Raw genomic sequence first — 70641 nt, forward strand, 5'->3', positions numbered from 1 at the left:
TAGACTCCTTCTCTCCCAAAAGGGGTAAGCTGTCCCTCTGACACCCCAAACAGAACTAATCAAGGACATTCCCGACCTTGAACTCTCAGCAGAATAGACAAGCACCTCACACCTGGAGTCATTCATAACTAAGGGAGAGAGTACAAGGGGACAGAGTATGTATTTACAAATGAAAAAAAAAGTATGATGGACTTCTTAAATTTCCTTTCCTTGCCTTTTTTCATTAAAAAAATTTTAAAAATTTTTTTCCTTGGTTTTGCTCTATATTTTGGAATTGCTTTTTATACTCTTTGGTGAATAAGATAAATCAATGATGTTAAGCTTCATTAATACGAATAAGTTTGGGAGAGAGAGGCTTGATCCTTGATAATCAGTGTGATATTTTCAGAGAATCTCTTCATTACTAAAGTGAAAGTTCTGTCCAGGATGAGCTCCCAGTCCTAAAAGGGCAAGGCCCCAGCGCATAAGCAGTTGCGCAGCACCAAGGGGAATGCTCCCGGCTATATAATGTGCCTCTGTTTCCTTGCCTTTCCACTGCCTTGCACAAAACTTCCTACTGTCGTTGATGCCCTGCTATCACTGAATGCCCAGTGCCTGGCCCAGGGGCTGCAAGAGGTGGGGTGTGGGAAGGAACATGTCATGACTGGGTGGATGGTAGATGGAAATGGTGAGGATGCTCAAAGTGGCATTATGGGCATCCTGAGAATAACAGTGGGCATGGAATTGCCTGAAGAAGGTGGAAATAAGAAATGTAGACAAGAAGGAAATTGGCATTTGTTGAGCTAAATGCCAGGCAATTATTTGGTGCTCTGTAATTTACCAAGTGCCTTCCTACAATCAATCTCTCTTCTCTCTCTCTCTCCCTCCCTCTCTCTTTCTCTCTTTTCCCTCTCTCTTTCTCTCTCTTTTCCCTCTCTCTCTGCCTCTCTCTCTCTCATTTTTCATAGTCCTTTTCACCTCAGAATATTAGATTGTATGTGCATCTATTCATTTGCTTATTAATTGTCTCTCCCAATAGAATGTAAATTCCATGATGACAGATTCTGTAGGTCTTATTTACTGCGGCTTTCCTAACATCTAGAATGGAGCCTGGCACATAAGAGTTTATAGTTTAATAAACATTTGTTCAATGAATGGATGAATAAAATCATCATCATAACAACCGTTTTTGAGAGGGATTATTATCCCCATTTTACAGATCAGTATGCTGAGGTCAGGGAAGCTACAACTTTGCCCAAGTTCAGACAACTAGCAAGTCAGGAAACTGAACCCAATTCTTCTGACTTCTTTCCATGATGCCATAGCTGCCTTATGCGTAAACATTATTTCATCTAGTCTGTACCACACCTTTAAAAAAATAGATCCTCATTCTCAGAGAGAGGAGGTTTGGTCTCAGAGAAGTGAAATGATGCTCAAGGTTGCTCAGCAAGTAACTGTCAGAGTTCAGATTTGAACCCAGGACTTGTTGCCATCCTTTTCCACAAGGAGAGAGAATACAGTACAAGTACACACTGAAAGAAGCAAGGGCAGATGACATCCAGTGGTAAAATTGCCCCAGACAGGGCCTGGTACTAGAGGCCTGGCCAGCCCAGATTGGGTGGGAGAGCTCTGCAATGGTGGGCAAGACCATGCCAGAGGAACCTGAAGACCTGTGGGTGTCCCCGAGCCCCTGAGGCCAGCCTTCTTCTCTGTGAAATGAAGCCTTCAATTAGGTGGTGATTAAAATCACTTCTAGCTCTGAGGTGCTAAACAATGTCTCCTTTGTGACCCTTGGACCTTATCCAGAGGTCTTGGGTACCAAATTCTCTCTTCCTCCATTGTCCACAGGTAGTGGCCAAAGTCCAGGTCCTGGGAACATCATGGTGGGTAGGCTGAGATTCCCAATAGCCAAGATATGGAAACAACCTAAATATCAACTGACAGATGAATGGATAGAGAAAATGTGGTATATCTATACAATGGAATATTATTTAGCCTTAAAAATGAAGGAAACCCTGCCATTCACAACAACATGGGTGGATGTGATGGTTAATTTTATGTGTGAACTTGATTAGGCTAAGGGATGTCCAGATACCTAGTAAAACATTATTTCTGGATGTATCTGTGAGGGTGTTTCCAGAAGGAATCAGCATTTGATTGAGTAGACTGAGTAAAGAGATCCACCCTCAGCAATGTGGGCAGGCACCATCCAATCCATTGAAGGTCCAATTGGAACAAAAAGGTGAAGGAAGGGCTAATATGCTCTCTCTTCTTGAGCTGAGACATCATTCAGCTTTTCCCGCCCTCACACATCAGAGCTCCTGGTTCTTGGGCCTTTGGACTCCAGAACTTACACCAGTGGCCCCTGGGTTCTCAGCCTTTCAGACTTGAACTGAATTATGCCACCAGCTTTCCTACCTTGCAGATGGCAGATTGTGGGACTTCTCAGCCTCCATAACTACACGAGCCAATTCCCATAATAAATGTCCTCTTATATGTATCTATATGTTTCCTGTTGGTTCTGTTTCTCTGGAGAACCCTGACTAATACAATGGACCTTGAAGTCATCAAGTTAAGTGAAATAAGCTGAATACAGAAAGATAAATACTGTATGATCTCACTTATAGGTAGGATATAAATAGTCAAATTTATAGAAGCAGAGAATAAAATGGTAGTTGCCAGGGGTTGTGGGGGAGGGAGTAATGGGTGTTCTTACCACACACATAACAATAACAATAACAATAGCAATAATAATAAAGGTGTCAGGAGGAAATTTTGGGAGGTGATGGATATGTCTATTCCCTGATGGTGGTGATGGTTTCATGGGTGTATACTTACCACTCATCAAGGTGTATACATGAAACATATACAGTCTTTTCCATGTCAATCATACCTCAATAGAGCGGTTTTAAAAAAAATCAGGGACTGAGAAGTGGGAGCGCAGAGAGGGCGAGGATGAGCCCTGAGGTGAGGGCAGGTAGGGATTGTAGCAGGAAGGAAGAGGCCACAGACGGGGCCCTGGGTGGCCGAGCGTGGCCTCCTGCCCTCTCTCAGGCCCTCTCTATGTCCCTGCAGGGAGCTCTCCCCCTCCTTTCTCTTTTTCTATCACTCTCTCTTTATCACTCCACTGCACTGGACAGAATGTGGAATACAGGACAAGGGAAATGGATGCAAACAGGAAGCTCATGAGACCTGTTGTGCTGTGAGAAATAAACTGTCTAAATCCACTTGTCTAAATCTCATTGTCCCTTTACCAGGCAAATCTGTGGATGTGCAGCAAATCAGCCAGATTAGGAACCACTTAACTGCCTGACTTTACCTGTGAGTTACCTCATGATGCCTTTTTGTTTTGTCAGCCCTTCAACAGCTGTGTTAGCAATTCCCTATATTAATTTCCCCTCTGTTGAAATACCAGTGTGGTTTCCCTTTTCCCAACTGCACCCTGACTGGCATACCAGGCCTGAGCTCTACATTGGCACAAAACACTCAGCCTACCCACCTATCCCATAAAGTCAACTGAGTGCCAGCTACCTGGCCAGTGAGGATGGGAGCCATCATGGGCCCAAGCTCAGAAGCACACAGTGCAGCTCCTGCTTATGTACCTTCAGGGAGGTGAGTGAGCCCTGAGCAATGACCACAAGGCGGATGCCCTGCTGAGCACTGTCAGGAGTGGGTCCAGCAAAAGTCAAGAGTGGTGTTTTCATATTGTGAGTCAGCATCCATCAGGTAAATCAACTGAATGCAGAATGTTCAAGCATTTTTGAAAATGAAATCAAGGAGAACAAAATAGCATAGGATAGAAAATAGCAAAGTGCATCGCACATAGTAAATGTAAGTTTTATTTTACCAAACTTTTGTATCAAGTGTGAAAGTGTGAGTGTGTGTGAGAGAGAGAGAGGTTATACTACACTGGGTTGTAGTATAGAATGCTTTAAAAATCTTTTGTTATAGGTAGTGATCGAAGAGTTTGAACAAACCACTGGTCTAGAGATTTTCACTTATTATCTTTCCTTCTGGAGATGTGGGTAAAGTCCCAGCTGAATGTAAGCATATTTTATTCTGCTAGTCAAATAAGCATGCACTAAGCAGCTGTTACTGTTTGCTATTCAGAAGAAGTGGTGCCTGCCCCTGAGGACTTTATACTGGGGCGGAGACAAAAACCAACAGAGGAAGCTATATGAGGAAGGGGGTGCCCTGTGGAAGGGCAAGAGTGGGGCTGCATGAGAAGCAAGGTGTTTTGATGTGGCCATTCTGATGCTACCTTCTTGACACTTTGATAGGTTATGTAAAAGTGTAAAACACTTTCTTAAAATCATCAGTCAATGTGTAAAACAGACTCTTATAACTCTTACTCCATTCCTGACTCACCCCACCCAAGGGGTGAGGCTCAAGAGCTGGATAGGGATGTCTATGTACTTGGCCTATTTTTTTTAAGCCTAAAGATTAATGGTTGGGTTTTAGGCTGAGTCAAAACAGCCCCGCATCAAAACAACTGTGTGTTTAACAGCTGCTGCAGTTGCAGTCAAAATGGCTGCAGGAAAATTCCATGGACCTTCCCTGTGGGATCCCCTCACACAAACTCTTATTTTTCCACCCTGCCAATTTAAGGTCAGTATGGCTTAAAAGGATGGCATTTGTGTCAGCCAGGCCTGGCCTCCCAGGCAAGAGCTGGGTAAACAGAAGTCCTGGGGAAGACCATTTCTTCACCAGGGCCCGTGGTGGACTTTTCCAAGGGAATGAAAGGTTACCATTGTACAGAGGAGAGGGGAAGGAGAATCTGCTATTTCATGGCCGCCTGTTCTCCATGACCTCATCAGTGTTGACTTTCGCACCATTTCATCTCTCTTGGAGCTAAGGAGAAGGCCGGGGGGAGACTGGTGAAGGGCACCACCCTACTATGGAGGTTGGTCAGGGAAGGGAGGGGGGCGTCAGTGACAGCGCCCCTTCAACCCCCCAGACAAGGGGTGGAAGGAAGGGAAGGGGCAGTAGTGAGCCCCCGACACACAACTGTCTTGCCTTGGACCAGGTGTGCCCAGGTTTCAAATGCCTACCAGCCAGACCTCGATTTTTCTGGCCTGTATTATTCTTCTCAGGAGGAAGCAGCATGGACCTGACACTTGCCCTGTAATTTAGGCACTTCCTGGAAAGCCGTAATTACCTATCACATTGTAATTACCCGGCCGCTGGTAATTACCTATCACATTATAATTACCCGGCCCGCTCTCTTCCGTTTGGAACCCTTGCTTCCGTGAGTTCTATTCTTAAATTCCTTCTCCGCCCTGAGAAACAAGACAAAGCAGTTTAAATGGTTTCTTGATGAACATTTTTCTCCTCTGAGAACCTTTACATATTCCATGCTACCCTTTGAACGTCTGTTTTCATTTTCATGGCAATAAGATTATTTTTCTAAGTGACTGAAAGGAAAGGAGTAAGGAGTTATTTTCCACGACCAGCAAAGAATAGAACTGAATGCCATCTCTTTTTTTGCTTCTTCAGGAAGAGCCAGCCTGGTAGGCAGAAGGACATGCTACGGTCCAGGTGTTTGACCTTGCATGAGACACCCATCTTTCCTGGGGTTGATTTTCCAGTTGGAGAAATGAAGATTAGACTAAATCAGCATTTGCCCAAGTGCTGGAGCTGTGACACGAGGGAATTTAGGTGGCACAAGAGCAGAGCATCAGATGAGACTTAAGCAGGCACTGAAAGAATTCTTTGCAGTTATCTTTCGGTTCTTTAATACTGGAGCATAGAAAGTCTCAGTTTGGTGCTGGTGGGCCGTTAACACCTCTGTAATGACTTTAATCATCCTTTATTACAGGTTGAGCTTGAGCCTTGGGCCCAAGCCATCTGCTGGCAGTAGCAGCTGGAGTTATATAACTTCATTTTGATTTGACTATTTTAATTTTTTCTGCTACCTTCTATTTATTTTAACTGTATCTAGCTTTCTACTTATGGTGAAAATATAGATTCCTTTTCAGTTTTGTTTTGTTTTTTCCATTAAAAAGGGCTTCGCATTTTACATTGTAGGGAGGAAAGCAGGGGTTGGGATACGGAGTGTGCTTTAAGTAAACCTGTTGGGATTAACCTTTCTAAATATTAGAATGGACCAAGGAAAATCTAAGGCATTAGCAAATCTTATTGAATTAAAGATGATCAATTCAAGCATATACCCTGCAAATGACAACTCTGACTTACACTGCTTTGTTCTCTATCCAGATACTCAGCAGAAATAAACTAGGTGTAGATAAACATGTCTGACTATTAGCAGGGACAAAAGCGTTTTTCTTTCTTTCCCGTTTTACTTTTTTATTTGAAAAATCATACTAGTTTTCTTTTTTTTTTTTTTTTAATTTCATTCATAGAAGGACTTTGGCGCTGTTTGCTCCACAAAAATGTAATCATGTTGTATATGCTGTCCTGCATTTTGCTTTACTTATTTAAAACTACCTCTTGGAAATTCCTCCAAGTCCACTGCTATAGCCCTAATTGATTCTTTTAGAAGCTGTATGCACCATGTATATTCTATGGCATGGATGTGTCCCAATTCTTTCAACCATTCGCCCACTGATGAACATTCACACTGATTCTGATTCTTGCCCTTCGTAAACAACGCTGCTATAAACATCCTTGTATATGTATCTTTATACATCCATGGTTTAATAACTAAGGGGAAGACCCTCAGGAGTGAGGTTGCTGGTCAAAGAGGAGCTATATTTTTATTTTAATAGATGTTTTATTCCCCAAAACTCACATTGCCACCAGGGCCGTATGATAGTACCTCTTTCCTGAATCTCCTCCAGCAAACAATGCTGTACCTTTAAAATTTTTCTTGTCAAATAAACGAAAAGTATTATTTCATTTTTAGTTTAATTTGCAGTCCCTTGATGGCTGGTATTTTGAGTATATTCTCTTTTGCTTCTTGGACATTCTAAACTTCCTTTTCATAACCTTTGCCCTTGTCTTAAAAAATTAGGTCATCTTTTACTTATCAATTTGTAAGAGCTGTTATCATATTATAAATATTAACCTTTTGGCCAATTCTCAGGCATTATACTATTCTTCATAATCATTACAATAACTTTATCCAATTCAAAAATTCCTATGGAAATTTAAAGTTTTAAATTTTTATATTACTTTTGGAAGAATTGATAGTTTATAATATTGCCTTCTCAACTAAGAATGTCTTTAAATAAGATTTCAGATTTTCCTATAAGTAGACCTTGTGCTTGTCATGCTAAATTTATTCTAGGCACCATGTATCTTTTGCCAACCTTGTATTGAAATTTTTTTCCTACTTCTATATCTATGTGTTTATTGCTAAAATAAAGAAAGGCTATTCTGACATATGTATCACCTACTAAAACACTTTCCAAATTATCCTATTAATTCCAGCAGGTTTTTTCCTAGTCTTTGGATTTTCTGGGTGAACTATAACATAAACAGAAAGAAAAAAAGATAGTTTTAGCTCTCCTTTTCTAATTGTTTATAGCAATTATTTTGTATTCTTTTATTATTGCATTTGTTAGAACCTCCAAAGCAATGTTGGATAGCAATGATGATAGTAGGCACCCCTGTCAAGTTTCCCATTTTAATTGAAATTATCTCAGTGTTTCAATACTTAGAATAGCATTTCCTATTGAATTTAGGTGAATAGTCTGTTGAAATATTTAAGCAGTTTCTTTCTATTTCAAGTTTATTATGAAAATTTTTTAGAACGGTTGTTGAATTTTACCAGATCTTTGCAGTATCTATTAATATGAGCCTACAATTTTTCCCCTTTAACCTGCTGATATAATAAATTATGTTGAATGGAGTTCCTGATATTTATTCCTAGAAAAAAAATCTACTTGGTCAAAATACATTATTCTTGTGATATTTTGGTGGAATCTATTTGTTACTTTATTTCATTATCCGTAGCAAATACTTATGGATAGCTTACCATGTCAAGGGCATTGTTTAGATCCACGGCAACAAACAAAACACAAAATCTCTGATCTCATGAAGCTTACCTTTTAGGAAGCTGTTTAAAAAATTCAGTGACCTTCAATAACAAACCATTTATTCTTTGCTCATAGGTCTGTCAGTTATCTGGTCTTGTGTTTAATTTTCTAGTATACACTCAGGCTTTTTATTGAAGAATATCACACTTACAAAAAAGAGCACAAATCCTAAGTGAATAGCTCAAATAATTACATACCCACCACTCAGGTCAAGGTAGAGATATTTCTATTATTTGCTAATATTTTATTTAGAGTTTTTGCATTTATATTAAAAAGTAAAGTTTGGGGGACTTCCCTGGAGGTCCAGTGGTTAAGACACTGTGCTTCCACTTCAGGGGCCGTGGGTTGGATCCCTCGTCTTGGAACTAAGATGCCACATGCCACGCTGCGCAGCCAAAATAAAATAAAATAAAATAGTAAAGTTTGGTATTCAACTTATACTGGCAAGTAAATAGTACTATCTGTACACATTTCTCCCCCTCCACCTCCCCCACCACCTTTGCCAAGGCTTCAGTGAGGATGGAGTAGACATGGTCACCCCATTGCCGTTAGCCATGTGAGTGGCTTTGACCAGTGAAATGTGAGCAAACACAGCATATGCCACATTCATCCCTGGTTTGACTTGCCTCCTTCCCATGCTATCCTCCTCCTTGAGAAAAACGTTTCCCTGGGAATCATTGGTCCCAGAATCAGAAAGCATATGGACCAGAACTAACCCCAGACTGTAGCCTGAAGCCAAGCCTAACCAAGCCCAGCCAACCCATAGCTGACCCACAGACCTTAGCCTGTGTTGAAAGCCACTGAGATTTAAAAAAAATTGTTATGCAGCATTATTGCAGCAGAACCTGACTAATACAACTTACTTTATTAAATGAATTAGAAACATTCCATCTTTTTCTATGGCCTGGTTTTCCTTAAAGGTAAGAAAAAACTCAACCATCAACCTATCTGCTACTAGAGTGTTTTTCAGTAGTAAGTCTTTTATCACATTTCCCATCATGTATGGTAATTGGCCTTTTCATATTTTCTACTTCTTCTATAGGGCCAATTTTGGAAATTTATGCTTCCAGAGAAACAGCCATTTTCTGTAAGTTTTCAAATTTGTTGTTAAAAGACTTGCATGTAGTATTCTATATAATTATTTTTAATCTCATCTGTAATTATGTCTCCTTTCTCATTCCTAATCATGTTTGTTTTTGCCCTTTCTCTCCCTTTGGACTAAGGATTAAGATCAAGTGGGTGGAGAGTTTATCTATTTCATTCATCTTTTCAAAAAACCCATTCTGAGGTTTATTTTTCCTTTGACATATTTGTTGTTGTTTCTATGTCATTAATTTCAGTTTTTATCTTTTTAGATTCCCTTTTCTTGATTCCTTTCTTTTATTTTTTAAACTAGAATCTAGTATCTGACTTTTTCTGGTTTATTTGCTTTTCTCGTTTGTAAGATGAATACTCAGTTTCTTTATTTGTCAGTTTTCCATTGCTTTTTAGACAGTTTGTTATATAACTTTGATCTTTTTAATCCAAGGTAGATCGATAGTTATTTTTTAGAGCAGTTTTAGGTTCACAGCAAATCTGAGTGGAAAGTACAGAGAGTTTCCATATGCCCCCGGGGCCCCTGCACACAGCCTCCCTACTATCAACAAAACTGGTACCAGAGTGCTGCGTTTGCTACGATTGCTACAACTGATGCACCTTCATTGACACATCATTGTCACCAAAGTCCATAGTTTACATTAGGCTTCACTCTTGGTGTGTATTCTATGGGTTTTGACAAATGTAAAATGACATATATCCATCATTACAGTATCTTGTAGAATAGTTTCACCTCCCTAAAAATCCTCTGTGCTCCACCTATTTATCCTTCCCTCCCTCCCCACTATCCCCTCAGAATTACTGATCTTTTTACTGTCTCCATTGTTTGCCTTTTCCAGAATATCACATAGCTGGAATCATACAGTATGATCCCTTTCCTACTGGCTTCTTTCAAGTAGTAATATGCTTTAAAGTACTTCCATGTCTTTTCATGGCTTGATGGTTCATTTCTTTTTAGTGCTGAATAATACGCCATTGTATGGATGAACCACAGTTTATTTTATCCATTTGTCTACTCAAGGAAATTCGTCTACTTAGTTGCTTCCAAATTTTGGCAATTATGAATAAAGCTGCTATGAACATCCATGTGCAGGTTTTTATGTAAAAATAAGCTTTCAACTCATTTGGGTAAATTCCAAGGAGGGCAATTGCTAGATCATATGATAAGAGTATGTATAGTTTTGTAAGAAACTGCCAAACTATCTTCCACAGTAGCTGTACATTTTGCATTTCCTATACGTATTGTACTTTGCAAAATTGATTTTGGGGTTACAAAGAAAGTTTAGCAAGTATGTGAATTTGCAAATACAGAATCCTAGAATAATGAGAATAGACAGTAATTAGCAGCCTAAGGGATGGGCATTCTATTGGTGGAAAACAGGGGAAAGAGCTCTGTCCTAATCAAGGCAGCACAGATGCAGGCATACTGCCCATCTCCTGTGGGGGTACCTGGAAGACGCTTTCCTGGTCTGGGTTCCTTGGCATCTCCAGACTCAGGAGCAAGGGAACTAAGCCCACTGGTTCAACAACTTCTTAGTTGCTGGGATGAGGGGTCCAGGTGTCTTCATCTGACCCAATGTCAGCTTTCCTCTGGACATCCACAGATCTCTGGGGTGCAAACTCTCGCCAGGCTCCACCTTTTCTTGGACATTTCAAGGCTCCCCAGTATTTGACGAACTGACTGGGGAGAACATCTATCCCTCATTCTTTCCACTGGTACCTACAACCATTTAGCTTGAGAGAGAGAGATAAATTCATTTGGAAATGGATGGAAAGGGAACCACATTCAAGTTACCATGTTCCCAGAATCACCTCTAAAATATCCTTTTAAAATGAATTTAGTTTAAAAAGCAAAAGGATTTACAGAAACCTCTTAAGTATATAATATTACGGGCAATACATGCTATGACAGAAATCACAAAGGTGGTGTGCGAACAGCAAAGCCTGGGAAATACTACACCAGAAAAATGTTGAATTTTCCTTTCACAGCAGAATTCTACATAGCAGAATTACCAGAGTGTTCTTCTAACAAGGTGTTATGTGTTCCTTTAAAGGAAAAAAAAAACCCGAAAGCTCACAATCAGAACTAAACTAGTAAAATGACTTCTCCATGGTTAGATAAGCCATACATACACAGATATATATACGCACTGTGTATGTACAATACACATGTATCATATGTATAACATATACATAGACAGAACTTAGGACAGACACAGATAGTTCAAGAAAGCAAGGAGGCAGACATTATAATGTTTTAGATATAATAGCTGCAAGGACACAGAACCCCGGGGCTATTAGAGAAAGGTCGGACAGGAGTTGTAACCATCACAAGGGACTTCCTCTCTCACCGGGTACCCCCTCCATAGAGGGGTCTGGGCTAGTGAGGACCTCAAAGCCCAATATGCCTTTACTACAGGGAGGAATTCCTTCCAAAATAAGTGCCTCACGTGTTTCTTTTGTTTCTTTTGTTGTGTAATGTTCATTAATACTTGTCCACAAGGCGTGGGGGAGTGAGGGAGGGAGGTCATTGTGGCACCTCTAAGAGGCCCTGCTGGCACACACCACACCTCTCTCAAAGTCTCTCTCTCACACACACACACCCCCCTTAAACTTTCACAGACCCACATCACCCAGCTGCTGTGAGCTCCTCACCAACAAAGGGTCCTGGCTCATCCTGCGCTGGGTCCTGCCTTCATCTGCAATGGACTTGCCCAACTGCTCTGTGTCTCCTGAGGATTCGGGAGACCCCCCCCCCTCCCCCTAAGGACCTAACACTCCACTTAGCTCACAAAGTGCCTCCCCGACCTCAGGAAAGCTTCGGGCCTGAGGAGATGGACAGAAAGGGCTGCTGTGGGTTACCTGCCTTGGCGGGTTCAGGTTCCCTTTTTCTAGGAAGGAGTACAAACCACAGAGTGGGGAGGGGCGTGTAACAGTAGTTGCCAGGGCCTGCGGGCTAGAGCGGAGAGGGGAAAGGCGAGCGCAGGAGAAGGTGCTCAGCGAACCCACGACTTGGCCCCTCCGCGAGGCAGAGCCAGGGCCAGGCTGCGGGCCTCCCAACTCCGATTCGGGGCCCTCTGTGTCGCTGCCCTGTCTGATCTACCAGCCCCGTGGCTTCTGATAGTGAGCTCTGCACTCAAGCCAATCGCCGCTTCTCTCTGAGGTGCGCGTGCGTGCCAGGGAAGAAAGCCATTGTGCTCTCGGCACTGGCATCGCCACACCTGCGACCTCTGCAAGCACTCACTGGCCCAGAGCCCCGCGTGAGCATATGTGTGTGTGTGTGTGTGTGTGTGTGTCCATGCGTGCACGTGTACCCCAGCGCACACGAGGCGCTGGCCCTTACGCCGGCCCACCGGGAGCTCCGGGCGCACGGGGATGGGCGAGCCTGGCTGGCGCGTGGCCGAGCCCCGGGTCGGGGGTGCTCGGAGAATTCGGTTACTATTCTCGGGGCTGCGCTGGGGGGCGCCTGCAACCAGCGGGCTGCAGTCCATTGAGAGCTCAGCGGGGCGGCCGTCGCAGCGGTGGCGCGTCCCCCCTCCCCCGCCCCTTGCCCCGCGCACCTGCCAGCGCCCGCCCCGCCCCGCCCCGCGCGCCATCTGTCGTCTGAGCGCAATTGTAAGCCGCCGCGCCTGGCGTCCTGGAAGACACCCAAGGGGACCCGGGGCTTAGCCCGGGCGAGAGGCAAACAAGGAGGGTTTATTCCAATCCCGTTTGGAGGTGACCTTGAGCCAAATAGCCAAACCCGGGGACATTCGCCGGCACCCTCCCACTCCAGCTCTGGGCACAGGGCTTCTTTGGGGGCCCCTCCTGCACCCGGACACCCAGGGTCCGCCATCTGAGCCGGAGCCCTCTGCTTGGGCTTTCTGGGATATTATCGGAACCGCAGGAGCCCGTCAGCCGGCAGATCCCGCCGGAAGCCTTCCTGAAGAGCCCCCGCGATCCCGTTTCAAATGCAGATGCAGGTTTTGTCTGCAAGTCTGATCCTCCGAGTTTACCCCAATTGTCCGGGCCTCTTGGGACGCAGGCTTGAAAGAAGAGTTTCTCTTTTCTGCAACTGCAAATGCGGCCCGTTCCTGTCCCACCTGCCAGCCTGCTGCCCCAGCAGTCCTCTCCTCAGCCACATGTGTTTAATAGCTCACATCTTCCTTTAAGTTACTGGAAGTTTCAAATACTTTGGCATATCCCGACCAAAACCAAACCAAACCAACCAAACCAACAAAAACAAAGCTATGGCCGTTGTGAACTCACCTTTTCAAACTACTCACCTTTTCAAACTACTGCCGTGCCCCCCAAAGATTCTAATCATCCACTCTCCCTCCTAGGCACCTCTCAGGCCACAGCTTGTGGAGCTCACCTTTCTCCCACTCAACCCCACTCCCCTCTCCCCCACACAACAAGCACATCACCCCTTTTCATAGATGGAAAACCAAAGGCTAAGAGACAGAGGAAACTGTGGACAGATGTGGATTTTATGGATTTAAAAACAAAAGCACCCACACTCAATTTGGGTTGCTATTACTAACAGGCATATCCATGCAAAGAGAGGTGTCAGGGCTCAAGGGGGGAGATTTGGGGCTGATCTCTCAGGTGGGGTCCCTCCAGGCTGATACCTTAGTAGGTGTCGGTCTCTTGACCCTGTGGCCAGGAAAGGAGAGTGCCAGCACCCCAGAAGTTTCAGACCCCCAGGAAGCATGTTCACACAAGACAGGGCAGAATCCCATTCAGAGTGGGGCTCTTCTCCTCTAGAACTTGCAATGCTTCCAGCTCCTAATTCTCCATCCAAAGGAAGGCCTGGAGGGGTGGAATCAGAACTGGGAGTAGAGAGGCCTCTGTGGGATACTGCACCTCAGGTCTCCTCCCTTGGACAGAACTGGAAGTAAAAAATGTGCTTCCCAGAATCCCCTTTCCCATCCCCCAAAACAAATGGATTTTTTAAAGTGTGTTAATATTGCTGATTATTCCTGGGCTGTGTGTATATGCACGTGCATGTGTTTGTGTGTGTGTGTGTGTGTGTGTGTAGATAATGCATGCATGTGGCACAGAATTCCAAAGGAACAAATGGTTATTCAGCGAAAAACAAATCTCCCCTCCACCCTGTTCCCAGAATGCCAGTGTTTGATTTCTGCTTGGCCCCAGGAAGGCTTCCGTCTCAGCTGCTGGGCTCCTGTCTTGCCTCCAGCTGTGGGGCCGAGTGCAAGACTCTCCTCTCTGAACCTTGGCTGCCTCCTCAGCAAGATGACGGCAAGAACATCTGCCACATGAGGTTGTTAGGACCAAATGAGAATGTGTAAAAAGTGCTCCAGGCCTGCGGGAGTGCTGAGTGCTGGCAAGTCATGACTACTAGAAACAAAGCACTATTCTCTCCACCTCACCTTGTTGAGCAAAGTCCAAGGGGATAGGATTTGAAGATCTTGGATGAGAAAAGGAAAGATTCGGCAGCTGGGAGGTTAAAGGCTGTTCCAATGTGGAGGAGAGTTGGAGTTAATTAAAAATGGGCACAAGAGGCTGAAGGGAGGTGTGTCAGGTAGCTTACACTGCATAACAAACAACCACAAAATACTTATGGCATTTCTTATACTTATAAGCATTTCTTTCTTCCTCAGCACTTGCAGGCCAGCTGCAGTTCTGCTTGAGGTTGTAAACTGTGGGCCAGTTCTGTTCCATGTGTCTTATCCTGAGGCTAGGCTGAGGTGTCCTACTCCCTAGGGTATGTTCCTCTGGCAATGACAGAAGCATGACTTCCAAGCCAAACTACAAAAGCATAATATCTGCTAACATCTTATTGGCCAAAATAAGTCACATGGCCCAAAGTCAAGGGGGGTCATGTTCATGATGAAATAGTGGCAATGGTATGTATTACCATGGAGCAAAGAATTGGGAGCAACATTTCAATCTCTTCTCTCTACATTCCCTTCCTAAGGAACACCCATCCCCACGCCTTAAATGCTATGCATTTGCTAAGGATTCCTTAACTTACATTTCAGTCCCCAGTCGTCCCCTAAGTTCAAGCCCCCCCAAGTTCCCACAACCCATCTCCCCCCAGCATCTCCACTTGCAGATCTCACACATTTCTCCAACTGGGACTCCAGGTTCCCTGCCTCCACCCCAAACCTGACTTCAGCAGTGGTCCCCTCTTCTACCCTCTTGCTCAGACAAAAGGCAGAGGATCACCTTTCACCCATTTTCTCCCTTACCCCCTCTTCACCACACTCAACCCATCAACATGATACTGCCTCCAAAACATGCCTCTCCCTGGTCTAAACCCCCAGCATCCCTCACCTGCATGACTGCCATAGCTCACAACTGCTCTCCCTGCTCTGCCTTTGCCCCCTTCAGTCTTCTCTCAACACGGCAATGACAGTGATACTTACAAGTAGATCAGATCATACCACCCTTCTGCTCCCAACCTCTGATGGCTCGCAGCTCAGAGCAAAGCAAAGTCCTTGTAATGGTCTACAAAGCTTTACATAACCTGCCCTCACTTCCCCACCTCTCTGACTTCACTCCCTAATACTCTGGCCCTCACACATTCTGCTCCAGCCACACTGCCCTCCTTACTGCTCTGCAAACACTGTCAGGCACACAATGGCCTCAGGGCCTTTGCACTTGCTCCCTCTACCTGGAATGCTGCTCCCCAAAACTCCTACAGCTAATCCCCTTGCTTCACCTTCCCAGGAAAACTTTCCCTGGCCACCTTATCCAAAACATCACCTCTTACCCAAACTTTCAGATCCCCTTTCTTATCACTATCAAACCAGAGATACAATTTACACATTTGTTTGCTTATTTTTCATCTCTAGTAGGGATAGTGTATGTTCTGTGTATCATGGCCATCCCAGTTTGCCTAGGACTGTCCCTATTTTAGCACTGAAATGACCATGTCCCAGGAAGTCCCTGGAAAACTGGATGGTGGTCACTCACAAGGGCAGGGATTGTCCTCTGTTTTGTTCACTGCTTTATTTCTAGTCTTGACATTTAGCACATTGCCTGGCACTCAATAAATAGTGCTTGAATGAGTGACTGAATGAATGAGCAGCCAGAGTGATCAGCTAAAAACTTAGATCACTTCCCTCCCATCCTAAAAACTTCTGTTTAAAAGGAAATCTTAAAATGATTGCACTTAAAATGAAATCTACACTCCTTACCATGGCTGACAAAGCCTGCCTCTGCTTGCCCTCACCTGCAGCATCTCTTACCTTCTCTTCCTCCACTCTCATGGAGCTCTGGGCAGTCTGACCTTCTTCCAGCCTCCTCAAGTCCACCAACCCTTTCAAATCTCTAGAATTTTGCTGTTGCTGCTTTCTTGGCCTGGAATAAATACACTTCCCTTGGAGGCTCCAGCTCATCCTTGAAGCCTCAGTTCAAATGGGGCCCTCAGAGAGGCCTTCCCAGGCTGCCTTATCCAAGAGGCTTCCTCCAAGCCCTGCAGCTTTCCACTCTATTTCCTGTGTACCACTCATCACTAGCTGTAATCACCCCTGTTTGTTTATTTGTTTTTTATTGCCTGTTTCCCGTGAGGGCTGGAGCTGTCTGCCTTGTTCTCTGTGACAGCACCACTGCCTAGAACATGCCGAATGCTCTTAAATATCTGCTACAACAATGCCTTGTGGTCAGGAGAGGAGGACGGAGAGTAGGAAAGATTTCATGCCTAGAGGGAGGAGCTAATTTCACTGGGGACCAAATGGGTTTTATGAGCAATGAAGGAATCCTCTGGACCTTGTCAAGGATGGTAATAATTGTAAAGAAAATAATATATACTGGGACTTCCCTGGCAGTCCAGTGGTTGAGACTCCACGCTTCCACTGCAGGGGGCACGGATTTGATCCCTGGTTGGGAAACTAGGATCCCGCATGCCACGCAGCATGGCAAAATAATAATAATAATAATAATAATAATAATAATATACCTTTTATTAAGCACTTAACATGGGCCAGGCGCTAAGCATCTTATACACATCACCTCATCTAATCCCACAACAACTTCATTATTATCTCCATTTTCAGGTAAGAAAACTAAGTGTAAAAGGCACTGTCCATTGCCTACATAATATCCATTCTCCTAATATCCTAATATCTTCTCTGACACTAGAACTCCAGCTTTGTGTAGGGTGAGAATGTGTCCAGCCCTAGTGATGAATCACACAAATTCTATTCCCTGCAGAATCAGACTCCCTTGCAGCTAATGGTGGACATGTAAGCCTATTCTCGGCAATGTAAAATAAGCAGGAGTCTACTGGGGGAGGAAGTATTCTGAGAAAATTTCTACTTTTCCCACATCCTTCGTCCTGCCTTAAGGTGAAGTGTGGTCTGGAGCGCTGGCAGCCATCTTATGACCACGAGAAAACAGCTCAAGGGTGAAAGCTTTCAGATTAAGCATGGCAGATCAGAAAGAGGGAAGCCCTCTGGTTTTCCAGTCACATTGTTTACCATCTGAACCAATGCAAGCAACCTCCTACCTCCAGTCTTTTTGTTACTTGAGTGAAATAAACCCCTATTTGTTTAAACCATCATTAGCCAAATTCACTGTTACTTGCAACTGAACACATTCCTAACTAATAGGCTGGCTCAGAAAACTTTGGAGAGAATCAAACCTAGAGAAGAAGAATTCAGTCAAGCGTCTGACTGTGGAAGTTTACAGATTAATGGCTGGAGCTTAAGCCCAGATTTTGTCTTGGTGATTCAAACTGAACAGATCCTGAATACATTGTTTCTGAGGCCACTTAAAAGAGAGAAGGACAAAAAAAAAGTCACATTCACGGCAGTATGTGACAGTGAAATTTCCAAAAATGACAGAGGGAATTCTACAAGGAAGGTTAGGAGTAAAAGACGCAAGGTTTTGTCATATTACAAGGTATAAAAGAACTGACGTCTCTTAGTTCTATTATGCTCCAGGCACTGTGTCAGAAGTTTTACAGTATTAGCCCATATGGACCTCCTAACTGCTTTGCGAGGCAGGAATTATCATCTCCACATGACAGAGGAGGAAACTGAAGCTCCAGGAGGAAGTAAAGTAAAACATCTAAGAGCTGTAGATTCAAACAACCCAAGTCAGAAATTTGACATGCATTTTAAAGAATATAAATTCACAAGCTGATCCTAAAATCCATATGGAAATACAAACAACCTAGAATACCTAAAACAACCCTGAAAAAGAGATTGAAAGTTGGAGGACTACTGGCAGGTATATGCCTAATTTTTAAAGAGGCTGCCAAACTGTTTTCCAAAGTGGTTGTACTATTTAACTTTCTTATCCACAGTGAAAACACCTGATTTCAGAAATTATTACAAAGCTGTAGTAATAAAAACAACATAGTATTGGTGCAAAGATAAACGAATAAATCAATGGTACAGAATAGAGAATCCAGAATCCAGAAATAAACCTATGCATAAATGAACAACCGATTTTTGACAAAGGACAAAAGTAACGCAGTGTAGAAAGGACAGCCTTTTCAGCAAATAATGCTGGAACAATTGGATTTATACATAGGCAAAATGAAGACTCTGAAGAGGAGAAGAAGGGCGCGCTGGGGAAGGAAAGTCACTCCTTGCACCATTAATAAAAATTAACTCAAAATGGATCATGGACCTTAATATAAGAGCTAAAACTACACAACTCTTAGAGGAAAGTTAGGAGTAAATATAAGAGTAAATCTTCATGATGTTGTGTTGGTCATTGGTTTCTTAGGTATAACACCAAAAGCACAATCCATAAAAAAATAAGTGGATAAATTGGACTTTATCAAAATTAAAAACTTCTGCTCTTCAAAAGACACTGTTAAGAACAGGAAAAGACAAGCCACAGACTGGAAGAAAACACTGGCCAAGCATATGTCTGATAAAGCACTTGTATCCAGAATAGGGAATTCCCTGGTGGTCCAGTTGTTAGGACTCTGCGCTTTCACTGTCAGGAATCCGGGTTCAATGCCTGGTTGGGAAACTAAGATCCCACAAGCCATGCGGCCAAAAAAAAAAAATGAATACATAAATAAAAATGAAAACAGAATATATAAAGAATCCTCAAACTCAACAATAAAGAAAACAAAGAACCCAATTTAAAAGGGAGAGAAGGCAAGGTATTTGAACAGACACTTCACAAGAAGAAATACAGTTGGCAAATAAACACATGAAAAGATGCTCAACCTCAATAGCCATGAAGGAAATTCAAATGAAAACCACAATGAGATATCACTACATGCCTATTAAATGGCTACAATTAGAAAGACCTGCCATACCATCCTTGGTGAGTCTGTGGAGGAAATTATACTCTCATACACTGTGGGTGAGAAAGTTAAATAGTACAACCACTTTGGAAACCAGTTTGGCAGCTTCTTTCAAAATTAGGCATATACCTGCCAGATTAACTAGCACTCCTCTCCTAGGTGACTACCCAGGAGGAAAGGGAATATATGTTTATACAAACACAAATGTTCATAGCAGCTTTATTTATAATACCCAAGAGCTGGGGGGAAAAACAAAAGCCCATCAAAAGATGAAAAGATAAACAAATCGTGGTATATCCCATACAATGGAATACAACCTAGAATAAAAGAAAATGAACTATTGAGGCACACAACAGCTGGATGAATCTCAAGGGAATGATGCTGAGTGAAAGAAACCAGACAAGAAAGGGTCTCAGATCAGTGGTTGCCAGGGACGAGCAGGTGCTGTAAAGTGCACAAGGAAACCTTGGGGGTGATAGATATGTTCACTCCCTTGATGGTGGTGATGATTTCGTATATTCAGTCAAAATTTAACACATTGTTCAGTGTAGTTTATCATATGCCAATGAGATCTCAACAAAACTGTTCTTTTTTTTTTTTTTTTAATTCATTTATTTATTTATTTTTATTTTTAGCTGTGTTGGGTCTTCGTTTCTGTGCGAGGGCTTTCTCTAGTTGCGGCGAGTGGGGGCCACTCTTCATCGCGGTGCGCGGACCTTTCACTGTCGTGGCCTCTCTTGTTGCGGAGCACAGGCTCCAGACGCGCAGGCTCAGTAGTTGTGGCTCACGGGCCCAGTTGCTCCGTGGCATGTGGGATCCTCCCAGACCAGGGCTCGAACCCGTGTCCCCTGCATTGGCAGGCAGATTCTCAACCACTGCGCCACCAGGGAAGCCCCAAAACTGTTCTTTAAAAGCACTCGAGTGCGCACAGGGTCAGCAGAGAAGCCCACGCCGGATCTCTAGGGCTGCAGCGAGCTCACCCCACCCCCACTGCTGCCCCCAGATGGCCAAAGTCTGTTGGCAGGAGCTATGTGTGTGAAAACGACGGCTAGAATAGCTGGAATTCTTCATATAAATTCCAGGAAATCCAGGGACTTCTGGGCACCATATGAAAACATAAGAGGGAAAAAATGGCTCATTTTCTGAGAAAAACGAAGCATATTTTATGGGGTCATGGAGCCTCTGAAATACCACCACCAACCCTTTCTCTTGCTGCTTGTTGGTGCTGGGGGTGGATGTGGGGGAGAGAAAACCCCAGTTCTGCCTGTCCTTCCCAGCCAGGGTCTCACGCAGAGGCGGTCCTGGCACCCGTCGAGGCTGGCAGGAGGGGACCGAGGAGATGGGACTCCTACGGGCATCCGGGGAGGTAGGGCAGGCTGGTGCAGGCCTCCAGGCCAGCAGATGCCCCAGACGCGGAGGCGTGGGAAATTAGGCTGTTAGGAGCAGTCAAAGCATGGGGACCCCAGTGTGACCCTGGGGGAGGCTATGTCACCTGCAGCTTTCCCGGGTGCCCAGACCAAGGTGGGGGCTGATCCCAGCAAGGGCAAGCTCTTCTCTGCAGGTGGAGACGCACACATATGCCCGCGCAGCTGCCCCGGCTGTGGGCAAGGAGCAGACCCACCACCCCTGTCTTCCGGACCAGATCAAGCTCTAATAGCCAAGCTTTCACTTTGTAACAAGTCCTCTTCCATTCAACAGATATTAATTGAGTGTCTACCACATGCCAGGTGCTCTGGTCTCTGGTAATCCCAGCCCTCATGGAGCTTACATTCCAGTGGGGAAAACAGACCATATACAAGACAAATAAATAAACACACAATGTGTCGGATGGCTGTAAGTCCAGTGAAGAAAAATAAAGCAGAGACAGGAGAGGAGGCAAGGGTAGAAGAAGGGGTTGTGGGTGGAGCTGGGAGGGAAGAGGCGGAGTCACACGGAAGCTCTGGCATGACCCGCCCTTTTCTCACCTGTGATGGGTTTTCCCCCTGATCTTAGAGCAGACCACAAGGAATCAGGGTGAACTTTGTTGTTCCCTCGGCAGCTGTATCCAAGGCCCGCTTGTATTCTCAGCAGCTTCTCCTGGACAGGAGGAGGGCATCATGGCAGCCCCCCTCTCCCCACTGCCCCATCACAGCCATTCCTGGGGCTGCCCGTCCCTGGGCCCAGTGATGAGCTAATTACCCCCAAAACTGAGTACTTTCCTCATCTCTCTGCCAAGACTCCTCCCGCAAATCCCACCTCCTAAACTCAGAATAGTCATGGCTCGCAGTCTCTCATTATTTTCTGAGTCGTTACCATGTACCTTCCATTTATTCAGGCCTGTTTCTCTGCCCATGATCATGACACACCAATTCCCATTTCTGTGCCTTTTCTCCCATGCTGCTCCTCGCCTGGAATGCCCTCCTCCTATTCACACATTTTTCAGACTAAAAGGTAAAGCTGTACCCTACATATTTCTAGAACCCTCCCTGCCCACATCAGCCCTATGAAGCCCCTCTTCTTGAGCTCTGGAGCACACAGCATCCGAGCCTCATAAATGAGACAATAAGATCTCTGCGGTCCACTGTTACCCCCTGCTGTTAGTCTGGTCCCGTCCTGGGTGTTCCTCCCTGAGATGCAAGATCGAGCTGAGCACACAAAAGGTACACCACAGATATAGCTGATTTCTCCCTAAAAACAAGGCTTTGTTTTCTCCAAATTTTCCCCTCTCCATCTGAGAAATGAAAATGGTTTGGAAAATTCCAACATGGGAGTGTTCAGACTTATTTGAGTTGTGCAAGTGGGAAAAAATGTGCTTTTCCCAAAATTAACAAATTCCCCCAACCTTTCCTCTGAAAGCAATTCACAAACCTCTGAGCCCAGTGTGTAAGCTCGCCAGTTTCTTTTCTTCATCTCTCTAAAGAATGAATTGCCCTCCTGTTTGTATGTTGTATGCACACATGCATTTGTGAGTAAATGAGGAGGATGGAATCAGAGTAGGAATTAACTGGTCTTGAAAATGTAGCAAGTGACAAGTGGAGACTGGCGAGCCCTGTGATGCGCAGGTCCCTGGCTTTCCAGTGTGCTCAAGAGACAAGTTCTTAACACCAGTATGCTCCCACCTGTCTCTATGCTCCCTCTGCATTTATCCAAATTCATTCATTCATCCATTCAACAAACACTAACTGAAAATCAAATGTGGTTGGCAGTTTCTAAAATGGCTCCCAATGATCCCATTTCCTGGTAACTATATTCTTGTGTAATCCCCTCCCCTTGAGTGTGCACTGGACCTAGCAACTTGCTTCTAATGAACAGAATGCAGCAAAAGTGATGGGACGTCACATCCAACATTAGTTTACAAAAGACAGTAGCTTCCACCTTGCTCGCACTCTCTGTGGTTCCCCTTGTTTACTCATTCTGGTGAGGTCAGCTGCCCCATTGTGAGATGTCCTATGAGGGTGAACTCTGGCCAACAGCCAGCGAGAAATGGAGGCCCTCAGTCTAACAGCCTGCAAGACACTGAATCCTGCCAGCAACCCTGTGAGCCGGAAACAGATCCTCCCCACTCAGTTCTTCAGATGAGATTGCAGCCACGGACGACATGTTGATGGCAGCCTAGTGAGAGACGCTGAGCCAGAGGATCCAGCAAAGCTGCATCCAGGTTCCTGGCCACAGTAGTTATAAGACAGTAAATGTTGTCGTTTTAAGCCACGAAATTTGGGGGCAATTTGTTACGAAGCAATACATAATTCATACACCAACAATGTGTCAAGCATTGTTCTTGGTCCTGGGACATAGCAGAGGACAAAACATACACACAGCTCTGCCCTCATGTAGCTGACAGCCTAGTGAGGGGAGGCAGATGATAAACAAAGCCTGGTGAAGGGGAATGGGAAATTGCCAGGGTTTTGGGTAAGCAGTAACTTGGGGTGACAGTAGTTGTAGGGTATTTGGAAAGGCCTCCCTGAGAAGGTAGCATCTGAGCAGAGACCAGCAGTGAAAGCATGGGCCATGGGCTATCTAAGGGGAAAGTGTTCCTTACAGAAGCAATGGTCTAGAATACATTTTTGTTTTGCTTGGCAAAATAACATTTAGAGAAGGAAAGGCTTTCGGCTTCTCTTTTTAGCCTGTAGGAAAAATAACCAAACACAGGCAGCCCACCAGAAATGCATTCCAACTTTCCTCCTGCTCCAGAGAGAGCTCTGGGTCCAGACAGAGGTAAGCTATGTTTCTGTTTTGTTTGTTTCCTGTGTCCTCAATATAGGCAGTTACTCACCTTGGCAGGTGGGGCTTCTGTGATTTTAAGAGGGAAGGAGGCTGCCTAATGCCTCTCCATCCCGCCCTCTGCCCTGGTGTGGCTTTCTTACTTGACACAGAGTATAGGATGGAGGGATTGGGTGGCTGGGACCCCAGGCCAGAGGGGTACCATCTGGAGAAGACTTGAACGGTCCCATTCACTCTGAGATCCCTGGGGCCAGCTACCAATTCACATTGGGCCAGACCCCCTGAGGGTCTAAGACATCCGTCCAGAGCCACTCCAGATGCTGAGAGCTGGTTGGAGACAGGGGCACTGATGACCACTCACTTCCATCTGCACAGCCCTTAGGTTTATCTGAGGAATTCAAGGGAAGAGCAGTTTACAAAATGTTTTTCAGTTGCCTTGTGAAGGAAGTAAGCCTGATAAAGTTATCCTATTGTGTGTGAAAGTGGACGTCTGGGTGCACTCAGTGATTCTCCTTCCCACCCCACCTGCCCAGAGAGAGGCTGGACACCAGAGCTGCACAGTGGAGATGGTGATTTGTGAGAGGAGGTGCCAAGAGCAGCTCTCCTGCCAAAATTTGACCCGAGCCAGATCTGATCCGTTGGCCCAAGTCAGAATCAAATGCCTGCCTCTGACTTCTGTCAGACACTGGCTTTGCTTGATGCCTCTCACATCCTAGAAAGAAGGGGTGAACTTTCTCTCCAGCCTGTGGTATCCAGGACAGCCTGGCTCTACAAGGGCCCCACCTTGGCAGCCAAGAGTGCTCTGCTTCTCCAGACAGGAGGCGAGGACAAAATAAAGACATTTCCAACCAGTAAAAATGGGAAGATTTTGTCACCAGCAAACCCACATTAAGGGAACACTTAGAAAGCAAAAGGAAGGTGACCCCAAGTAAAAGCATGGAGTTGAAGGAAGGAATAGAGAGCAATGAAAAGGGTAAATATATGGTAAAACTAAATGAATATTGATAATATATAAGAAAATAATAATAATGCCTTGTGAGGTTTAAAATATATATGGAATTAAAATACATGACAACAAGAGCACAAAAGATGGGAGGGGAGTAATGGAGTTAATTAAGGTGTTCTAATATCTTTGCATTGTCCTGGAAATGGTAAAAATATTAATTTATATTAAACTTTAATAAGTCAAAGGTACATATTATAATCTCCAGGGTGAACACTAAAAAATAATAAAAGAATATGTAACTAATAAGTTAAATGGGATGGAATAATAAAAACTGTTTAGAAAGCAAGAAAGGAGGAAAAAAGAAACAAAAAACAAGTGAAACAAATAAAACACTAATAGTGAGATGATGGATTTAAACTCGAAGATATTAGTAATTTTATTAAATATATTCAATAAATGGGCTAAATGCTCCAATTAAGATCAAAGATTATCAGATTATTTCAAAGGAAGGCTGATTTAGGGAGCATGCACCCCTTTGCCTTAATCCCCTTAGCCTTAACCCTCTTAATTATTGGGAGACTGACTTGATCGCTGGAGCTTCAGTGGCCATCTTACAACCACGAGGCTGAGTCTAGAAGCTGTGGGCAGAGGATGGATGAGCAGAAAGAAAAAAGGAGCCTGGGACACTAAAGATGCTGTGGGGCTACCATACCAGCCCTAGACAACGCACCTCCAACTTCATGCTTTATGAAAGAGAAACAAATCCCTAACTTTTTAAAGTTTAAACCACTCTGTGTGTGGTGTCCAATGCTTGTGGCTAAGCACAATTCCCGATACACAAGGTTGAGGATATTACATCTGCAAAACCCTCTGAGTGTCAGATACTAACTTTAAACCAATTAAAACCACTGGGTTGTGTACCATGCAAAACCTCTAATGAGCACAATGTAACTTAGACCATTTGGACCAATCAGACTGCAGGAGAGTTTAATGGATTGGGACCAGCCACAGGAATGCCCCATAAGTGCCCATCTCTCATACCCAGAGGGATGTTAGTATGGGGGTATAAGCAACTTAAATGAGTTAGTGGGGGAAAGTGATTTCTTGTAGGCAGCCAACAATCATAAAACAACATGGATCTTCCCAAAGCAAAAACAAATGTCCATGAGTTCATTGCATCCATTTACCAAATATTTATAGAGCATCTTCTATGTTCCAAACATTGTTCTAGCCAGCAGGGATGCAGCAATGAACAAAACAGACAAAACTCCCTGGCTTCTTGCAGTTTACATTCTAGTGCGGGAGAGAAAAGATAAGCAAATACATAAGTGAGATCAATTGCATATAGAATGGTAATAAGTTGATGGACAGAAACAGTGGAGGAAAGAGAACAGGGAATGGGGTAGGTTGCAAATTTTTTTTTAATTTATTTATTTTATTATTTATTTATTTTTGGCTGCGTTGGGTCTTCGTTGCTGAGCGCGGGCTTTCTCTAGTTGTGGCGAGCGGGGTCTACTCTTCGTTGCGGTGCGCGTGCTTCTCATTGCGGTGGCTTCTCTTGTTGCAGAGATGGGGTCTAGGTGCACAGGCTTCCGTAGTTGTGGCACATGGGCTCAGTAGTTGTGGCTCGCGGGCTCTAGAGTGCAGGCTCAGTAGTCGTGGCTCAGGGGCTTAGTTGCGTCGCAGCACGTGGGATCTTCCCGGATCCAGGGCTCGAACCCGTGTCCCCTGCATTGGCAGGCGGATTCTTAACCACTGTGCCACCAGGGAAGTCCAGGTTGCAATTTAAATAATGGTTATTCAGTATGATTAGGGAAGGTCATACTGAGAGGTCATGTTTGATAAAAGATCTGAATGGAGAAAGTAGGACACAAATGACATGGGCAAAATGTTTCAACCCACTCATGGCAAAGCAAGAGGAAAGATTCCGGAAAAATACAACTTGTCTTCATGCATGGCTTTGGCTGAGGGTGCTGCTTGCTTCGGAACTGCCGCTAAGTCTTAGGGAGGGGCAGTCGAGCATATGGGAGGTCCCATTGCAAAGTAGTGTAAGGTGAGAATTTACATAACTGCTCTGTGGTGAGGGTAATTATTACACACGTTCTGGATGCCATTAGAAAGATCGTTCCATTTAATGCTCAGAACAACCCTATGTATGAGATGGGTTCTACTGCGATGCTCGTTTTACACAAGATGAGAAGGAGGCTCATCTTTTGGCCAAAGGTGACAAAGCTAGTAAATAGCGAGGGAAGCTTCCCTAGTTGATGCCCTCAGCACCTCACAAACCCACCCATCCGATTTCCAGGGCCTTCCCATCAGGCTGACATCGGGGGAAGGGCAGGGGCTACAGAGAATGCAGAAGAGGAAGTAAAGAGAAAGGAGCACTAGGAAGTCTTGGTACCCCTTGGAAGCCTGAGCTGAGCGTTTCCCTCCTCCTCTGACTGAAGCATTGAAATGGGTTCTATGGTTCCAGGGGCCCGGTGGCAGCGGAGGTGCAGGGGACAAAGGGCCAGGTCTTAGCATTAAGGGCTTCCCAGCTGCAGAGACCAGGGGCTCTGCCCTCACCTAGGCCCCATCCCACCCCTCCACCCCACTGCCCCACCCAACTGCTCCCCTGGACCTTCCTTGTTTGGCCCTTGTTCCTCATGGAAATGAGGCTGCGGGGCAGACACTTTCTTGGTGGCACTTTTATAGGCCCTGACCCAAAGGGAGGGGTCTGGAATGTGCAGGGGACATTAGCTCTCCTGGGGAACCGCAGCTGGAGTCTGCTCAGTCCCTCTAATCTGCTCGCTGTAAACAGGACATCTCAGCCACCAGGAGCTGGACGCCAGTGTGTGCCAGGACGTGAAGCCGTCTGGGCAGCGGGATGCTCCTCGGGGCTCCACTCCCCCGAAGGGAGATGGAGTTCCCACGTGAGTACGCATGAGAGGAGACCCAAAGTTCTCTCTCCTTTCTCTCCCTCCCGTTTATCAGGTGGTTGATCCTCACCACAGCCCAGTGAGGGAAACTCCATTTCATAAACGAGGGGGCTGAGACAGAAGTGAGGTGGTCACACGCTCAAGATTCTGCTGATGCAAAAGCCCTGGTTCTTTTTTCTTTTTTTTTTTGGCCGCACTGCGCGGCTTGCAGAATCTCAGTTCCCTGAGATTGAACCCGGGCCCTCGGCAGTGAAAGCACGGAGTCCTAACCATTGGTCCGCCAGGGAATTCCCAGCCCTGGCTCTTAGCCACTGTGATGTGGTCTTTCTCTCCCCTCCCCTCTCCCCAATTTTCCCTTTCTGATCTTTTAGTCCTCCCTCTGTCTTCTTCCTTTCTTCTTTTCCTCTTTCCTTTTCTTCTTTGTACGCATTGATCCAATAAATATTTATAATTCAACTATTTTGTGCCAGGCACTGTGCCTGGCACTGAGAATAAAGCAGTGAAGAAAGACAGTCCTTTCCCATCAGGTTTACATATCACTAGGGGAAGACTGACAATGAGGAAACAATCTAACACAAAAAATATTAGGTGGTAATGGAATCGCTGGTTCCATTGTGAAGAGGACAAGAAGGAAGATGTGCTGGAAAGCATGGCAGGTAGGGGTGTTTTCAGTTGGGTGGTCAGGGACAGCCTCTCTGAGAAGGTGACATTTGAGATCAGACATGAAGGAAGAGAAGGGACCAGCCACGGGCAGAGGTGGAGCAGAGCGTTCCAGGTGGTGGGAGCTGCAGGCTCAAAGACCCCAGCGTGAGGGATAAAAGGCCAGTGCGGCTGGAGCACTGTGAGCGCCAGGGAGACAGGGCGGCAGAGCCGAGAGGGGCCACGCAGAAAAGACTCTGATGTCATTCCGAGTGCCTGACCAAGTGTTTCAGGAAAGGAGCTACTGTGATCTAAGTCGTGTTTCTAAAAGATCACCCCAGCTGTGGTGGGGAGAATAGTTTGAAAGGGGCAGTCGTGGAAGCAGGGAAATGAGTGAGGACACGATTGCAGAGCCAGGAGAGAGAGGGCAGTGTTGTGGACTAGCGTAAAATTAGTAGCGCTGGAGAGAAATGGGCATTTACTAGGCACCTCCTAAGTGCCAGGTGCCAAGACATGAGTAAGACCCATGTCCCTGCCTTTGCAAGGTGTCCAGTGAGAAGATGGTCATGGGAACAAGCTCACTGGCTGCTCTTCTGAGTGTGGAGAGAGAGGTCTGTACAGGTACAGGGGACCAGGTAGGAGGGGACAACTCTACCTCAATGGGGATAGGAGGCTGTGGAGAGAGCTCAGGGGGCTCTTCCAAACCTGCACCTACTGCAGATGCAGATGACAATGCCTGCAGCTGAACTCAAGGCCACGCCGGTGGATCACACTCATGACACCAGTGGTGCCTGTAGAAGGAAAGCAATGGCACAAAGTGTTCAGACATGTCAATGTAAAAGCTGGCAGTGAAGCTATTTAGAAACTTAAAGAATGGAATCCCTCCCAGTAGGCAGTTGGCTTTTTCAAGAGGTCAGTAGACTTCCTCCCGGTAATCACCAAGCTGAGTCCTTAAGGATACATTGGGTCTCCCAGGCAAAGAAAGGAGATACTCAGGGCATCCCCAGGAGATGCATGTTCAAAGGGGAGAGAGACCAAGAGGAGAGGGTCTGAGGACTTGTGTCGCCGACTTGCTACCCATGCGAGTAAGCCACCTTGGGAGTGGATCCTCCAGCCTCGGTCAATACCTCAGAGGACTTCAGCCCCACCAATGTCTTGGCTGCAACCTCACGAGAGACCCTGTGCAGCCAAACCACTCTCCCACATATAAGATTTCATTAAACTCTCACACACAAAAAAAAACCTTGAGGTGAATATTATCCCCAGACAGTGTCCAGCACATAGTAGATTTGTGTATTAGTTAGTGTGGACTAGGCAGCAATAATAAATAAACCCCAAGTTGTGGCAATGTAAAAAACAAGAAATTTATTCTTTTCTCACAAAAATCCCAGGGCGGGCTGTGTGTAATGTGAAAATCCAATGAATATAACGTTGGCTACTGTATTAGTCAGGGTTCTTCAGAAAAACAGTACCTATAAGATGTGTGTGTGGAGAGAGAGAAAGAGAGGGAGAGAGATTGATTGATTGTAAGGAATTGGCTCACACAACTGTGGAGGCTGACAAGTCCAAAATCTGTAGGGTAGGCAGGTTGGAAATTCCAGTAAGATTTGATGTTGCCCCTTGAGTCTGAAGGCAGTCTGGAAGCAGAATTCCTTCCTTTTCTGGGGTTCTCAATCTTTTCTCTTAAGGTCTTCAACTGATTGGATGAGGCCCACCCACATTATGGAGGGCAGTCTGCTTTACTCCAAGTCTACTGATTTCAATGTTAATCACATCTTCAAAACACCCTCACAGCAACATCTAGACTGGTGTCTGACCAGACAGCTGGGCACCACAACCTAGGCAAGTGAACACATAAAATTAACCACCACAGCTACCTTTCTCGTAAAGAAAAGCTATTTAGATTAAGTTGCCTTTTGTATCAATGAATTCAATTCAATATGAATTCTTTTTCTATGCATAAAAAACAAACATTCCTGGGGGGGAAATGTGTTATCATTTGCTTTGCTGAGGAGGCGACATTGATAAAATATGCCAAGCATTTTACTGTGTATTATTTATTTATTCTGCTTGTGTTACTGGGCTATTGCCTCCTTATAGACACCTCATACCACACACGCATGCCCCACTCACCTCCAGACACACACTCACCCTATGCATCAGATGTCTGCATCACTGGCATGGGACACAGGCCAAACAGGCCTCTGTGTAACCTACATTGGCATGCTGCAAACTGGTGCACATTCCTGGGGTGTCTATGGACTTGCCAAGGACTATGAGGGCACCAGTGTTTTAACAGAACCGGTTTCCTGATCTTCAGTTTACTTGTACAACCTCTTAAAACTGGTCTACCTGCGAGTCCTGTTATAGAGGTGTCCTGCAGGACTCCTTCCCATCCCCCCTCTCAGCCTCACCCTCTCCACAGGGCAAAGCAGTCTCACTCACGTGCATTGCCCCCCCCAGGGCCAGAATCCCAAACAAGAGGACATTTAACACACACCCCATCCATATCATTGAGAAATAGATTTCCAATAAAATGTTACTTTGTTTAATAATTATTTGTCAAAATGTGTAATATGTTTTGTTTCAATCAATTGTACGCTAATAATAATTGTAATAATAACTCAATTCAGGATAGAAATGTTTAATTCCTAGAGCTTTACAATCACAGACAATTTTTCAATGTTTCAAATTATTTTTGGAAATTTTTTATTGAAGTATAGTTGATTTCCAATGTTTCAGGTGTACAGCAAAGTGATTCAGTTATTCATATATACATATTCTTTATCAGATTCTTTTCCATTACAGGCTATTACAAGATATTGAATATAGTTCCCTGTGTTATACAGTAGGTTCTTGTTTTTTATTTTATATATAGTAGTGTGTGTCTGTTAATCCCAAATCCCTACTTTATCCCTTCAATAAAAATATAATTTTTTAAAAAGTTTAATTTATATTTTTATTGAGAGGAACAAGGAGGGATCATTAAAAGACTTTCTAGCATAAAAATATACTAGAAGAGAAAAAATTTCTGTGGAAAAGAGAATAGAAATACGATTTCAAGAAGAAAAGAACTAACTAGAATTTCTGATTTTTTAAAAAAAGATCTTTCGTGTAATTTTTTTCCCTAAAGCATATTGGTGAGTATCAAACTGTGATAATATTTAGAGCTCATATGATACATTTAAAAGAGCAATTGAGCAGTCTTATTTTTAAATGTCATTTTTACTGAAAATCACATCAGTTGGAACTATTTAAACTTCTGCTATAAATTTAAATGTTAACTTAAAAGCATGCTAGAGAGTAAAAAATGTTCAAAAGTGCCGGGTGTATGTGAGAAAATATTTCAAGGCCACTGGCCTAGAGTATACCTACACATACCAGATGGACCCCACCCAGCCTCTCCTAGGCCCACAATCATGTAGCCTGGCACCAGTTCATCTGTCAAGTTTACTAGCGATGGCCATGGCTATCTATACGGTGGTTGTCACCTCATCTTCATGCTTGGAAGAGCAAGCGTCCCCTGGAAACAATAGCCCACTTTGTCCCAGGCAGTGCCAGGGAGACTTATCTTACTATGAATTAATTCTCATAACAAATTTATGGTTAAATACCATTTTTATTCTTCTTTTACACATGAGGAAACCAAGGCTTAAAGAAGTTGTCACTTGCCCAAGGTCACCCAGAGAGTTTGTGGTCCATCTCCAACTCAAAAGGAAAGGCAAGCCACAGGCAAAATATTTGAACAGACACTTCATAAAAGAAGATGTATGAGTGGCAAATAAGCATATGAAAAGATGCTCAGCATCACTATTCATCAGAGAGTTGCAAACTAAAATCATGATGAGACACCATCATGGACCCACTAGAATAGGTAAAATTTTAAAGGCTGATAATACCAAGTGCAGACAGATGTGGAGCAACTGGATGTCTCATACATTCGTGGTGGGTATGTAAAATGGTTCAGCACTTTGGAAAACAGTGTGGTGGTATCTTATCAAGATACACACGCTTTCCACATACCCAGCAATTTCATTCCTAGCTGGTCACCCAAGGGAAATAAAAATGTGTGTCCACACAAAGACTTGTATGTGAATATTCACAGCAGCTTTATTTATAATAACCAAAAACTGGAAACTACCCAAATGTCCACCAACTGATGAAAGGACAAAAAAACTGTGATACATCCCTACTCTGGAATATCGCTCATCGATAAAAAAAGGAACAGAATATTAATACAGGTAACAAGTTGAAAGAATCTAAAAAGAATAATGCTAAGTGAAAGAAATTAAGCTACATGCCAAAGACTGCTGCTGTATGATTAATGATTCTATTTACATAAAATTCTATGGGAATTCCCTGGCGGTCCAGTGATTAAGACTCCGCGCTTTCACTGACTAGGGCCCGGGTTCAATCCCTGGTCAGGGAACTAAGATCCCGCAAGCCGCGCAGGGCAGCTAAAAAAATTTTTTTTCATTAAAAATAAAAATAAAATAAAATTCTAGAAAAGGCAAAACTGTAGTGACAGAAAGCAGACCCGCAGTTACTTGGGGCTTGGGGGGTCAAGGGAGGAAACTGCTTGCAAAGAAGTGCAAGGAAACTCTTTAAAGAGACAGAAAAAATCTAAATCTTTATTGTGATTGTGGTTACACCACCGTACACAACTATCAAACTCCATCAAACTATACGTTAAAAAGGTTGAATTTTGTTATATATTATATATATTCTTATATACGTTATATTACATTATATCTTACTAAGATACAAGATCTTGTCCAGAAATAATGAGAACTGATCTGCTTGACCCACGGCCCCGCCTCCCCCTCTTTCTACCATCTCCTCCCCACGGCTGATGTCCTTTTGTTTCTGCTGACCTCAGAGGAACCACTCTCCCTGTACCTCTCCAAGATCACTTCTTTGTTTTAGGGCCAGATTCCGTGTCTCTTCCAGCACCAGCCATTTGGATCTGGGCTGCTTTGGGGAGGGGTTCTCCAAAAGGGTCTGAAAAAGCAGGCCAGAAAGCCAAGACCCACTGGGCTTCCAGGAGAGTTTAGCCAAGGACTAGTCTAAATATGGGCTACATTCTTCACTGTCTCCAACTCTGCGGCCACCTTAGTTTCCACCAGGATGATACACTGGACACTCCCAATGGTCTACTGCCTGATACCATTTCAGATCAGTGTAATTTCTTTCAGCCCATCCTCACCCATGTGGGTGCCTTAAACAAAGACATGGTTTCTTTCCTGCAGATGTTTTTCAGACTCCACACAGGTTGATGCCATCGTGGATCTCTAAGGGAGGAATACTGATTATGGAGTCTCCCTGGCACATTTTTTTTTTTTTTTTTAAAGGTGTTTTTCAGGTGAGGGGTGAGATGGAATGGAAGTGGAGAGTTCTGGGGGTGGGGGTGGGGTGGGGATTGCACATACAGAGGCTGTAAATTGAGGAGAAGGTGATTTTTTTTTTTTTTTAAAGATTGATTGATTGATTGATTGCTATGTTGGGTCTTCGTTTCTGTGCGAGGGCCTTCTCCAGTTGCGGCAAGTGGGGGCCACTCTTCATCGCGGTGTGCGGGCCTCTCACTATCGCGGCCTCTCTTGTTGCGGAGCACAGGCTCCAGATGCGCAGGCTCAGTAATTGTGGCTCACGGGCCTAGTTGCTCCGCGGCATGTGGGATCTTCCCAGACCAGGGCTCGAACCCATGTCCCCTGCATTAGCAGGCAGACTCTCAACCACTGTGCCACCAGGGAAGCCCCGTCCCTGGCACATTTTACTGCTCGTGGAGCACCCCACAGGGCCAGTACCCACACAACACACCCTGAGAGCCTCTTGCATGAACTAAGCCAGATACTGTGATGTTTCCCAAGTGACTCTCCATCCCCTACCCATGCGAACAACAGAACCTTTCCAACAGGGCTGAAAGGCCAGAGACTCAGCCCTCAGGAGGCAGCAAAGCTGGGCCTGGGAGAGGCGGTGTTCTCCCTGACACCCTCTCCTGTGAATGCACCAAGAGGAGAGGGGTCAGACGGGAAGCAAGGACAGCTCCAGGCCCGCTTTCGCCCAGAGACCCAAGTTCGGGAAGAGGAAACGGTGTCTGAAGGAGAATCATCCACTTCCTGGAGCTGCAGCTCTGAAACCCCAAGCCTCAAGTCTTCCTGTCCGATGTCCTAGCTGCAGCCGTACAGGGCCTGAGTGGCAGAGCCCCGAGCGTGCGTCACGCAGAGAGCTCGTGTCACGGAAGCACCCCCATTCCGGCTTATCCTGGGCGGAGGTACGGGGACCCAGCCCACCACAGCAGGGAAAGCAAGCCCCGAAGTTGTAGAACTAGCTCAACAACCCTGAGCTTGCCAGCTTCCTGCCCCAAGTGCCCACACCAGTCCCGACATGGCATGGAATGAGCCACCTCGGTGAGAAAAACCAAGAGGAGACCCAGTCCAGCCAAACTGGGAGGAAGGAGAGACCAGCATTTTCACCCTGGCTCCGCCCCAGGCCCCGCCTCCCAGACAGGACAGACTTGAAAGGGAAAAGCCTAACCCCTCAGCGAAAGAAGGCTGGGGAGGAGAGAGCAGGAGAGGGATGTCAACAAAATTCTGGAAAAGGGAAAGCAGATAGATGAGGTTTCAGCTTTCCCCGCACTGCTGAGTGTTGCGGGAGGGAAAGAAGCAAGTTCAGTGGCGCCTCAGACGGTCTTAGCAAACGGAGCCTCCAGCATCTCCAAGAGAGGGGCGAGGGGAGGCAGAAAGTAGGCATGGGGTGGGGGGGAGGGCTGGGGATTGAAGGCCTTAGGAAAGGAGATCCCTCCCTCACCAAGTGAGAGAGACCAGCACCTTCCTCCGTATCCCTCCCCCATCCCTGCTGCTAAATGGAGAGACTGAAGGCTGTGGTCGGAGGCCTGGGGTCTGGCACAGCGCACTCCCCCAACCCCCTTCTGCTCCCTTTTCTTGTTCGGCTCTCGAAACACAGGGAGTCAGGCTTCCAGCCTCCAGCAGGAAATTCAGAGGATCCTTCACTGGGAAACTGACTGGCTCAAGGGAATTGACCTACATATTATGATATTTTGGGGTCCTCCACATCAGGGCCGAAACCGTATCCCATCCTTTATCTGTGAGACCCACCAAGAAACTGGCTCTGCATCCACACGGGGCTTCCCTCAGCTGTTAACCGCCTCCCTCTTAAATAGGACCAGACAGCCAAGAATCAAAGTCATTTGAGGGAAGCCTTAACTACGAAAAACAGAGACCAAAGCAAACAAACAGAAAAAAATGAACTCCAAGGAAACAGAGATAATGTGGAGATGGGAATAAGAAAAACAATTTTCATTATAATCACCACTCCCAGAGGGATAAGAGAAGATTGTTAATTCGTGTAACAAGAGGATGATGTTATAAAAGAGAACACTGGGTAAGAAACATCTCTTGAAAATTAGAAATGACAGCAAAATATGGAAGGGTTGAAATATAAAGGGGTAGAAATTTCCCAGAAAAATGAAGATAACAGGAAAAAAGATTTAACACTTAAGAGAAGTATTTTGGGAGTTCTAACATCCAAACAACTGGAGTTGTAAAAAAGAGAACAGTTAAACTGGAGGAAAGTAACAACAAAATCATAAGAGAAAATTTCCCAGTGCTTAGGGACCTGAGGTGCCAGAATGATGGACCCATCAAGGGCCCAGAACAAAGAAACATCCCTGGGAAATTTCAGGACAACAGACATGCCGAGAAAATGCTAAAAGCTTCCAGAGAGAAAACAGTTTCTATCCAGAGATCAGTACTCAGAATCACATAGTTTTCCTCAATGGCAACACTGGAAGCAAGAAGAAAATGAAGCAACACTGTCAAAATACAGAGGGAAAATTATTTCTAACCTAGGATTTTATACCCAGCCAACCACAAATAGTGTATGAGGGTAGAGTAGAGACACTTTGAGACACAAAATGGTTAAAAACATTTGCCTCGCACAGTTCCATTCTTAGGAAGATGAAGACAAGGGATCCAGAAAACAAGGAACCAATCAGAAGTGAGGGGAGGACCCAGGGTGAAGATGAAAGGAGATCTCAGGATGAAAGCTGTTTGGTGGGACTAGAGAGCAGCCCACCCAACTCCCCAGGAGGGATGATGCCAAGGCCAAAATGGACCTGATCGAACGCCAGTGGGTCTACCCTCACTGCGTAGAATTTTAGGGCTCTGTCTATCCCTTTGGGCACAAGTCAATGGTAAATATATAGCATGCCAAGAAAATGAAAAAATGAGGCAAATATTTAACTCCAAGAAAAACAAAAGTTGTACAAGAAAGGAAGTGTACTCATGGCACAGTAGGTGATTCAGCTTTTAGCAATATTTACACAGTCACAATAACATAAACACTGAATAGTAATTTAACCAAACTGTCATGTTTCCATGTGGAGGATGGAGAAGTGTGTATGTGTTTAAGTGTCTGTGTGTGTATGTGGTGAGTAAGAAGTAGTAGGAAGTAGATAGGCAGTACCTAAAACAGAAACACCATGGAATAAAAGAAGATATTTTAGAAATTTAGGTGTAAATAACAGAACATCTAAAAGACTTGAAAGTGGTTGTCTCTTTGGAATGAAATTTGGTGGGGAGAAGAGTACGATAGGGTGCTGCTTTTTACATTGTACTACTATTAGACTTTTTAAATTTTTTTTCTTTTCTATGGAGGTATACTTGACTTATAATAAACAATGCTGATTAAAAGTACACAATTTGATAAATTTGGGCATATGCACACCATACCCCCCCGAAGTTTCCTTGTGTCCCTTTGTAGTCCCTCCCTCCCAGGATCATTCCGGGACAGGGACCTGTGGGTGACTGGAGGTCAGGAACCACCTGTGAATGGCTCAACACTCCCCCTTCGGTTTGTGTTTCTAGTGCAGGTTCTCCAGATGCCAGGCTGGGGAAGACCTCACAGGCCATCTTGGCCTTTAGCGCTCAACTTGAGGAGCACCTCCTAGTGGAAGCCTGCCTGACTCCCTGCCTGTGCCTCCAGAACTTTCCGTTCTGCAGTGTACTGGCCTCTTTCTCTCCCGTGCCCAGTGATCCATGACCTCCACAAAGATGGAGACCCCCCCCCTTCAATTCAGAGGGCCTGGCTTAGAGCAGATGCTCAGGAAATATTTGTTGAATGAATACATGAAATAGAAGACAGAAGAGATGCACGGAAGGGTGAATGGGTGAGTAAATGAAAGGTATTTTCCCAATGTCAATGATATAAGATTGTTTGTATTAAAGATGGTATCTCCTTAAAGAACAAGGGAAAGCCCAGGAGAGGTTGAAATGGGAGGAAAGCTCTGAAACACAACTGGAGCCATTAGTCCATTCTTGGAGGGACCTGGGAAATACGTGTCCCTGGAATGAAACCTCGTCCCGAACATCCCTGCTGGCTGGCTCTGGGACCCCAGGTCCACCTTGGGAGCCCTGGGCAGAGCTGTCCCCAGCAGCCAGGGATGCGTCTCACTAGGGGGCACTCTTCCATCACACTGGCCCTGCCCAAGCAGACACAGAAACCTGCCCCAGGCTCTTTTCTACAAGGAACCCTGCAAACGCTGGGGCCTCCTCACATTCCCTGCGGCCTCTGGCCAAGAGCAGAGGCTCTTTCCAAGCAGCAGTGAGCATCCACCAAATCCGTACCCACTCAGTACAAAGTAGCTTTGCAGAAAAGACCGGTGTCTGGGGTTACGTTGATATATCAAAACGATCTTCCCTCCTTTACTGCCTCAAATATGCCAGTTCTGAGATCTCCTTCCCCATCACCTTCCCCAGCCTGAGGGCTGCTCAGATAAGAATAAATTGAAAAGTGGACTCCTGCTGTTTACCCGTTTATTCACAATACCCACCGGACACACCTGTCTGCAGGGCTGGGCCAGTGGAAATTCTGGGCAGTTATAGACCCCAGAGCAGGGAGGGGAAATGGGAGCAGTGTTCAGAGATCCTGCCCCAGGGGGACTTCACTGCCCACAGGAATCATCCCAGCCTTGGGCCTGCAGAAGCATCAGAAGCCAAGGGGCATGGATGGAGGCCAGGGGCTTGAGGGGTGTGTGCAGTTTGGAAAGTTAGGGCTCCTTCATTTTTTAGGATAACATCCTCTTACCTCAACCACTGTGGGGCCTAATTTCCAAAATGCTCCAACTCTGGAGGAATTAATCCCCCAAAAGACATAGACCCTGTGAAGCAGCCAGTGCCTGATGGAGATTCGGGCCTGATGCCTGGAATAGAAGGAGGGGTGGTGGTGGAAGGAGAGACTTACGGGGAAACCTGGGGTCGGGGAAGACCGAGAAGGGGGCAGAAAGCGTGTCATGGGGACTTGCAAAAGGACAAAGAGAAGAAGGCCCCCAGCTTGACTCTTGGAAGTGGAGATGGGAACTTCCATCCCAACATCCAGGCTCTTCCTGTGAATTTGCTCCCTGCTCCAGATTCTGGTGGGCATCCTGTGTCCCATAACCTGTCAAAGGAAGTGCCCAGGGGAGGCTGGAAGGGAGGATTTCACAACTAGCAGAGTCTTCCTTTGATGCTGCCCCCTGGGCCCTGGAGCCCCTCCTTCGCCAATCAGCCACTTGGGAAGTAAGGGGACCATTCCCTTCCCAGCTCCATGGGGGACCCAGGCTGCTAGAGTCTAGCTTAGAACTCACCTTTATTTTTCCTGTTGGGTGCAGTGGGGAACAGTGGCAGGGTCAGACTGAGAGGCCATGTCACAGGCACAGATCCAGGCCGGAGCCCAGGCCCAGGCTAAGCGGGGATGAGGGTGTGAGTGCCTGGATCCCTTGCTAAGCCACGTACGTGCCTATGAGGCAGCCACACCCCTGGGAGCTGCACTCTCCTGAGCAAAGGCATCAAGCCTGGCTTACTCTGAGAACTGGGTCACCACTGCATCTTTCCTGGGCAGGATTCCAGGTCCAGCCAGCCACACTCTCACCTGGGGAGAATCATTACCTGCAGGGAGAGGGGGCTAAGGGAGAGGGAGGCAGTGTGGACAGAGACGGACAAAGCTGGGAAGTAGAAAGCACTGGCTTACTAGACGAGCCTCTCTTCCCCTGCTGTGTGTGTGTGTGTTAGCCGGCTGGCCAGCCCAGCACCCACCTGTGCACACCTGCCTCCGGCACGTCTGAGCTGTGATGACCCTCTTACCCAACCACCCTGCAGAGCCAGGCAGGTTCCACTGAGGCCCCTGGCCCTGCCCTGCCCTGCCCTGCCTGGGAGGCCCTGCCCTCCATCCTTGCAGAGAGAAGGGAGAAAGAAGAACAATGTGTGTAAATTTCCCATCCAGTTTTCAGGATCTCTCTCCCTCTTCTGTCTCGGGAACACAGAGGTACACAGTCAGGGGGTCCCTTTTAGGGCTGCAGCAGGCCTGCCCAATCCAAGATGTACCTCCTGACTCCAGCCATCTTGAGCCGGCCCCTTTCTGCAACTATCTCAAGGATGTTTGACCAGCATTTTATCCAGTGTCGCCACAAATGCCCCTGAAACACAGAACTGTACCATGCGACCTTTTCCCTGATTTTGCAACCGGAGTGCACATGCCCACACCCACTCTCACACTTCCACCAAGTGTTTCCAAGAAGAATGCTGTCCACAGGGTAAGAGGCCACCTGGGTACCTCTTCTCTGTTTCTTTTTATTTCTAAAATTCCTACCTATTGTATCTAGTCGGGACAGCGGCATCTTGGCCATAGCTTCTCTTGGTGAGGTGGTCCTTGGATGACCAAGTATCCCCTAACTTGGCACAAATGACTTATTTTCTCATTTGTCTTAGCCGATCACTTCAGGAATACCTTGAAGATATTGCAGGTTCAATTCCAGACCACCGCAATAAAATGAATATTGCAATAAAGCAAGTCACACAAATTTTTTGGTTTCCCAGTGCATATAAAAATTATGTTTCCAGTATACTGCAGTCTATTAAGTGTGCAATAGCATTATGTCTAAAATAACAATGTACGTACCTTAATTAAAAAATACTCTATTGCTCATCATCTGAGTTTTCAGCAAGTCATAATCTTTGTGCAATAGTAACATCAAAAATCACACATTTCCATAACAAATATAATAAAAATGAAAAAAAATTGAAATATTGCTAGAATTACCAAAATGTGACACAGAGACAGAAAGTGCGCAAATGCGGCTGGAAAAATGGTGCTCATTGACTTGCTCAATGAAAGGTTACCACAAACCTTCAATCTGTGAAAAATGCAGTATCTGTGAAGTGCAGTAAAGCATAGCACACTGAAACGAGGTACTCCTGTGTTTGAAACACAATATTTGGCTTCCAAGTAAATCACACACACATACACACATTTTTGGGGAGGGTTTTATTAAAAATTAACAATGTCCCTGGCTAGTAAACAGCTCTTTGAACTTACCAAGTTTTCTTGTCCCTGTCCCTTCCAGTGAATCTCGCAATTGCAAACTCCACCGTGAGGGGAGGTGGAGAGGACCCAGCCAGGGATGGAAGTCAGCCCTCATTCTCAGGATGGACAGGGGCCTGGGCCTCACACATGGAGGTGTTGAGAGGCCCAGTGTGGTGAGGGCCCAGGAGGATCTGTCAGAGCAGGCTTTCAGAAAGGGGGGTTTCCACCGGCACAGATGGACCAGCCTAGTGCAAAGGCTGCGGAGGAAGGGTGCCAGGGGCAGAGGACAGAATTCCATCCAGAGGAGGAGCAGTAGAAGTGGACACAAGGGAGGGCTCCTGGCTGGCAGGGTTGTGGAGGGAAATGAAGAAACCAGAACAGGGGCTTTCCTGGTGGCGCAGTGGTTGAGAATCTGCTTGCCAATGCAGGGCACACGGGTTCGAGCCCTGGTCTGGGAAGATCCCACATGCCGCGGAGCAAGTGGGCCCGTGAGCCACAGCTGCTGAGCCTGCACGTCTGGAGCCTGTGCTCTGCAACGGGAGAGGCCGTGACAGTGAGAGGCCCGTGCACCGCGATGAAGAGTGGCCCCCACTCGCCGCAACTGGAGAAAGCCCTCGCACAGAAACGAAGACCCAACACAGCCAAAAATAAAATAAATAATAAATAAATTAAAAAGAAAAAAAAAGATATAGCAGCATTTGGAAGTCCCCCTAAAAACAAACTGTGGATTGTGTGTGTGTGTGTGTGTGTGTGTGTGTGTGACTTCCTATTTTAAAAAAAAAGAAAGAAACCAGAACAGAGAGAGGGCAGTTGAAGAGAGGAGGGCCCCCAGGGTCTTCCCTGTCCACCTAGGGAACCCGGATTCTGGTGGCTGTGGAAAAGTTCTGGGAATGAGAACCTGCAGCCCGCTGGTTACCTGGCTTCATCACTTCCTCTCTGTGTGACCCTGGGCAAGCTAATTAACCTCTCTGAGCCTTGGTTTCCTCATTTATAAAACACGGGTGATAACAGAAATCCCTGGGAGGGTAACTGGAAGGGCTGGATGGGACGACCAGGCGCAAGCACACCGTGCGCTTTCCGTAAAGGGCTCCTCCTCACTACCGTCCTTGGGAAGAACTGGACAAAGCGCCTGGCGGCGGGTGATTCAGCTAGTTAAGTGGATCAAATTCACCAGGTTTTTCAACCCAGATTCACACTTCCTGTAGAGACAGATCCGAAAAGAGCTGGTGAAGGTGTTTGTAAACAAGAAAAGTGCAGTTCGAAAGTTGCCGCCAGCGACAACCAGCGAGGCTTAGTGCTGGAAGCAAGAGTCATCTCTTCGCTGGGGGCAAGGTTCAAGCCGGGCAGATAGGGACATCTTTGCAGTCCTCCCTCCCTGTACACAACACACACACACACACCCCAAGCCCCCTCACCCCCAACCACGTCCCGAAGCAACACCCAGAGTCCCTCGGGGGCATGCGATGTATAGCCCTCTGTGTCGTCCGGCCGATGGAGCTGGAGGAGAGAGGAAGGCAGGGACGTGGTTGGAGGCGGCAAGGGGCCAAGTTGGACTCTGTCCCCATCAGCTCCGAAGGCAGAGCAGGGGGTGCGGGCCGGGGAGGGTCGCCGCGAGTCCAGGAGGCCGGGGCCTCCGGGTCCTCAGCGCCGCCTCCCCGGAGGAAGACTGGGGCGGGGAGGAGGGGGCGGGAGGAGGCGGAGAACGGAGGAGGGCGGAGGAGGGCGGAGGAGGGCAGAGGAGGGCGGCGCGCTGCGAGGTTATTTGTGGTTCGCTTTGATCCCGAGGGGGAACCTGAAACTCTCACATTCCTGGCATAGCTGCCGCCTCCGGCGCTGGCCGACCCTGGGGCTGCGTGCTGGGGCCCAAGCGGCCAGAGCGTCGGCGCCACGGCCGAGAGCACACCTCCGCCGCGCGCGCTGAGCCGAGCCGGGCCGGGTCGTCGGGTCTGACCGCGCCGAGCACCCGCGGGCCGCTGCGGTAAGGAAGGCTGCTCGGCGCTTTGGGGAGCGCGCGGGGCCGCAGAGACTCTCTCCAGCCGAAGCCCGAGCCCCGCCGCAGCCCGGCCTTTTCCGGGAGCGGGAGCGGGAGCGAAGCGGACCCAGCGTCCTCCAAGGCACAGCGCGCCTTTCCCGGCAGCCACGAAGCAGGGCAAGGGCCGCTCCGCCCGGGGGTGTCTCGCGGGTCGCCCGGAGTCTCTCGAAAGCGCGCGGGTCCGCTGGGGCTGGAGGAGGGGGCAGCCTCTGGGGAGAGCGTAGTGGGTGTTTGGGGTCGCGGGTCGGGAAGAGGGGATGCCAGGGGATGCGGATCTGGGCGGAAGGCGCCGCTTGGAGCTCGATTTGCAGCGCCCTGGGTACTGATTTGGTTAGGTAGGGGTTACAGGTGTCTTTGCCCCCCAACTAGCCCAAGAATTCCTCTTTGTCTTCCTTGGAAAATCCTCTCTTGAGCCACGGTCTGGCTCTCACTTAGAAAGAATGCAGCTTGCCGTCCAGCCCGCTGACGTCAGCGCTGGAGCATTTGGAAAACAAAGAGGGCTCGGGAGGGAGGGAGGGAGGCGGCTCCACGACGCTTAAAGATCTCTCCGGACCACGGGCTACCGTCGTCCACCCCGCTCCCGGCGCAGCGGCGGCCACCGGGTGCTCGTAGTCAGCCAGGAGTCCGGGTAGGGCGGGATGGGGTGCGGTCTGACTTAGAGACCCTCGCTTTGGTTCCTTAGGCGAGCGTGAGCCCAGGCAAAGACCGCAGTTGCGTGCTTGCTTAGAAGAGGGTGTTTCAGAGACCCGGGCGCGCTAGTGCAGCAGGGGTGCACGACCCGGGTCGCGGGCGCAGATTTTAGTAACGGCTCAGCTGAAAGGATGTGCATCCGAGGGGCTTGACCGTGACAAACGCGAGATGAGAGGCGCGGGAGGTGTGCCCTGCACCCAGGCACACTGTTGGTGGGGAGAGGGCCTGGAATCTGTTCGGAAAGCTGCATTCTCCGGTCCTCCTCGGCTGCAGTCAGCCCAGACAGTGATTAACTTAGGAGTGCCCCGTGGATGAAACGCTAGGGAGAATTGATTCCGGTTTGTTTTGCCTCGGGTAGCTCTAGAGTCTTGCATCTCCCCTCCTTGTGTGTTTGGGGCGGGGGGAATGAGGGGGTGCCAGGAAGGATGAATACTGAGTACCCTCCAGACGCATCTCCCTCTCCCCGGTTCTGGGCAGCTGGGAGGAGGGAGTGGAATGGCTGCTCTGCCAGTCGGCCAAGCCCTAACTGGAGCAGGGCACTGGGGCTAGTTTTGGGGCAGAGGAGGGGCTGCGTTCCTCCCACTGTCCTCCTCCCGTGCACACAGGACCTCCGGAGGTGTGGGTTTTGTTTGGTCTTCACTGAATCCCAGTTTGGAGGTCTGTGGTAGAGGAGGCTGTGGAAAGGAAGCTGGGTGAGGTGGGCAGCCTGCCAGGCCATGAGCCACTGGGAGCCCAGGCTCAGAAGGGAACACCTTCCACAGGAGATATTATCTCCCTGCAGTTCAGGCTCAGAGCCCCCAGCCCCAGGTCCCTGCAGCCAAGAGCCTCCGCGCTCGCTCCCTTACTTCTTCAGTCAGCTCAAGTGGTGTTACTGGCTCAAGTGGTGTTACCCATGTCAAGATGCCGAGGGCCCATCATCCCCTGCGTGCCTAGAGGGCCATCAGGGCACTTCCAAGGAGCAAGTGTGTGTGTAGCTGGGGGTGGTATTCATAAAATCTAAGACATCGTGCCACCCTTTCTTTTTTCCTGGAGCACATGTGCACTTACTGTCAGCACACAGGCTATGCGACTGGCCCACAAACCTTGATGGGTGGTACCTTTTTGCCTCATCTCACAAAACCATTGTCCTATTATAGTCTCTCTTCTTTCATCCCTTATTCACCAATCCAGATGCATTTTTTCCTTCTTCCTGTTCACCTTGCAGAGTGACTGCCAAGGTCATCCCATGACAGGGAGGGCTCAGCAGAGTAAAGGGTGGTGAGTTAGCTGTGCCAAGGCCGGCGCTCAGGTATGCTTCATCCTAGAGTGTCCTGGGGGCTGTTTGCCTAGGGCTTCTACCAGGCTGGACTCATTCTTTATCACCTGCCAATAAACTGGGGCCCTGTCCACCCCCGGACTGGAATGTTCAGTGGTTACAGCTGAATTAGGCCTGCCCTAGAGTCTCTCATCAGGCTCTTTGATGGGAAGCTGACTGCAGGAGGCCAAGGTTCCTTGTGTCTAGGTTACTGGTGTTTTTCTCTAGGCACAGTAAGTCTCCATGAATATGATTATAATGGCAGTCCTTTGCCAGGGATTTACGGTGCACCAGGAGCTCAACAGCCATTGCCTGTTTTAATTCTCAACTCCGTGAGGCTAGCATTATTCTTTCCATATTTCCGATGGAGAAACTGAGGCTCAGAAGTTAAGTGACTTGCCTTAATCAGTAGGTGGCAGCATTGGCAGTTGAATCCAGGCTTGTGTGCCCCTCCATAGCCTTGCTCTTTACCATTATGCCTTTGACCAGACGGTAATGGAAAGTCCCCCCCTTTCCCATGTGCTCCCACTGAGTGGTCTTCGTTCTCTCCTCCCAGGTGCTCTGGCGCCAGGTGCCGCTGGCCTTTGTCCAGGCGGTTGTGTGCAAGCCCAGGAAGCATGAGGACACTGGAAGACTCCTCGGGTACGGTCCTGCACCGCCTCATCCAGGAGCAGCTGCGCTATGGCAACCTGACCGAGACCCGCACGCTGCTGGCCATCCAGCAGCAGGCCCTACGGGGTGGGGCTGGGGCTGGGGGCACAGGGAGCCCCCAGGCCCCCCTGGAGATCGTGGCCCCCGAGGACAGTCAGGTGCTGCAGCAGGCCACAAGGCAGGAGCCCCAGGGCCAGGAGCACCAGGGCACCGAGACCCACCTGGCAGAGAACAGCCTCTACCGGCTGTGCCCACAGCCCGGCAAGGGCGAGGAGCTGCCCACCTATGAGGAGGCCAAAGCCCACTCGCAGTACTATGCGGCCCAGCAGGCGGGGCCCCGGCCACATATGGGGGACCGGGATCCCCGCGGGGCCCCGGGTGGCAGTCGGAGGCAGGATGAGGCCCTGCGTGAGCTGAGGCACGGGCACGTGCGCTCCCTGAGCGAGCGGCTCCTGCAGCTGTCCCTGGAGAGGAACGGGGCCCGTACCCCCAGCCACATGAGCGCCTCCCACAGCTTCCCCCAGCTGGCCCGCAACCAGCAGGGACCCCCGCCCAGGGGCGCCCCTGCCGAGGGCCCGGAGCCCCGCGGACCTCCACCTCAGTACCCACACATCGTGCTAGCTCATGAGACCACCTCCGCTGTCACCGACCCGCGGTACCGCACCCGTGGCAGCCCGCACTTCCAGCATGCGGAAGTAAGGTAACTGCCCACCTCGGTCTTCAAGCTCTTGGCTTCCAGCATAGTTCTCCCAGGGTGAAGAGCCTCCAGAAGCCTGGTGAGCTCCAGAGGAAGGCCGATGATACCCTCTCCCTCCCAAGATGGGAGCTAATGCTGGAAGGAAAGAGGGATTTAGCCAGGGTCACATGAGAACTTAGCGGCATCCCTTGCTTTAATTTGGAGGTGGACACCTTGTCTACTTGGCTGTAGCAGTTGTGAGTAACTAGGGTTCTCAGAGGCTATGAATTACAGCAGGGGGTTAAAGGTTGGGTTTCAGAAAGAACTTGCAAAGACAAGGGTTGGGAATCATTGCCAAACTGTTTCCAAGTTAAGTGGGAAGAAGGTGGGACCTCCTTCTCTGGAGGTTTCTAAGAACAAGTGGACATGTTTGCTTTCTGTGATTACTGGGAGGCATTCCTAACTGTAGGCAGGAAGAAAGGACCAGATGGCCTCCTTAGGGACCTCTCCCCGCTCCTACCGGGGCGGGAGCTGCCCTGTCCCTATCATTCATTTCCTTTCATGTTTTTCTGTGTGGTCCATGTAGCTGGAGCCTGGAGTGGGAGAGGATTCTTGGTCCAGGTGAGCCCCTTTCTGTGGAGGCTCCGGAGAGGCTGCTGGGGGGGCTTAGTGTTTGATTCTCAGTGTGAAGGGAAGCCTTTAGAGGCTGTGATTTGGCTTACCTTTTTAAAAAGGTTCCTCTGCTGCATGTAGAGAATGGATTCTAGGGGCTAGAATGGAAGCAGGGATGCCCGGGAGGGGCAGGAAGCCCAGATAGTTTGCAGAAATAGGGTTCCTAGAAATGAGGCTCTCGCTTGGCCCCGCACCTTCTCCTGAGAAGCTGACGCATGCCCTTTTCACACGCCCTGCATCTTCCCCACACAGGGGTCCAGGAAGCCCCACCAGAGGAGCCTGAAGGTTTGCAGACTCCCTCTTCCTCTGATGGCCCAAGGTCCAAGTCTGGTTCTCTTCATGCCTGCTGAGTCCTCATTTAGTCACCCACTTTCCCAGTGTGTGCCCTTTCCCGGGAAAGATGCCTTTCTTAGCTCTCGAGAAATGAGTGACGTGATGGCTTGGAATGAAGGCACCAGAGGATGGAGGCTGTGGGTTTTCGCCCCCCTCCACCTCCCAGGCCCCCCTACCTTATCTCCTTTCTCAGGGCTCCGTCCTGGGAGAGTTTCGGAAGCTGAGTCGCAGTTTCTTCTCTTGGACCAGCCTTATTGAGCCCTGTCAGGAAAAGATAATATCGTGGAAAGGAAGTAGACTGTTTGCAGGAGAACAAAAAACGAGGGAGGGGGAGGGGCGGACAAGGGGAAGGGAGAGCAAGTGTGAAGGAAAGGAGGCTCTATTCTTTCTCGGAGCCAAGTCATCCCCAAAGAATGCCATTTGTGTCTGCCTGGCCCAGGGCAGGGGGAGCAAGTTCAAGAAGCACCCCCAAGATGCCACATTTAGCAGCACAGGGAGAGTTTGCACATTCCAGTGGGGACTCTCAGCTCTCACTGGAAGCTCTACCTTGGGCAGTAAGAGAAATACATCTGCCAGCCTCTGCTTTGGCTGGTCCGATGAGGCTTGCTTTCTGGGACTGTTCTTATAGCCTAGGGTCATAAGAAGGGCAGGGGAGCCGGAGTCTGGAGGGGGAAGGATGAAGGGGAGGGATGAGGGGAAGGGCAGGCATGGGTGCTGAGGTGACGGACTCACGTGGGGCTTCCGGGACTTGGGAAAGTTCCTGGTGAAACTGAGGCCATCAGCTCTTTTACACTTAGAGCCACAAGGCCCCAGAAAAGCTCTGTGACCCCCCATGCCTCTTGCCCTTTGCTCCTTCCCTTGACATGGGGCCCTGAGGCTGACGTTACACCAGTAGAACATTGTCCCTAAACTCAGGCTATTGTCATAGTCCTGAGGCAACCACTACGCCCCAGAAAATCCAGTGTTTGTTTGGGTCACATTTACTCTTTGAGCAGAGAGTAAGCCGCGGTCTTCACTAGGAGAGACGGAGGATGGGCCGTCATTGTGGGAACGCCCACTGCAGGCCCAGCACTCTGCCGGGCACACGTGGCCCTCACAAACCCCCTTGAGGCTGAGAACCTCATCTTCATGACTGAGCAGAGTGCCGCCGCACCGTGGGCTTAAACACTGGAGCCGGAGTTTGAATGCCTATTTTGTCAGACTCTGGAGCCCAGACTCTACCCCTGACATCTGTCTCGCCGCTCTAACCTTAGCCGCAGTCTTCTAAAAATGTTTCTTCAAGGGGTGACGGGACCCAAAATAGGAGGGAGAAGAAGTGAGTGTGAGCGCAGGGCCTGACACCAGGGGCCGGAACAGACACCAAGTGGCCCAGGGGCCTGGAAGTTTGTGTGTTCAGTCATGATGGATGTGACCTCCAGACTCAAAAAAGAGCCTTCTATTGATGAGAAGGGTCAAGAGTGCATTTTTCAAGATCTCTTATTTAAGCTCGGGTTGCTAGGACTGCTCAGGCTGATCCCCAAGGCCTCGGCCACAGTGAGGCTGGGCATGAAATAAGCATGCTCATGTTAATCCCCTCCAGCCCTGCTCCCCTGGCCCTTGAAGGTCTTGGGGACGCCATGTGGAAAGGCCTTCCCCACCAGTCGCTGCCTCACGCTGTGGGGAGGCTGTCTGCCCAAGAGGGCTGGGGCGACTCGGGGTGGCTTCTCGGTCTCTGAGCACCTACTCTTCTGTTCCCCAGGATCCTGCAGGCCCAGGTGCCCCCCGTGTTCCTCCAGCAGCGGCAGCAGTACCAGTACCTGCAGCAGCCCCAGGAGCACCCCCCGCCCCCATCCCCGGCTCCCCTCAGCCAGGGCCCGCTAGGCCCCCTCAGCCTACCCGGGGTGGAGGCCCCAGCAAGCACCCAGGCCTCCTCGGGCAGTGCCCACCTGGCCCAGATGGAGACTGTGCTGAGGGAGAATGCCAGGCTGCAGAGGGACAACGAGAGGCTGAAGAGGGAGCTGGAGAGCTCGGCGGAGAAGGCCGGCCGCATCGAGAAGGTAGGTCCTGCTGGGGCCTCGGAGGGGCAGGGGGAAGAAGGGACCCCGACGGGGCTGGCCCGGCTGGGCTTCTCAGCCGTCCCTCAACCCCCACCCCCATCCCTCGTGCACCCTCCCTGGCTGACTCCAGACAGCTGGGGAGCCGCCGGCACAGCAGGCCTGGAGCTTGAGCAGTTGCTGCCCAATGGTGATTAGAAAGAGCCCATTCACGGCTCCCTCACACTCGCGCCCTTCCCCTGCACACACCCCCTCCCGTGGACACCTCCCACAGAGAGCCCTTTGTATCCCCCACACAACAGCAAGTCTGTTCCAGGCCAGCCCTGGCCACAGAGGAAGCCCCTCCTCTTGGAAAAAACGAGCGACTTATTGGAATCACAGGCCAGCGAGGAGCACGTGCGGAACCTGCCAGCCGCCAAGTGGGAGGGGCAGCCAGGGCCAGGCTGGCCCTCTGTGGTGGATGGCGATGGCTGGAGAAGCAAATCCTCCAAGCAGAGGCGGCCCAGGCTGGGGTCTGGCGCTCCCTTCTTAGTGAAGGGTTACCAGCTGTGCGCTCGGCCTTAGCAGGTGGCCTCAGGCCTCCCGAGCCCGTCCCGTGGTGTCCAAGATAAGTCCACCCTCCAGACCATGGTGGGAGTCTGAGTGCCCACTCCTGGCCCATTGTGCTCAGATTTCTCAGTAGAAGCCAGACAAAAGGAAGATGCTTCTTTCTGGACAGTGGGCCCCAGAAAGCTGCGCTTAGTCACGCTGCAGGCAGCCACTTCCAGAGAACCTGGCCTTGGGTTTGCTCAGGACCTTGGGACAGTTGAAGGGACCCTAGCTTGCCTGTTCAGCAGTCTGGTCCACCTCTAGAGGCTACAGGCTGCAGCTCGTCCCACCAGAACTAGGTGGATTTTTTTGCTGTGGCTTTTGATCCTCTCCTCTCTCACCCTTTCTGATGGAGAATAGCAGATCAGCCGGGGTCTGTGGAGGGGACCTTGATGCCACTCCCTCCCTGGGAGCTCTCCCCTTCCTTCAGCTCTGCTGTCTGCCTCTTGCAGCTGGAGAGCGAAATCCAGCGGCTCTCTGAGGCCCACGAGAGCCTGACGAGGGCCTCTTCCAAGCGGGAGGCCCTGGAGAAGACTATGCGGAACAAGATGGACAGTGAGATGAGGCGGCTGCAGGACTTCAACCGGGATCTGAGAGGTGAGGACAGCTCACCCAGGTGGAGGTGGGGAGTGCCTGCGGACGGCTTGATCCCTCTGTTCTAGGGAATAATTCAGAATCTCTGTCCTCTGCGATAATAGTATAAATCAACTCAAAGGGGACTAGGCTGAGACTCCTTGGGGGCCACCTTGATAGAGAGATGCTTGTCTCTGTGTTCTAGACCTTAGGGCCCCTCATGGAGCTCCCACCCATGTGGCCCAGGGGGCTTCCCTATGAGCCCACCCCCAACTTGGAGAATGCAGCCCGACAGATAGGACCGAGGGGACACCCCAGCAGGCAGCTTCACCTGTATTCAAACATTTTTCCTTAAAACCTCTTTTCTTTATTTGAAACAGAGAGATTGGAATCTGCAAACCGGCGCCTGGCAAGCAAGACGCAGGAAGCGCAGGCAGGCAGTCAGGACATGGTGGCCAAGTTGCTGGCTCAAAGTGAGTAGGGGTCCCACTCAGGAGCCTGGCCAGAGGGGTGGCCAGGACAGCCCCTCTGGACTGGGAGGATCGGCCTCCTCTATCAAAGCAGTGCTTGGAGCTTGGGTTTACTGAATGCCTCCTATGCACCCAGCAGTGGACTAGACCTGGGGGAGGGGTAGTTTCTGAAGAGGAGCAAGATCTGGTTCTCTGTGTATTGGGGAAATCAGTGGATCCAGAGGGATAGCTGGGGAGCTGTGGTTTGCTGAGCTGTGGTGCTGACCATCGGTTCCGTGTCCTTCAGAAGCATGCGGGAGGCCAGAGAGTCTTGGAGACAGGTGGGATGAGAGAGAAGGAAGAGCCTGAGTCTCCCGGGGGGTGCCCAGTGGGAATGCGGGAAGCTGGGGAGCATGGTGAGGCTGGGCCATAACAGGTGGAGGCACCAGCCAGAAATGGAGCGTAACCAACAGGGCAGCCCAAAGAAGGGGCTCAGGAGGATCCCCTAAAGAGGGTGGTCAGAGAACAGATGAGTTCATTGTTGACTCATCCATTCAGTCACTCATTTGTTCACTAGCACAGCTGTGCTGAGCCCCTGGCCAGCGTGGAGCAGAGCAGGAACAGGTCAGGAAGGTGCCAGGGCAGGGAGGTCAAGAGAGGCGGTGAGCTTGAGGGAAGGAGCAGGGTCTTCCCACCCCGGATTCCAGGGAACAAGGGTGGCCTGGCCCCGGAGGCGAGATGAGGAGAGGTCCCCAGCAGCCTGAGAGAGGGGCTCTGTGGGGTAGCAGGGTGGGGAGCAGGAGACAGGTGAAGAAGCAGCAGGATAGCTCAAGTGGAGGTGCGAGCAGGGAGTTTGGGGGAAGGGGGAGGACAAAGGGAGCCCCGAGCTCAGCAGTAGGAAGAAGCTGCAGCAGTCAGAAGAGACAGAGAGGCAGTTATTTATTAAACTCCTCCTGTATGCTCTTACTATGTGCTATAGTGGTGTTAGGGTGTTTGCAAAGGAGTGGAGTGGGGGCAGCTGGTGTCTGGGCGAGGGGTGGCTTCGAGGAAGGAGGAACCCATCAGAAAGCCTACTGTGCTGAAGCTGGATACTTAGGGCGTGTCCAGAAGTGGAGGGGCAGCTTGAGGGCTGAGCTGTGCTGCCAGCACCTCCCTCCTCAAGGAGGGCTCGGCCCGGAGCCCAGCATTGAAGGGCTGGGGGTTGGGGGTGGGCAGGGGGCAGGCGGGGCTGTACTGGCGGGAGGCGATGACTTAGGGTCTCAGGGAGGGAGGTGGTGGAGGTGAGGGAGAGGGGGGAGGGGACGGCCCCGGGGGTCCCGTTGGGAGTCCGGAGAGGGCGGGTTTCTGGAAGCGGGCAGAATGGGGCGCCCTGTAGTAGAGGGCCGACTTTGGGGGCCGGGCTCTGCCAAAGAAAGGAAGTCACCGGCGGGTTTCTGGGAGCGGGCAGGGGAGGGGCGAGGGGGGGAGGCCGGCCTGGAGGCGTTTCCGCTCCCCGGGGAGCGAGCGCCAGGCTGTTCTTGGCTCCGGGCTGGAGCCATTAATCTGGCAGCGGCGGGTGACCTGGATGCCAGGCATTCCTGAGCCCGGGCTGTTCCGCTGCGCCCCGCCCCGCCCCGCCGCCGCCGCCGCCGCTCCCTCCCGCGCCCCGCCCGCCCGCACTGCGGGAGGAGGGAGGACACTGGGACAAAGGGACTGGGACGTGCCGGTGGGGCCTCGCTTTCCCGGGGGGGGGGGGGGGGGGGAAGGCCTCCTGCTCCCTCCACTGCTCGCTCGCCCTTGGCCCCTCGCCCTGTCTCCCGGATTCGCGGCCACCCCGGCCTGGGAGCCCCACCCCCCCCCCCGGCCCTCTGCCCGCCAGACAGGCCCAGGGTTTTATCCTGGTGGCTGGGGATGGCCAAGGGCTCAGGCTTCCCTGCCCCTGCCAGGGCCTTAGAGGTGTGGGAGGTGGCAGGAAGCTTCTGGAAGCCGAAGGCTGGGTCCTGGGGATCCTCCCCAAGGGCTGATGGAAGCCAAGCAGCCCTTCCTTGCTCCCGATAGCCATGGGGAAACCAGAATTCTCAGGGAAGATGCCTCTGGTTGATCTCACCTTTTTTCTGGAGTCAGTCAACACTAGTAGGGAAGTGTGGCCACTGTCACCAGTGCCATCTGCTTTTCCTACTAGGCAAGCCGTACAGACCTCCAGCTCAGGTCAGGCCCTGTCCTCCCTGGGGAGCTGGCCTTGAGTCCTGAGGCCTGGTCCTCCCAGCCCTGTCCCCCTTGGGCAGTTTCTTCCCACTGAGCCTCAGATTCTGAGGCTGTAAGATGGGGCCATCATAAGACTGGGATGAGATGCAGGCCTCCTGCAAACTCTGTAAGCTGTTGGGCTCTGTGAAGCCTCCCAGGACGGGGTCACTGTCTCCAGGTCCAAAGTCCCAGTCAGCACTCCTGCCTGCCCCCTCCACTCCACTCAGGTGTCAGGCCAGCTTGGGATGAAAGGCTCAATTTCAGTGTTACTGAGCTCTGCCATCTTTTCCCTCCACCCCAAAGAATGAGGCCAGCCTGGACCCAGCCTTCAGAAATCCAGAGTGAACCAGAGCTGACCTGGGTCAGTCGCCTGTGTCCTCCCTCTCTGCCCCAGGGCCCTGAGTAAATGAATCCTCCCTTCTGCCTGCCAGGTCCCAAGCCTTCACTGTTCTCTTCCAGAGCCTGTACTGTCCTATATGATAGGTACAAAGATTAAAGATGGCCCAAAGATTTAAATTAATTAAAATTAAATAAAATGAAAAATTCGGCTCCTCCCTCGCACTGGCCACGTTTCCAGTGCTCAGTAGCCCCACATGCCTAGTGGCTGCTGCATTGGTTGGCACGGTGTAGGACAAGAGTCCATCACAACAGAGAATTCCACCGTGCTATATCATAGTGCTGGCCTAGAGAGTGCCTTTGAGTCCATCAGGCAGGCCCCAGAGCCTGTCCCCCTCTGCCCTCCAGCAAGGCGGGCAGCCCACATGCTCTGCGGGTAGGGGCGCCCGGGTCCACAGAATGAGCCCTGGAGCCCACTTCGGGAGCCCTCTAGGTGCGAGGGCCTCGCACCACAGCCGAGCAGCCTGGTCCTTCAGAGGCAGGCTGACTTGGGTCCCCATCCTGGCAGCACCATTCACCTCCTATGTTTCCTCCCCTTTAAGTTGAGGGGTCACAAATCCTGCCTCAAGGGACTGTTACTGGAGGCTTCGGTGGAATAAGGTGTGTAAGTGCCTGGCTCCTGGGGCAGCACACGGTGGTCTCTTCCCCTTTCCTTCATTCTTCCACTTGAATGATGACCATGCGACAGTCCACCTGAGCCTCCGTTTTCTCATCTGCAAATGGGCGTCACGGTTCCTACCGGTCCAGTCTCTAGTGTCTCCGTGAGGCTCGAGGGAAACTGTGAATGTGTTTTGGAAATGGTGACACCTGGCACAAGTGGGCAGTGTTTGGGGCTGTCTCCTGGCAAGGCCATGTCCCAGCGGAGGAGCAGCGTAGCCCAGTGATTACTGCAAGGGCCCCGGCCTGGCGCTGTCATTTACTCATGACTTAACCTGAGCCTCAGTTTCCTGGCCCATGCAATGGGGTTAATACGGGTACCTAACTCGTAGGTTGTGGAGAGGACAAGATGCAGTCATGCAGGTGCAGTGGTCAGCACAGAGCCCAGTACGTGGGGGGTGCTCAGTGGGGCCGGCTAGGTGGCTGCCGTCACTGACCAGGCCCCCTCCCTCTGTCCCTGCAGGCTATGAGCAGCAGCAGGAGCAGGAGAAGCTGGAGCGGGAGATGGCACTGCTGCGCGGGGCCATCGAGGACCAGCGGCGGCGGGCCGAGCTGCTGGAGCAGGCGCTGAGCAACGCACAGGGCCGGGCGGCACGAGCCGAGGAGGAGCTGCGGAAGAAGCAGGCCTACGTGGAGAAGGTGGAGCGGCTGCAGCAGGCCCTGGGGCAGCTGCAGGCTGCCTGCGAGAAGCGTGAGCAGCTGGAGCTACGGCTGCGGACGCGCCTGGAGCAGGAACTCAAGGCCCTGCGTGCGCAGCAGGTGAGCTGGGAAGGCCCGCGGAGGTGGCAGAACTGGAGCAGCATCAGAGGAGGCCACCTCTGAAGCCCCCGGGAGCCCCTGCTGAGATCCAGGCCGAGCCCCCTTGGAAAGCCAGGGTGATCTGTGCCAGCCTTGCTGAAGGCCCCTCCCAGCCACCAGCCTTAGCAGAGGCTTTGCCACGGGGCCGTGGGCCGACCTCGGGGACTCAAGACTTGGGCCTCTGTCCTCAGCAGAAGCACGGGTTGGCACACTTGGTCTCTAGAGAAGGTCACTCAGGAGCATTGATGGAGGAGACTAGCCACCTCTTGTGTGCCTCCTCAGGATCATGGGGGAAGATAGTCGCCCAGATCCTGAGTCTTTATCCTCACCTTGGGCTGTGTGAATAGCTCTTGTGTTTACAGACCAGATAGGGTTCTGTCTCCACTCCCAACCTTACCCTTCCCACAGAAGGAAGGGTGACCAGACCCTGAGATAGGGTGACCAGACCTCCTGGATTGCCCAGTTCTGTCCTAGTTTACACTGGTTGTCCCAGTGTCATTAAGTTGCACCCCTTTCCCAGTTTGGAAGATAATTTATGTGGTCGCTATGCAAAGGCAGACCTGATCTTCTCACACCCTTGGCCACAGGATTTGGGGCGGGGGTGTGGGGACCTGTGCCTCCCCTTTGTCTCTGGGTGGAAGTGGGCTGTGAAGAGTGTACGGGGAGGCTGACCAAGCACAAGGCTCGGTGAGAGTCTTCGTGTGGAGGCGAGGACCTGTGGCCGTCACGCCCCAGCTGCCGCCCCTGACCACGGTGCTCCTCTCTCTGCAGAGACAGGCAGGCACCCCCGGTGGTGGCAGTAGCAGTGGTGGGTCCCCGGAGCTCAGTGCCCTGCGGCTGTCGGAGCAGCTACGGGAGAAAGAGGAGCAGGTCCTGGCACTGGAGGCCGACATGACCAAGTGGGAGCAGAAGTATTTGGAGGAACGTGCCATGAGGCAGTTTGCCATGGATGCGGCCGCCACGGCTGCCGCCCAGCGCGATACCACTCTCATCCGGCACTCCCCGCAGCCCTCGCCCAGCAGCAGCTTCAACGAGGGCCTGCTCACCGGCGGCCACAGGCATCAGGAGATGGAAAGCAGGTTGGGCATCACAGGCCAGGCACCTGGGTGGGGGTAGTGGGGTGGCGACGTCAAGTCCCTGCCCCGTCCTTAATCCGTGATAAACACCCCTCGCCCCACCTGGCCTAACAATCCCTCCTACTTCTGAGCTGACCCCCGTGCTTTTGGCATAGCTGGCATCATACACGTATTCTTTCCCAGAAGTACCAACCAAGTCCTTGGTCTGCCCAGGAGACCCCACTGGTGGATGCCATCCAAGGCTCTGGGCCTCTATCCCCTCCCCCTCCCCCATGTAAATCAGAGAGTAAGACTTCGCTACTGAGTCCACACCACGTACCACCCCCGGAAGGAATGTGGCTGAGGCCCCTGGCCTGGGGGTAGCTAGTATTTTCTCTCCAAAAACAATCTCAGAGGCCCCACAAGATTTCCATTTGACCTATACCTGGCTCAAAAGCACAAGCACGTTGACTGAGCCCATTCGGTCAACAGCCCTGGGGGTGATCCTCCAGGACGGGGGTTGTACCATTGCTATCATCGGATAAACCCAGAACCTGCCCCTTGATGACCTGCCTTTGCTGGTGTGAGAAGGGCCTAGCACTTCACGCACGGGCAGTTTTCAGAGCATCCCGTTCCAGAGCTGTGATGGCATTTCTGAAGGCCCCCTCCTGGCCCCTGCTGCAAGGCCCGGAGAGCCCAGCCTGGTTGTAGGGAAGGCTTTCCCTCCAACCTCTACAAGGCGGGAAGGATGGGGGCTGTTGGATCTGTAGGTCTGAAGATGTAAGCATGGCCTCTCACCCCTCAGGTTAAAGGTGCTCCACGCCCAGATCCTGGAGAAGGATGCGGTGATCAAGGTCCTTCAGCAGCGCTCCAGGAAAGACCCTGGCAAGGCCACCCAGGGCTCCCTGAGGCCCGCCAAGTCTGTGCCATCCATCTTCGTGGCTGCAGCAGCAGGGGCCCAGGGCTGGCACGGGCTCTCCTCCAGCGAGCGGCAGGTGGATGCCCCTGCCCGGCTGGCTGCAGGTGAGAGGAGGCGGGTAAGCGGCAGGGGCAGAGGCTAGGGTGTTCTCAGGCCTTTCCTCTCGGAACTGAGGCTCAGAGGAGCCAGGGCGTCCCAGCCCCTCACCCAGGGAAGCTGGCTTATACTCTGGCTCCAGCGATCCTCCAGCCCACAGCTGTCCCCCTGGTGTGAAGGGGCAGGCTGTGGCCCCCATCTCTGGAAATGCCACCACCCTGGCCCCAGCCGCTTACCATCTAAGTGAAAATAGAGTTCCCTGTACAGATGTACCTTCTGGGCCAGCCCTTCCACTCCCCCTTCTAAGCAGATGCCACAGAAATCCGAGAGTCCCTACTGGTTTTAAGATTTAATCTACAGCCCTTTAAGAAAGGCTCCTCTACTCGAAGTTTTTGGAACCCAATTCAACTTGATAGTTATTCCCATTTGGAAACAGGAGCGTTTAGTTGTAATCGAAGTTCTTGCAAATCAAGGGCAATTCGCATCCCGAATAGGTACAGTTAAGTAGGGGTGTTCTTCCTGGGGGCTCCATCTTATGGACAAGGCAATAATTGTGAACCTCCTGCCTTTCCAGCAGACAGGGCCCCGGTGGAGGAGCCAGTGGCCGAGGCTCCCCTAGCTGCCCACGCCAAGCACGGGAGCAGGGATGGGAGCACCCAGACTGACGGCCCCCCAGACAGCGCCGCCACCTGCCTGGGCCTGGAGCCCGACGGCCTTCTGGGGTGCAGCAGTGGCCAGAGGACAGCCTTACTGGGTAAGTCCCCTTTCCCCCCCACCCCCCGACTTCTCTGCGGGGCTGAGGGCATGTTGGGGTGTGAATTGGGGCCCCTGACCCTTTATTCCCGGACCCAGCCCCACTCGTTGCCCACACTCCACAGGGCGCCCTGCCCAGGGACGGGTGAGCAGGGTGTGAGGCCCACCACAGTACATGTGAGAGCTGGTTGGATGCATGAATAGGGGAACTGAAAACCCTGATTACAGACAGATCCACCTGGGAGGCTCTTTATCTTCTCTTTGGAAGTCTTCTTTTATTGCCAGTCTAAATATCTAAGATAATGGAGCTTGGTGAGGTACCCTTCCACTCAAGTTAGAAGACTTTGTTTAAAAAGAATCCGGGAAGGAGAAATTTGAGACGATGCCATTACTGTGTTTGCTCCCTTTCACGTTAGCCTTTGCATATTTGCCTGCGCCTCACCATCTCAGAAAACCGCAGGCATGAGAAGAATGCGGCAGCCTCCCTCCCTTGGGGCTCTCCACCCTCCCTCCGAGCCCTCCAACCAGTTCCAAGTTATAAACAACTGCGTCTTCACTCTGGAGGCTGGTGGTCTGGACAGAGAGCTGAGAGGGAGCAGAGCTTTGTGCTTAGGTTGGCCAAGTTATGGCGACCTGGGCAGCTGAGTTGGGAAAAGTCGGTGAAGATAGATCCTATCTTTCAAACGTGGTAGGATTTAAAAGAGCAGTGTGGTAACGCTCGTTGGCATGTGCCTGTGTTCTTATCTCTCCAGATTCTGTTGCTACATCCAGAGTCCAGGACTTGTCGGACATGGTGGAGATACTGATCTGAAGGAGGTGGTGCCTTGGGGACTCCGAACCACTCCCTGCTCTCCTCTGCCCTCTGCCACGTGGCCATTCCAGCAGCCCCTCCAGCGGCTGCTTCACCCTCCCCCAGCCCAGCACTCATTCCCATTGACCGTCTGGTCCCAGGAGCTGAGGAAGGATGTTGCAGAGGAGAGGGGAGCTGTGAGCACCCGGCCCCCAGAAGACTCTGCTCCTCAGCCCCGCATTCCTCCTGGGCCCATGTGGAATGAGGACTGGACCTTAACCTGCTTGCAGCCCAAGGCCTGCTGCCGGGGTAGCAACTGAAAGCTCAGGAGGGAGTAGCCCCTTCTGCACCCCCAGTGGACACTCGGGCAGAGAGGGACAGGATATGTTGGTTTGGGGGCTGGTTTCCAAGGCTGGCTGCCCGTGGACACCAGGTGGGCTGGTTTCATAGCCAGGCCTGGCTCAGTGTGGCCCCTCCAGCCTCGTCTTCTCAGCTCCTCACTGCCGCCTTGGGCTCACCCAGCCTTGCATCTTGTGGGGCCCGTCGAGGCCACAGCCTCACCCCTTCGCTTGCAGAGGACTGGGGTGCACTGTGCGGTTTGTATATAATTCCCTTCCTTGTGGAACAGAAGGCTGAAGCGGGCTGCTTCAGATCTGCCCCCTCATTCTGTGCGCCCGTCCCTGCCGTCACGGTTCTGCCCAGTTATCTCCCCTCCTCAAGTCCTTGGCCCGTGATCCAGTTGATCCACGGGATATTGGCTGTCTTTTTCTCCATATTGAACCCTGTTTGAAATGCCCACGGGACACCCCCCCCACCCCCGCCCCCCATCACCAGCCTCTTGAAATGGCTCCACAGCTCCTGTCCTTGGGACATCCTGTCAGTTTGGTTATGAGCCCTGAGCCAGGTGAAGTGAGCCACCACACAAGTCTGCTGTGGTGGGGCTCCCAGCACCAGTTCTCCCAAAGGAAACCGGAGAGATGGCCTTGTTCTCATCAGGGTCTTTGTCCACCCACCCTGGAGGGATTGGGAGAGGGAGCTGTGCTGGTGAAAATTAGTCCATGAGACGTGACTCGGATAGTCCTCTGAATGGAGCCCCCGTCACAGCATGGCGCCGTGAGGCTGGCTCCTCGAGCCACCCGTGCCCAGCGCCCTGAAGCAGGGCCAGCGCTTGAGAACTGGAGTGAAGCATCCAATGGCAGCCTGCCAGTGGCCGTGACTTTGACTTCTGGTCTTAAAGAGTCCCCCAGCTCAGCCCCAGGAGCGATTGGTGGGTTTTAGCAGTTTGTCTTGACTGTTTTTAGTTCTCCTTGAATCTTTGGGTTTTTTTTTTTTTTTCCTTTACCGTTTTTAGGTTTTATATGTGTTATTTTATTCCCATGGTTCCTCAAGTTTCCTTTTTAAACATTTGCATTTGCTGGACAATTGCATATTTTTTTAAATCCCCCTACCCCTCTTGAAAGCTGAAAAATGCATTTGGTTCATATGCATTGTTTACAAAGAAAAAAGAAAAAAGAGAAAAAAAGGCAAAAAAATATTGTGGAAGAAAAAACACAACTTAATATATTTTGGATTAATATTTGGTATTTCTTTTAAAGTATTTTTTTGTGCTGTGAACATTTTCTGCCAAAGACCATGATGTGTGTCTGTATGTTTAAGTTATCGTAAATATTTAAAATGTAAACATGGCTGTTTTGTTATGCCACCCTGTACCAGGATTGCTGCTGCATTCCACTGGGTATAACAGTATTTTAATAAAAAAAAAAAAATTTTAATTAAAAGCGGTGTCTTTGCACAGGTGAGAGACTGCACTGAGAGGGAAAGGAGAGGGGGTAGGAACTTTGGGGGGGGGGGCACCCATGTCATAGTCCCCAGCCACCTTCAGCACTGAGCTGGACCCCTACTCGTCCACCCCGTGCTCCTGTACGCCGTGGTTCTTAAACGCTGACCAGAGCACGTCCATAAACCACCAGCTCAGGGTGACTGCCATTTCTCATACAAGAGGAGTGAAGGCTGGTTTCTGACTGTGGGAAACCTTTGGGCAAGGCAGGTCCCTCCTTATCTGCAAGGCTAGGAGGCTACACAGTGTAATTTCTTCTAGGACCCACAAGTCCTGGGAATTTGTGCATTAAGGACAAGGTTGGAATGAGGATGTGGTTGGCTTTCCCCAGAGGACATTTCTCGCAGTCCGGGAGAGTCTGGCAGAAGGGCAGCCTCCCCAGGTAACTTTGTCCTAACTGGCTTTGTTTGCCCGCACGCTGTGGTAACTCCACAGTAGGAAGGGGTGTCCAAAGGTGGCTTTACCCTTCCCTCCCCCTGCCCAGCATGGAGTCCTTGTCTGGGACCATCCAGGAGACAGGGAGCCGTGCTGCTTGGAGCCCTGCAGAGGGTCTTCATGTGTGCGGCAGGATCTTGGGCTCTGCCTCCCTCCCTGGCTGTGGCCTCAGCACTCCTGCCCAAGCTCCAGGAAAGCATATCACTGCAATCCACAAAAGAGAAAACCATCTCAATCTCAGGGGTCCTTGTATCAGAAACAAAGCCTCTGCTGCCATGAGCCAGTCAGCACACTGAGGTTCTCCATCAGGAACCATCAGCCTCATCGGGCTGTCAGTCAGAGGCCAACCACCAGGCAGAGGGCAGCCAGACAGGCCCGTGATGGGAACGGTCACCTCCACGGCAGTGAGCGAAGTATTTTCAGGGCTGGTGAAGGGACTCAGCAGCCATGTTGATGAGTATCCGAGCAGGATCCTAGAGATCAGCTTCCTGAGCCGGCCGACCTGCCCGCAAGAGATGGAGCCAAACAGGTGGAGGAACTGGGAACATCCAAGGACCTTCTAGCAACTTTGCGATAGCGATGGGCCCCAGATTCCCCGGCCAGCACAATGCACCCCGTGGCCACGCCTCCACCCCAGCCCCTCCAGGCCACCTCCCACCACGCGGGCAGCATCGATGCCCATGTTACCAGGCCCCGGATTGTGATTTGCTGTGTGGACTGTGGCTAGGTTGCCCTCCTCAGATGCAGGCCTGGTCCTCAGAGGTGGCCCAAACAGTGGAGCTGCTGCTCCCATCTGCTTCCCTCGGCCACACCAGCACACAGAGACATTCGCTAAGATGTGGTGTCCAGACAAAATGGCAGCGCCTGTGACAGGGCGCTCCAAAAAAGAGCCTGGCCACGAGGTTCCTGTTCACCTCCACCTGCCCACAGAGCCCTGGAGGGCAGCTCGGATCCGGTGCGATAAGGCCTGACGAGGGCACCATCCCAACCCCCAGGACCTGGGCCAGGGGCTTGCAAAGCACCTGTGCCTTTTGCAGGAGCCAGTCCATGAAGAGTCACTTTAATATTTCCTTGGCACAGACCAGGGGGTAGAAGAAACCAGTGTGCCCAACACACACACGTGCATGTGTATTTGTGTATGCGTATGTGCACGTGTGTGCCTGAGTGTGTCCCACAGAGAAAGACTGGAGGGGCACCGATATCTTCTGGCTGGTGTCCTTGCCGGGTCACCACAGCGTCTAGCGGCCGGGTCACCACAGAGTCTAGTGACAGGGTCACCAGTGGGTGTGAGGAGCCATGTCTTCCCAGAAAAGGGGTTGAGTAGGCTTCTCAGTGCCATTTGACATGCAGCCTAACTAACAAAGCTCTGGGCTGGGGGCGTGCTGTTGGGCTGGTCCTGGGGAGGGGAGTGTCTGCCCATGTTCCCGGGCACCCGCGGTGAGGGGGCCTGGGCCACGACAGGGGCCAGTCCTTGGGTCCCACAGGTGGCTCTGCCGGGCGCTTGGAGGCCCAGTTCCTCTGCGAGAGACAGCTCTGCTCTGCCTGCCCGCACCCAGTGCCTCCGCTAACAGGGCTGGGAGTGCGGCTCAGGAGGGACCCCCACTGCCCCAGAGGGCGGGAAGGCAATCAGTGGGCGCTGTCCCAGCCCTTTCCTCTCTCTCACCTCCAGGTTAATGGTTAACTCTTCGCCTGGCCCCAGCAGAGCAGGTACCAGGCTCAGAGGGTTTGGTGAAAAATGCCAAGATGCAGGCAGCAAACTGGGGCCCAGTAGCCCAGGAGTGGCTGAAGCCCCTCCACAGGCCCCAGGGACCTGAGCTGGACAGGAACCTTGTTTGCAGTGCCACCGTCTTGTCTCCTAGCTCATTGAGGACCCGGCCAGGATGTAGTAGTCCCTGAACACTGGTCCCTGCGTGTGACCGATGCCTCAAGAAGCAGCCCAGAAGCCCCGGCACCAAGCAGTGCCTTCATGGGCCCGCCACGTCTGGGTCCAAGCCGGGACCTAGCAACCCAGCTCCACAGCAACCCACATCTCAGCCTTCTTTTTTTTTTTTTTTTAAATTGAGATATAATTCACATACCATAAAATCCACCCTTTTAAAGTGTACAATTCCGGGTATTTTATATCACAGCATCCATTTTAAGCCAGCGGTCAACCGTGGGTTAGCACCAAACGCCCTGCCAGTGGGCCATATGGACATAATTAGAAGTGCTATTTGATCTGGTGCAGTCACACTTGTCGGCTCCTTCTTCTCAAGACGACGCTTTGATCTTCCTATAGCTGACGGTCTCCTTTCACTGGGCCTGCCCGACAGTTGAGCACACCCACCCTGGGCCAGAAAGAGGACACTGCCTGCTCTGAACTGGAGCCCTCCACCACCTGACCCCCAGGCTGCCGGGCAGAAGTCCTGGTCTGAGATTCAGGCAGGAGGCCCACAAGCACTGAGCCACCAGGCACCCACTGTCTGCTCAAGATTGTCCAGAGTCAAGGGGTGGGTTCCGTTTTGTGGGACCTGAAGTTTATATCATTTGGGGGGACCCCCTTGAAGAAGAAGAATGCAAAATGGCAAATACAAAAGGAGGTCTAGAGTCTTGGAAGGGGCTTGTTCAAGGGAGCGCCTCGAGGCATAAGCTTCATTAACCTCCCAGTCAGTCTGCATCTGGGCTTCCGGCATCGAGTGTCCAAAGGAACAGTGCCCTGGGAGGCACCATGATTCAATGTGGACTCATCCTTGTTTCTCTCCGATGAGGCTTGGAGCTGGGGATCAATGAAGTTGCAGTTACTCCAGCCCAGGACAAAAGGAGTGGCTGCTTCTGGGTACCCACCCTTACCCAGCTCTTTCCCCTGGGGCAGAGGTGCCTACAGCCAGGAGGCCTGGAGTCTGGCAGAGAGATGTTGCCACAGAGCCCGGACAATAGGGCTTGCAGAGGACCAGACCCGTGGCTGGCCCATGTCCACCCCCTGCTCTCACCCACCGAGCAAAGCTCCAGCCCCCCAGCCAGAGCTTGGTGGGGCCATGGGGTTGGGGTGGGTGTGGGGACACACAGACATCTGACAGTCAGCTCCCCAGGTGCCCTGGAGAGCCATGCCAACTTGATGGTGGCAGGGCCTGTCTGTCCGCTTTTGATTCTGAGCTGGCCAAATGTCACAAGCTGTCCTCAGATAAATGCCTCTTGCGAGTCCAAAGGCTCCTACCTGCGGCCACATTCCAGGTGTGGTTGAGCAACAATGTGAACAGTTCCCTGCACTGCTTTGCCTCTTCTTGCATCGATTTGGCCTTCTTTTCCAGCTCCAGGAGGCCCTGCCCCATTTCTCCTCGACAGCTCTTGCTGCTCAACACAATGTGCTGTGGAAATCCTCACAGCGAGTTGCATCAGCGGCAAAAATACCAAAATCGCAACCATGGAGTGACTAACTGAGGAAGCCACAGCTGAAGTTCGCCCTAAAAACTACAGCAACCTTCTTTAATTTAAAATAAAGGGACTTCCCTTGGGACTTCCCTGGTGGCACAGTGGTTCAGAATCCGCCCGCCAATGCAGTGGACGCAGGTTCAATCCCTGGTCCGGGAAGATCCCACATGCCGCGGGGCAACTAAGGCCGTGAGCCACAACTGCTGAGTCTGTGTGCCACAACTACTGAAGCCCGCATGCCTAGAGCCCATGCTCCACAACAAGAGAAGCCACCACAATGAGAAGCCCGTGCACCACAACGAAGAGTAGCCACGGCTCGCCGCAACTAGAGAAAGCCTGCGTGCAGCAACGAAGACCCAACACAGTCAAGAAAGAAAGAGAGAAAGAGAGAGAGAACGAAAAGGAGGTGATCATATAAATAAATAAATAAATGAAAAATAAAATAAAGAAAAACAGCCCTCCTTCCCAGAAGCTCTTCTCTAAGGTTTGGGTTCTCTGACTCAGCAAGACTGACTTCTCTTTACTCCATCCTATTTCTCTGTAAGTGACTGGGCCATCTCCTCATTCATTCATTCATTCATCTGTGTTACAGATGTTCATTGAGTGCCCGCCATGTTCCCAGCACTGGGGCAAGCACTGAGGGTACAGTGATGAATAAGGCAAATTGTGTGTCCAAACATCTTTATGTTCCCGCCATCTCTTTTACTGTTATACCCCATCCTGAGCCAAGCGCAGGGGTGGTCAAAAGTGTTGACTAAACGAGTATTCTTAACAAGAATTGGCCCCTGTCGACTCTATTGGCTCTGGATTCCACAACCTTCCTGCGCACACCCAGCCATACAAACAACGGATGTATGGTTCTGAGTGTGCTGTGGTCTCTCTCACCACTGGGCCCTTGTACATGCTACTCCTTTTCTCTGGAATGCCTTTCTCATCTCTTTTCTCCTCTCTTGGACTGTTTAACTCAAAAGTCATCCATCAAAACCCAGCTTGAGCATCACTTCCTCCTGCAGCCTCCCCTCCACAGCTTCCTTTGTGTTCCTCAGGATCAGGAGAGGGAGGAGAGGTGAGACCTGCAGACTGAGGGACCCTTGTTAGCGAACATTAGTCTGTGGCTCTGCTGGTTGAGTGGGAGCATGTAAGAATATATAATTTCAATCACACAGAGGTTCCTTCTGTCCCCATGCTGGGGTCACAAGTGACCCTGAACACTGCCTGGACAGTAGCTTCTTAGGATGTTTTGGCCAGAGGGCCGATGCCCCTCTCCTTGGCCAGACCCCCACCATTCTGGAGCTAAGGGAAGACGAAAGAGAGTCTATGGGTGGAGTCTTGGGGTCAGAGAAGGAGAGGTTGAGCCCAAGGGCTTGGGCCGAGGTGGAGCGGAGTAGCTGAGCAGGTGGCCGTGGGTGTGTGAGCCCAGAACCGGCCCTGCAGGATGGCTGGCCCGTGAGGCAGGCCCAGGCACTGCAGGCCACGTGGGCCCCGGCCAGCCCTAGCCATGGGAACAGCTGGTAGAACCAAACTCCCTCCGCCTCCAAGACAGCCGCTCCTGCCTGCCCCTGCCAGCCCCGGGCTCCCTCTGGGTAGGGGCAGTGTGGAACTCTTTGTATCAGGATGACAGTTCCCAGCCATGCCCTATGATACTTGAGTCCCAAGAACAACTCACAAGGGTTCAGACCAGAGCCCTGTGCCCACAGCCAGACCAGGCAGGAAGGGGCTCAGGGAGCATTTGCTGCCCTCCTACCCCATGTCGAGCTGATAATGCTTCACCCTCTCAGACTATCTCTGCCAGTTTGCTTATTCAACAAATATCAATTAAGCCCCCACTATGTGCCAGACTATTCTAGGTCCTAGGAGAACATGGGGAATAAAGCAGACAAAATGCCTGCCCTGTGGAGCTTGCATTCAAGCAGCAGTGGGATGAGGGGGAGACAAACAGGAAACTGAATAAATTTTACAGGTGTGTCAGAACAATGATTCTTAAACCCTCTGTGGCAAAAAACCAGATTATTTTTTTCCAGTCTGCATTTGGATTTCAGGGCAATGTCAAATTGCCATAGATGCTGAAGTATCTATAGGTGCTGTAGTACAGAAGTTTCTAAGTGCTTACTCTCCATTTCTGCGCTCACGTCCTCTCCTGCTGCTGGTCCACATTGTGGGAGAAGATGAAAAGAGCTTTGGGAAAAACACAGGAGTGTAAGAGACATGAGGAGTTGAAAGTAAGGCAGTGGGGCTAAGGGGAGAGTTGCAGTCTTAAAGGGGTGGTTATTGAGAAGGTGACATTTGAGCAAAGATTTGAAGGAGGTAACAGAGAAAGTCACACATGTGTATGAAGATTGGACTTTGGTTGAAGCCTTCTTGAGGGAAAGGGGCAGGGGAGCAGGAAGTGAGGGAGCATTGTAAGGGGGGAAGAAATGGGGGTCCCCCAGGATGACCTTGCTGAATCCTGCCGGGTCTGCAGCTCCCTGAGGTGGCTCTTCCCCCAGGGTGGGCCTGGGGTGATCCACACCCCTTCAGAGCATCCATCTCAAGCTAAGGCAGGGCCTCCCTGCTCAGTGCATCCACCTCCAGCTTTGCACAGAAGAGGTGCTTCCAGCTCAGGAGGTGATTTGAGCCCCATTCCTGTGCACATAGGTGCAGGGCCATGACTGCAGAGAAGGTTCCATCTGATTTATTTTCTGCATCCGAGCCCAGATATGTGGAACAGTGGACAGGCGAGAGTCCCTTCTCTTGTTGAACACACTTTCACATCCAGTTACATACACACACTTCCACACCAAACACACACCCAGACTTGAAATATACTCGCGGGCTTGGCCACATGCACACCTGCCCACCAACATCCATGGTAAACTTTCAGGTACACTAAAGTGGGTATGCACACTTTTACACACACACAAAAACACACACACACATAGCCTTGTGGGCCCACATCCATACCCATGCACACACCACATACAAACCCCCAGAGACGCACACATGCTCCTTACACATGGACTCACTCTTCCCAAGAGAGTTTCTACTAGGATAAAAAATCTGGTATCTACATCAAGTGGCAGACAGGTAGATGGGACAAAGTTCACTCATGAGTTCAGGTGGCCCCACCAACACAGCCCCACAGGAGTAAGCAGCAGGCTTGTCCCCTCACCACCAGGCCTTCGGGAGGTCAAGGCTGGGGTGGGATCAGTTTGGGGCAGGAATGTGTCAGAGCTCCCGGGAGCTGACTCAAGGCCAGGAGCAGACAGCCTTTTGCATTCCCAACAAGTAGGTCACCATGACGAGAAGTGCCGGCCTACATGCTGGGACCCAAGGTCGACTGGAACAGAACTGGGGAAAACCCAGCTGTCATGGAGCAGCAGGTGTTAAATAGGTGTTGCCTTTTATTCTAGCCCTTTGGTTAGGTCTTTGCAACACTGGGGAGCTTGTGTCAGGGGCCTGAGCCCTTGCTGTGTGCAGTAATTTATTATTATTTATTAGTTTATTTAGTGGATTCCTTAGGATTTTCTATATATAAGATTATGTCATCTATAAATAGAGAGAGTTTTACTTTTTCCTTTCCAATATGGATGCCTTATATTTAATTTTCTTGCCTAATTGCTCTGGCTACAACTTCTAGTACAATACTACATAGAAGTGGTGAGAGCAGATATCCTTGTCTTGATCTTAAGGGGAAAGCATTTAGTTTTTACCATTAAGTATGATACTAGCTGTGAGGTTTTGGAGATGCTCTTTAGCAAGTTCAGAAGTTCCCTTTTATTCCCGGTTTCTTGTGTGCTTTCATCACGAAAGAGTGTAAGATTTTATCAAATGCGTTTTCTGCAACTATCGAAATGATCATTTGATTATTGTTATTAAATCTATTAATATGGAGAATGACATTGATTTCTAGATGCTAAAGTAAGCTTGCATCCCTGGGGTAAATCCCACTTGGTCATGGTATGTAATCTTTTTTATATGGATTCATTTTGCTAGTATTTCACTGAGGATTTTTCCCACAAGAATATAAGCCCAGGAAGGCTGGGACCACATCACTGCAGTATTCCCAGTCCCTCCAGCAGTGCCAGGTACAGTGAGTACTCACTGAGCCCCAAGAAATGAATGTAAAACATGAATCTATAAAGCATAGGATCTCAAGAGCCTCCAAAGAAGCCATGTTAGAAATAGTGACTATTTCGTTATCACAAATGTCTGAGTATGCATGATCCTTGTAAAGCACAGAGGCAGGGGAGACTATGAAAAATCCAGAACTAGAATGAAACCCTTCCCAGGGGAGGGGACACTGGGCAGCTTGTTCTACCAGTCAAGGGTATCTCACCTGACGGCCCAGACTCAGGAGGCAGAAGCTTCTGGAGACTTGGAACCCTCCCTCCACAGGGAGCCCACCCCCACCCCCAAGCTGGGGAAACATGACAAGGTCCCAGGGTGGTGACATATGTTCTAGGGCCCCTGAGAGCAGACACAAGACAGATGAGTGGGTGTGTGGTGAACAGCGGGGTCTTGTCCACTGTGATCTGGGCGGGGATTTCTGGATGCTGTGGCAGCCAAGCCTGTCACCACTCACAGGCCTGGCCTTAATACAACTTCTGAATAGGTTTTTAATCTCATCCTGAACACAGGGCTGTTAATCTGAACTGCTGGAAGCTGGCATGAGGGTTAAATGAGAAAATGTATGAAGAGCCCTTAGCATGATGTCTAGCATAGATTAGGTGTTCAGTAAAAGGGGACATTATTATTTCTATGGTCATTTTTTAAACTTTTAAAATTATTCTGGAAGGAAGTCCATTGACAGCCAGACTCTCTTGTAGCTTTATTCTATTCATAACTTTAAAAATCCCCCAGTAGGTGCCACTTGGACCAATCTAAGACCTAGAGAACATGAGGTATCCCCCACCTCACCCCCCAGGAGCAGCCATCAGGGCTCCACCCTCTCCTCTCACCTGGACACAGATGAAGACTTCTTCAGGACAAGCCAGCAGGGAAGTTTTCTCCTGTCTCCCCAGGTAGGAGCTTTAGGGGAAAAGAAAGCTGCCTTTCATTTTGCCTCTCCCCTCCACCATGTGTCAGCCTGGCTTTTGACATACACAGTGAGAACTGCCCAGTCATGATGCCAAGGCACAAGAGGGCAAAATTGGAAGAAACCTGATCTTGGCCAGAGAGTTGGGGCGATGCGCCCTGCCTGCCAGCTCTAAGAATGGACCCCAGGTTCTTCCCTCCCCGTGTGCTGGGAATTCCTCTCTGGATTCTGGCATCAGGCCTGAGCTCCTTATCATCTCCTCCATACCAGCCTTATCAGAGCAATTCAGCGAATCTACCAAGAATGTATTTGCTGCCCTTTCAGCAACCAGAGCTCTTGCAGAGCTGGCCTTGGGCCCTTCTCCTCCAGGAAGCAGAGCAGCAGAACGAGCCAGGCCAGAGCTCCGGCCTGAAATGCCCCTAAGACCAGGACCAGCAGTGCCCCTCTGCCCAGGTGAGAGCTAAGCACCTTCTATGGGACCACATCCCAGATCACCTCACAGACTCTACTAAGGAGTGAACTCCAGGGTGTCTCAGTCAACTCTGGCTTGAAAGAAAGTAGAGGGAGAATGGAGGCATCAGGCGCAGAGGGGTGGAGGAGAGCAGGCCTGGAAAAGCCACAGGGTCTGGTGATGAAGAGGCCACAGGTGACTATTCAGAGCAAAGCTTCACAGCTAAAGAAGGTGCCAAGGTTGTCTGTACAAGGATGTTCATCACAGCGTTGTTTGTAACAGTGAACAATTGATAATAAGTTCAAGGTCCAGCCATAGGAGAGAGATAAATAAATTATGATTCAGCCATGCACAGGTAAAACCTGACAGCTGGGGGTGGGAGGGAAGAGAGAGGAAAGGGATGAAGAGGCGGAACACGGGATTTTTAGGGCAATGAACTACTCTGTATGATGCTATTATGGTAAATACAGGTCATCATACATTTGTCAAAACCCATAGAATGTAAATACCAAGAGCGAACCCTAATGTAAACTTGGGACTTAGGGTGATTATGATGTGTCAGTGTATGTTCATCAGTTATAACAAATGTACCACTGTGGGGTGGGGTGTTGATAACGAGGAAGCTGTGTGGGGAGGTGGGGGGCAGGCGGCACATGGGACATCTCTGTACCTTCGCCTCAATCTTACTGTGAACCAAAAATTGCTCTAAAATAATAAAGTCTTAAAAAAAAAAAAACCACAAAAAAACAAAACCTTGACAGCTCACAGGTTACATTTGGCTTTTAAGGAGAATGGGATTATTTGCTGGAATTAAAAAGATTGAAAATTTTTATGGAAAAAAAAATCCAGATGTCCATCTTCTCTTGAACCCCAGAAATTCCAGCAATTCTAGGCCCTTATTTCCACCTGGCAAGGCTTTGGCTGGAGTAAGAAGCAGCTGCTCCTCTCAACTGAGGAAGCCCCTCCAGATGACCAAGGTTTCTACCTGGCCAAAGTCAATCACGCAGTTTCATGCAGTCTCCATCGGCTTTAGGTGTAGATCTCTTGTTCATGTTATTCCCTGTGCCTGGAATATTTTCCCCTGTGCCCCCAACCCTTTGCCCTGCTAAGTTGTTTTGATCCTGCAGGAATTTCTCAAATGTCACCTCCCCAGGAAAGATTTCCCTGACTATCCCAACTGAGTTAAGTCACTCTGTTTTCTGTTCTCATTGCATCCTTGTAAAACTCTTCACTGCTGTCACAGAAGAAATATTTGTGACAACTCTCCCTTACAGAAGAATTCTACTTACTAAATATAGAAGGAATGAGGAAATACAAAACTACCGTTAGAACTCCAGATCTCTGCAGGCAAGGTCCACCCCTGGATGTTAATCTTAGTGGCAAAAATTAAAGAAGAAAAATGATGTTTGCATAGTTTCAAAATACTCTCCCCAAACGAAATTTTTATTAATGACAAAAGGAAAAA

The 70641-nt window shown here is 49.8% G+C and overlaps 1 protein-coding gene and 1 long non-coding RNA gene across 5 annotated transcripts; one reads left to right on the forward strand and one right to left on the reverse strand.

The window, feature by feature from the left end:
- Positions 1-19920: 19920 nt before the first annotated feature.
- Positions 19921-21971, reverse strand: LOC132365231 (uncharacterized). Its single transcript, XR_009503059.1, has 3 exons — positions 21861-21971; positions 21258-21369; positions 19921-20390 (listed from the first exon to the last, which is right to left on the reverse strand). It is a non-coding gene; the product is annotated as an uncharacterized LOC132365231 (long non-coding RNA).
- A 20243-nt stretch (positions 21972-42214) lies between these two features.
- AMOTL2 (angiomotin like 2) lies at positions 42215-59809 on the forward strand. 4 transcript variants are annotated; one of them, XM_059920295.1, is made up of 10 exons: positions 42215-42331; positions 44926-45720; positions 48440-48737; positions 49775-49919; positions 50276-50368; positions 54084-54379; positions 55190-55497; positions 56279-56496; positions 57063-57242; positions 57994-59809. In XM_059920295.1, the coding sequence occupies exons 2-10, from the start codon at positions 44987-44989 to the stop codon at positions 58050-58052; spliced, it is 2331 nt and encodes a 776-aa protein (XP_059776278.1). In that variant the 5' UTR covers positions 42215-42331; positions 44926-44986; the 3' UTR covers positions 58053-59809. The 4 variants fall into 4 exon arrangements, with proteins under 4 accessions (XP_059776278.1, XP_059776280.1, XP_059776281.1 ...); XM_059920297.1 differs by having other exon boundaries at positions 57066-57242; XM_059920298.1 differs by lacking the exon at positions 42215-42331 and adding an exon at positions 42949-43013 and having other exon boundaries at positions 44926-45011.
- Positions 59810-70641: the final 10832 nt, after the last annotated feature.

Source organism: Balaenoptera ricei, chromosome 4 (assembly GCF_028023285.1).
Source record: "Balaenoptera ricei isolate mBalRic1 chromosome 4, mBalRic1.hap2, whole genome shotgun sequence".
Lineage (NCBI taxonomy): Eukaryota > Metazoa > Chordata > Mammalia > Artiodactyla > Balaenopteridae > Balaenoptera > Balaenoptera ricei.

Excerpts from the sequence above, each read along its gene's own strand:
- AMOTL2 (XM_059920295.1), top strand. The coding sequence starts at position 44,987 with ATGAGGACACTGGAAGACTCCTCGGGTACGGTCCTGCACCGCCTCATC. Across the intron at positions 54,380-55,189 it reads AGGCCCTGCGTGCGCAGCAG|AGACAGGCAGGCACCCCCGG; the intron begins GTGAGCTGGGAA and ends CTCTCTCTGCAG. Across the intron at positions 56,497-57,062 it reads CCCTGCCCGGCTGGCTGCAG|CAGACAGGGCCCCGGTGGAG; the intron begins GTGAGAGGAGGC and ends CTGCCTTTCCAG.